The following is a 68,834-nucleotide window of genomic DNA, read 5'->3' on the forward strand; positions in this document are numbered from 1 at the left end:
GCCCTGCAAAAACAAACTCAACCCTTTCTCGACTTATATCTTAATAAAGAAAACTTATAAATAAAAAATTGAAGACTAATTACAGACACAGAAACACAAAGAGATTTACTTGATTTGCAATTAGAAGATTGCTAATCCAAGGAAAATGAAATGCACTTTTATGATGATCTCCTTCGGGCAGAGTAGCCTCTTACAACGATAACAGCTCACAAATGAAAGTAGAACAGAAAGAAATGAATTACAAGTTGTTGTATGAACAACTAAAAACAGAGCTATATTTATAGCACTGTTCCATGCGCCTGGAAGGGTTCCGGGCCCTTGGAGTGGGATAGAATTCTATCCCCGGTGCATCTATCAATGGACACGTTAAATCTGATAAGAGTTGCATTCCGGGCACTCGGAAGGGTTCCGGGTGCCCGAACCTATAAAAGTCAACACGGATGACTTTTTCGGTTCGGGCCCTCTGCTCCGGTTGTGCTCGCCTCAGTCTGGATCTTCCACTCCAGTTCCGCTCGCTTAGGTGATCTCGGCCATCCGGAATAGGGCTCATCCAAATCCAATTTCCGGCCTTCTCCTCGAGCAGCCTTCCTCCCCGTCTTCTCATCCCTCGAACGTCACGTACGTTCTTCTAGTTCACCGATGTACTCTTCCACGACACCTCGTCCCTCGGATGCACCGAGCCCGTCAGCTCTCTCCCATGTCGTCCTTCTCGCTAACCACGTCTTCCGCTCGACTTCCTGTACTTCTAAGCTCCTACACACTTAGACACAGGGGTTAAACCAAATAGAACCTAACTTAACTTGTTTGATCACATCAAAATAACCTTGAGGTTCCAATAATCTCACCCTTTTTGATGTGAGAAACCCAAGTTAAGGTAGGGTAAACAAATAAAGTTAAATCAAAAATAAATTTTACAATAAAGTATAAAAAGTAGGAAATTTAATTTTAAGCTACCTCCCCCAAGACTTAATCTTTTTCTTCTCCCTCTTTGATCACATAAAAAAATGAGGTACAATAAAAATCTAAGAGTAACTTTTATAAAACTCTGAATTTCCAAAAAGATTTTTTCAAGTAAGAAAAAAAAATTCTAAGTAAACTCTGATTTTGGAAATATTGAAAATAATTTTGATAGCCCTAATAATGTAATAATTCCAGAACTATTTTCTAAGTAAAAAAATTCCTAAAAAAATTTCAAGAATTAATTTTTTTGTAGAAATTTTGGTAAAGTAAATATGAAAAAAATTCTAAGTAAAAAAAATTCTAAATTTTTTTTAGGTTTAATAACTTAAAAATCTTAAGCTAAACAAAAATGAATTTTAACAAAAATAATTTAAATGAATTTTTCAATTTAAAGACAAATTTCTAAGTGAAATTTGAAAAAGTTTTTAAGTGAAGTTTGTAAATTTTAAAAAAAATTAACAAATGTTAAACTTTTGACAAATATTGAAAGCATTTAATTTAATTAACTAGTTCATGCTTATCAGTTTGTTAATTAAATATTCAATTTAAAAATTGGCTTCAAGGTTGTGGCGAGGCATTAGGCCTTTTTGGTTATTGGATCATCAACCACTTCTAGACAAAACCTTTTAATGAATTCAAATATTTAATTTTCTACCTAAAAGCCCTAAGTCTAATTTTACTTTTTAATTTAAATAAGTTTTTGGAACATAATATAGGTTCCTTCCTACAAGGTTAATCAGGTATTTTCTAGGGATATAAGATTTTGTTACTTTTCTGATCTGACCTTTGTAAAATCTATAGTACCAGTTTAATCCTCTATAGTTTCTAAAAACAGAAACATTTGAACATGCAGAATTTTTCAAATTTTTTATTTCTTCTTTTAATTTAAAATTTTCAAGTTTTACTTTTTCAAAATCTTCTATCAGACATGATTTTGCTAAAATTCTTTTTATTTCTAAGTTTTCATTTTTTTTTAATTTATCATTTTTATTTTTTAACTTGTACATAGATTTTGTCATAGACTTAATACTAAAATAGAGTTGATCAGGAGGTAAGAGGCATACCTCACTTACTATATCAGACTTGAAGACTGACTCTTCCTCTGCTTCGCTGCATTCATCTGAAGTCGCTCCCCCTTCATCAATGCTAGCTTCTGAGGTGCTTTGCTCTTCATGGCTTGCCATCAATGCTAGTCCGACATATTCTTTTATTTTTGATTCTGATAATGAGGTGTCGTCCCAAGTAGCAGTTAGAGTCTTGTGCTTGTTTTGCTTGGGCATCTTGCCTTTTTCCTTTTTGTGTTCTGGGCAGTCCTCTTTTAAGTGTCCTTCCTTTTGACACTGATAGTATTGAACCCTTCTTCTATTTCTTTGATTTTTCATGTTATGCATTTCTTTAAATTTGTTAGATCTAAAGATTTTTCTGAAATTCCTTACCATGTAAACTTTTTTATCTTCTTCTGAGTCTGACTCGGGTTCATCCTTCTTAGTTGCTTTTAGTGTCATAATCTGGTCTGTTTCTTTTGTTGTACCTGCACATCTGGTTTCATGTAATTCTAGAGTAAAAAAGAGTTCCTCTAGGGTACTTACCTCTAGGTCCTTTGAGATGTAGTAGGCATCGATTATCGAGGACCATTCTGGAGTCTTAGGAAAGGCATTGAGTGCGTAGTGTATCGAGTCGCGGTTGGTTACCGTTTCACCGAGGTTTTTGAGTCTGGTGATTAGTTTTTTGACCTTCGCGTGTAGATTGACTACCTTCTCACCTTTTTCCAAACAGATATTCGTCATCTTGTTCTGAAGTATGTCTCGTCGTATGAGCTTGGTTTCGGATGTGCCTTCATGGAGTTCCAGAAATTTTTCCCAGAGTTCTTTGGCCGACGAGTAGCTCCTGATGCGGCTGACTTCTTGAGGTGGCAGCACGCTCAGTAAGTGATATTCCGCTCAGTTATTTGCTACGGAATTATTTTGTTCTTTCTTCATCCAAAGACTCTCTTCCTTCTCCTCTCCGTTTTTATTCGTAGGAGCTATAAAGTCATATTTGATTATTAAACGAATCTCAAAGTCAGTTTTTAGAAATACCTCCATTCGGCGTTTCAAGTGTGCGAAGTCTCCCTCGAATTTTGGTGGAACGATGCTTGGTCCGGCTATTGGTTTCTTTGCTTCGGTCGGCGGTTAGTGTTTCTGAAGCGTCCTTACTCTGATACCACTTGTTGGCCCCTTAGTGGTCGGCAAGAGGGGAGGGGTGAATTGCCATACAAAAACAAACTCAACCATTTCTCGACTTATAGCTTAATAAAGAAAACTTGTAAATAAAAAACTAGAGACTAATTACAGACACAGAAACACAAGGAGATTTACTTGGTTTGCAATCAGAAGATTGTTAATCCAAGGACATTGAAGCACACTTTTATGATGATCTCCTTCAAGCGGAGTAGCCTCTTACAACGTTAACAACTCACAAATGAAAATAGAACAGAAAGAAATGAATTATAAGTTATTTTCTGAACTATTGAAAATAGAGCTACATTTATAGCACTGTTTCGGGTGCGTGGAAGGATTTCGGGCGCCTGGAGTAGGATAGAATTCTATCCCCAACGCATCGGTCAACTGACACGTCGAATCTAATAAGAGTTGCGTTTCGAATACCCGGAAGGGTTCCGGGCACTCTGAATGGCTCCGGACGCCTGGACCCATAAAAGTCAACATGGTTGACTTTTTTTATCCGGGCCCTCTACTCGCGTCAGTCTGGGTCTTCCACTCTGGTTCCACTCGCTTGGGTGATCTTGGCCGTCCGAAATAGGGCTCACTCGAACCCAATTTCCAGCCTTCTCGAGTAGCCTTCCTCCCCGGCTTCTCATCCCTCGAATGTCGTGTATGTTCTTCTCGTCCACCAGTGTACTCTTCCGCGACACCTCGTCCCTCAGATGTACCGAGCCCATCGGCTCTCTCCGTGCCTTCCTTCTTGTTAGTCGCATCTTTCGCTCGACTTCCTGTGCTCCTAAGCTCCTGCACACTTAGACACAGGGGTTAAACCAAACAGGACATAACTTAACTTGTTTGACAACATCAAAACAACCTTGGGGTTCTAACATAACCAAACCTTAGGAGCTTGGTTAAGGTTGATGAAATAGAGGTGGTTAACCCCTATTAGTAATCTACCTGTGGCCTAGCATCTCAAGTGTTCTTGTGAGTGTTGTGATGAGGTTTTTCCATCCACAAGGAGCTACGTGATCTAGCCAGAGTTTGTTGGGGAGTCATCCACCGACGGATCAAAATCATCTACCTTACGGACAATCATGGAGTATGAGCCTTATCTCTGAACCATGTTAAACAACGTGTAGTGGTTTACTTGTTCTTGTCTTTATTGTCTTTATCTTTGGTATTCATATTAGTATTAGATTCCACTGTGCACTAACGAATACATAGGAAGAACTTTGAATTGGGGGCACCACCTATTCAACCCCCCATTTAGTCGGCCGCAAGATCCCCTACAAGTGGTATCACAGTGGGGCGCTCTCCATTGGAATAACCGCCAAGGAAACCAAAGATGGTTGACTTGATAGTACCTCCGAAGTTTGAAGGAGACTTATGGGGCATCATGTATTGGATGATGAAGATGGAGGTCTTCTTCGATACGGATTGGGGCACCATGATAGTGATCAAGGAGTCGTTCAAAGTTCCAAAAGACAAAAAAGGGAAGAGACTTCGACCACGGTATTGGACGGAGGAACAAACCTCACGGTCAAATGCAAATTCAAAGGTAATATCTATTTTGATTGATATTTTACCTAATGACGTGATGAGCCGTGTAGGTGAATACAAGAATGCCCATGATTTGTGGAGTAAGATAAAGAAGGTTCCTTGGGAAGAACCTATGCCTACAAAAGAAGAAGAGCCCAAGGAGATGAGTTCAATTACTCAAGGAGAGGAGGTGGAGCAACCGAAAGTTGAGCCATGCTCAACATCCGAGGAGGAGAAGGAGGATGAGGAAGTATCATTAACATCCTCAAGGATTGAAGAAGAATCCAAGACAGATAATGAAGAGGTCTTGGAGGTCAATCTAGTGAGCACCTCCACTAAAGCAAAGTCAAAGAACCACATTGTGTGTTTCAGGTGCAATGAGAAGCGACACTACAAAAGTAGGTGTCCATTGGGTAAGAAGCAGGTAACTCCTAAACCTACTCAAATTACTTTTAGATACTAATGTGGGTTGTAGGAATGATGGTGCTAAGAAAAAGAAGGAGAAGAAATGGCACATAGTGTGCTTCACGTGTGGTGAGCGGGGATACTACCACACAAAATACCCAAGGAAGGGAAAGCTCAAGAAGTTGGCACATTTGAAGATGTGGGAAAAGAAGTGGAGGAAGAATGAAGGCTCATGTCAAGGAGGAGCTCCAAAGGTAAAGGGTAAGGTAAACCCTAGTTTAAATTTGAAGTCAAATTTAAATTCCTCCATGCATGCTAGGAAAAATAATGATAATCATTATATGCCCATGCAAAAGTTTGGATTTAAATATCATGATAGGAATAGGGTTAATGTAGATCAAAACTCTAGGAAATTTATGCATGATAGACCTAGACAATTTAAACTCTCGTTACCTAAGGAGAAGAAGGTAATAGAAAACCAAGACATTAATCCCAAGAAAGAGAGGCACATGCCTATGAATGATAGGTCTAGGAATGTCTATGGCGGACATGTTGACTCTAGGTTTAGGAACTTAGAAAGGGAAAATCAAGCTTTGAAGGCAAAGCTTGATAGTTTGGGAAAACCCCTAGCTAGATTCAATGTTGGATCTAGAAGGTTAGATATGGTGTTGGGTAGTCAAAGACCCAACAATGATAGATCGGGTTTGGGATACCGATCTAATGTCTCTAATGTTAAAGGAAAGTCTTATGCTAGGGTTGTATATGACTATAGCAAGGAGAAGTCAATAAATGATAAGGGAAAGTCATTTAAAGGCAAGGAGAAGGTAACCAAGGACAAGGTGTCCAAGGTTAAGAAGGTTAGATTTGTAGGCCAAGTGTCACCGGAGGTGCACCGATGTGGAGTAGCAATTGTGGATGAGTCACTATGGAGGTAACCAAGGTTAAGAACTCTAGGGTGAGCTCAAAGAGTTAGTTTGGGACCCATGGTAAATGGATCTCAAGTGGATTTTACTTGGGAGTCTAGAGGGTCATGGAGTGCATCAAATGGTTTGAAGACGGACTTGAGTCTCAAACCTAGGGAATTGGTACACATGGGATGTGTTTCATATTTAGAAATATGAAATTGGGATCATATTGCATGATAATTAGTTTTGGATGTATAGATGTCATATAAAATAATGCTAGGGATGCATTGTGATTTAGTATGAGCAAATACGTCAAGAGGAAGCTAAAACTAAGGTTTTAGGTCAAGGTTCAATTGAATCATTTAGCTAGTTTTGGATTTTGTGTCAATCTTGGGATTGATATTAAATATATTTTTGAATATATTTTTTCCAAGTAGAAATGGGTAAAACAGACCTCTCCACAAAATTTAAAAATTTTTGAATGTCTGTAGAATTTCTGGTGCATTTCTGAAGTTGGATTCAGAAATTGTTTGGGCTAAAATCAAGGTGCCAGTCGATTGATGCAGTTACCAGTCGACTGGAAACAGTGTTTGTCGAACATAGAATAGTTCTGTGTGTAGAATTCGATAGGAGCAGTCGACTGATGCTTGTGGCGTTGACTGATACCAGCTTGAAACTATTTTTCAACGTTAGATTTGACCAAGTTAGCTCGCATATGTGTATGAGATTCATGGAGGATAAATACACGAGTTTAGGGTCAGGTTGATGATCAAGTTTCAACAACTGGGATATTGTTGGAGCTTTTTAATATTAGGCAAAGGGGAAGAAGTAAGGTTTAGTTGGGAAAACCTCAAAATACCTTTGCGGTGGTGAAAATCGTAGCTCGGGAGCTTAGGTGTAGGGGGGCCTTGTGATAGGTTTTTAAATAGCTCTGTGGTAAAATTCCTAACTCAAGGGGAAGCATAGGTGTAGGGGGAGCCTTGTGATAGGTTCCAATGCAACGCATTGTTTTTGTTTCGACGGTGTAAGTCCAAGTGTGTAGCCTTGGCATCGTAAGTCCATTCAACAGTGTAAGTCCAAGTATGTAGCCTTGGCAACGTAAGTCCATTCGGCGGTGTAAGTCCAAGTGTGTAGCCTTAGCAACATAAGTTCATTCGGCAATGTAAGTTCAAGTGTGTAGCCTTAACAACGTAAGTCCATTCGGCAGTGTAAGTCCAAGTGTGTAGCCTTGGTATCGTAAGTCCATTTGGTGGTGTAAGTCCAAGTGTGTAGCCTTGGCAACGTAAGTTCATTCGGTAGTGTAAGTCCAAGTGTGTACCCTTGGCAACATAAGTCCATTTATTTTTAGCATGTGGTATGGTATTTGTTATCTATTTTCCCTAACTTAAACGTATTGCCAAATATCAAAAAGAGGAAGATTATTAAAGCAATCCCAATGGTTCGTGCAACCATGTGTTTTAGTGTTTGGGTAAAGGATTTAAGTTAGGTTCACCCTTGTTATTTGATATGTGTATATGAGTGTGTAGGTTTGCAGGATACACATATGACTCAGCTTGATGGCTTTGGGTCCGGTGAAAGATGGAGCATCCGAGGGACCGTGGACAAGGCAGCAAGGACAAGGGCCGAGGGAAGCGACTTCGAGACATACGTGAAGGATGACATTAGGGACGAGCCGTGGGCTTGGATGCACCCGAGGGACAAGAGCCAAAGGAAGTAGGCTTGAAGGCAAGAGATCAAGGCTACAACGAAGAAGAGTCAAGTGAATCGTAAGGGTGAGGATCCGAGTGTTGAGAGATTATACTCGGGTACCAGTCGACTAGTGGTTTCATCAGTCGACTGGCGTAGTCAACTGGACAGTCGACTAGGGAGCGAAAAGAATGCCTCTGTTCGCTCAGCCAATGTGGAGCAATCGACTGGTACTTTCACCAGTCGACTGGTATCGAGCCGTTAGGTTGTAATGGTCGAATATCCATGGAGGACAGTTGACTGGTACTTTCACCAGTCGACTAATAGGCGGGGTTTTTCAGCCTATGACCTATATAACCAAGCCTTGGAAGCTTGTTTAAGGTTGACAAAATAGAGGTGGTTAACCCCTATTAGTAGTCTACCTGTGTCCTAGCATCTCAAGTGTTTTTGTGAGTGTTGTGGTGAAGTTTCTCCGCCCACAAGAAGCTACGTGAGCTAGCCAAAGTTTTCCGGAGAGTCATCCATTGATGGATCGAGATTGTCCATCTTACGGATAGTCGTGGAGTAGGAGCCTTATCTCCGAACCACGTTAAACAACGTGTAGTAGTTTGCTCGTTTTTGTTTTTATTGTCTTTAGCTTTTGTATTCATATTAGTATTAGATTCTGCTGTGCACTAACGAATACATAAGAAGAACTTCGAATTGAGGGTACCGCCTATTCAACCCCCCTTCTAGCCGACCGCAAGATCCCCTACACAAAGGTTCTTTATTGCTTTCATAAAAGTCCTTTATTGTCTTTGAAATTGATGGTACATTTAACCCTTTGCCAGCTTGCTCGGTATCTCTACACTGCACCTATCTTTATGCAGTGATCTTCACTAAATGAGTGGTGCGGCAATTTACTTTAGACTGTAGTACTTTAGATTGTGTCGTGCAAAATTTGATTTTAACTACAACAATCTCCTCCTTGACATCAAAGTTGCAAGTTATTCCAAGCCTTTCTCTAAGCTTTTCAAACCTTGTTCTTGGCAACAGTTTAGTAAGAACATCGGCCACTATCTCTTCGGTTGAAATGTGTTCCATATGTATATGCTTTTCCTTCTCCATTTCCTTTAAATAATAGAACTTGATCTTCATGTGTTTTGTTCTATTATAAAAAATGGGATTTTGACTTATTGTAATGGTAGACTTGTTGCCACACAAAATTGTTGTTGCGCTCCTTGATTCTTGTTCAAGTTGTTCGGCATCTTCCTAAGCTATACTGTTTGATTTGCAGTAGTTGTTGCAAAAAAAATACTCAGCCTTGGTAGTAGACTAGGCCACAACTTCTTGCTTCTTGGAGTTCTAGGTGATCATCTCTGAACCAAGACTAAAACAATGCCCTAAGGTGCTCATTGTTGGTGCAGTTAGCACTAACGATCTAACTCAAGTTTTGATGAATGACAAAATAGGTTAAGTTAGTTTCGTTGTTATCTAACACTCTGATCGAGTGTGCATGAAAAGCCCAGACAGGTCGACGGGTTGACCTGATGTCTGGTACGAAGCCCAGCTAGGTCTACGGGCCGACCGGATAGCTGGCATGAAGTCCAAATGGGTTGATGGGCTGACCAGACATTTGGCACGAAGTCCAGCTAGGTCGATGGGCTGACCGGATAGCTGGCACTAAGCCCAGATGGGTCGAAGGGCTGACCGGACGTCTAACAGATAAGTGAAGGTAAGTTACTGGAGGGGAGTGACTGTGAGGGCACGTTCCTAGGAAGGGAACATTAGGCGTCGATCCGATTTAGATCTATTTCGGATATCTAAGTCGAGATCGTGACTAGATTCTGGTCTCGAGGAGACGAAATCTAATTAACATTTTATTTGATGATAAATTGTGCTAACACTCTATTTTGTAGGATATATATTTGTCTCGGACTAACATTTTCTTGCAGGAAGGAAACCGTTGGAAAACAAGGGTCCGGGCGCCTGGAGGCAAATTTCTATCCTCAACGTCGCCTCACCATGTGGAGCATCCTGGTTGGGTCGACTACGTCATATTTAGGGCGCCCGAACCTCCTATATAAGGAGGGTAAAGGCTGAAGCTCAACACAACAACGAAACAACTCACAATCTGCTCTCTTGTGCTCCTGCGACGCTGCGAAGATTCTCCGACTAGCGCTAGTTTGTTTGTTTGTTTTTCTTATTGTCAGTTTTTCCTTGCTAAGTAATTCATATACTTCTTCTGTAACATTCATTTCGAATTGCTAGTGGATTGCCCATCGAAAATACCCTTGTGTGCGGGCCTTGGAGTAGGAGTCGACACAGGCTCTGAACCAAGTAAAAACGACTTTTGTTAGCGTTGCTTTACTTTTTTGTCTTTACCTTTCCACTGTGCGCTCTACGTTTTTTTTAATCGATATTCACCCCACCCCCCCCCCCCTCTATCGAACACTTCGATCCAACAAGTGGTATCAGAGCAGGTACCGCTCTGATTTGGTGCAACCACCAATCAGGCAAAGGGGGGTCCTTTTAAAAAAAATTAAAAAAAATAGATATTGTTTGTTCTTAAAATATATTCTTACGCCTTTTGTTTTTTCCCTCCAAAAATATTTTTGAAAAATTCACTTTCATTTTTTCACAGTTGGTCAATATTAGTGAAATGTCATATTTTCCAAAATTTGAAATAATATTTTATTATTTAAAAAAAATTGGTGAAATATTATATTTATTCTCTGGCACTGCTAATCCAAGACCAAGTCTTGGGATCTTTCTTTTGTTTCCTTGTATGTAAGACCAATGTCCCTTTTAGAAGGATGGAGCATCAACGAACCACCTCCATATGAGATGTACGAGAGACATGAATTCAATTTGTGGAGGATGCAGATGGAAAGCTTCATTTTCATGAACGACTTTGATAGTGGCTTGGCACTGAGAAGATCAACACAAAACTCAGAAGCAAACCAAAAAGTAATAAAGTTAGTTTCAGATTTATTATCTAACAAAGTTAATTGCAGAATAGGAAAAGTCAAGGATGTCCACGAGTTTTAGACCTGTCTGACCAAGCTTCACAAGGAGTCGTTGGAGTTAGACGATCAAGTCAAAATTGAATCCGGACTTGAGTCAGATCCAACGAAAAAACCTACTAAATTAGGGGTTGCGCTCAAGGTTAGTAATATTTTATCAAAATACCCCTACTAATAGTAGTTTAAATAATATGCATGTTAATTTGGATATTTCTGAAAATTTATGTGAAAATAGTATAGTTGACAATACTTACAAAAATACCCCTAGGATATTTTCAAATAAAACAAATCTAATTAATTTAGATAATACAAAAAATCCTATCCAATCCCAAGATAATTTAATTAATAAAAAATTAAATTTTAATGATAAGGTTAATCTAATAAATTCCACTAATCATATCAACTTAAGAGACAAAAAAAATATATAAAGATAAAATCAAAATTAAATTTGACAAACTTAAAATTAAATGTTAAAAATAACATATTAAACAAAGATAATTTAGAAAATTCAAAATTGACAATTAATAAAAGGTTAAAAGATAAACCTTTAAAGAAATATAATTCAAATAATTTAATTAATTCAAATTTAAAAATTAATAAAAACTTAAACTTTAAACATAAGCTATTAAAGAAAAATAATTCAATTAACTTAATAAAATTAAAATTGAATGAAAATTTAAACTTTAAATACACTCTTTTAAGAAGGACAATTTGACTCATCTAATTAATTTAAAATTTAAAACTTAAATGTAAATTACAAATTAAATAAAAATATAAAAAGAAAATCAATAATTTAGGGAGAGACTCCAAACTAATTGACACCTTCAAAAATAATCTATCCGACAGGTAACCAAAGTAACCTACCCGGCAGTATAATTAGGATTAGAATAAAAAAGGACAAAATTTAACTTGACCTATGGTACTGGTGAAGTTTTGGATGATAGTAAGTTAGAAAAAATTAGTCTATGCATGTCTAGGAAAATATGGCTTCGACCTGGTACATTTGGCTAAGTGGAACTAACTGAAGCTACCATTTATGGATCCTAACAAGTTAGACCAAGGTTTTATATTAAGTTAAGTAGATAGGACTATTTGGAAAACCTCGAAGACATGGTTACTATAATGATGTCCAAGTGACTCACCATAGCCCAGAAGTTTATCCGAAAAATGTCTATTTGTTGAGCCCAAAGCTAAACCTGAATCTAACACATAGTTAAACCAAACCCTAAAACTGAACCTAACTCATCCCATAAAATTATAGGATTCCCTAATTGAAAATTTAGATTGGGTGAGATAACTAAAGACCAAACATTAAATTAAATTAAATGAAATGAAATGAAATGAAATTATATTAAATTATATTAAATTAAATTAATTAAAATTAAATTAAATTAATTAAATTAAATTTAAAAAAATCAAAAACCTTTTATTATTTCAAAAATTCTTTTAATTTTTTATAAAAAACACCTTTAAAAATTCTTTTAAAAATTTTAAAAATTATTTTTAAAATTTTGTTAAAAATTATTTTAAAAATTATTTTAAAATTCTTTTAAAAACTGTAAAAAAATATTTTTAAAATTATTTTAAAAACTATAAAAATTATTTTAAAAATTTTTTAAAAACTTTAAAAATTATTTTAAAAATTCTTTTAAAAAATTTCAAAATTATTTTAAAAATTCTTTTAAAACTTTAAAAATTCTTTTAAAAAAACCTTTAAAAATCTTTTAAATCATTTAAAAATTATTTTATTCTTTAAAAAATTTCTTTTAATTCTTCTAAAAAATCTTTTAAAAATTATTTTTAAAATCATTTAAAAATTCCTTTAAAAATATTTTTAAAATATTTTAAAAATTATTTTAAAATAGTTTTAAAATCTTTTAAAAATTATTTTAAAAATTATTTAAAAATATTTTAAAAATTCTATTAAAAATCATTTTGAAAATATTTTAAAAATTATTTTTAAAATCATTTAAAAATTCTTTTAAAAATCATTTTAAAAATCATTTAAAAAATCTTTTAAAAATCATTTTAAAAATCTTTTAAAAATATTTTAAAATTTATTTTAAAAATTATTTGAAATGTCTTTTAAAAATGATTTAAAATCATTTTAAAAATTCTTTTTAAAAATTATTTAAAAATGCTTTTAAAAATCTTTTTAAAAAACTTCTAAAAATTATTTAAAAATTATTTGAAAAATTATTTAAAAAATTCTTTTAAAAATTATTTAAAAATCATTTTAAAAAACATTTTAAAAATTATTTTAAAATAATTTTTAAAATTATTTAAAAATGATTTTAAAAAACTTTTAAAAATTATTTAAAAATTATTTTTAAATTCTTTTAAAAATCATTTTAAAAATTATTTAAAAAATTCTTTTAAAAATATTTTAAAAATTATTTTAATAATTATTTTAAAATCATTTTAAAAATCCTTTTAAAAATTCTTTTAAAAAAATCATTTTGAAAATTCTTTAAAAACTTATTTTAAAAATTCTTTTAAAATTATTTTAGTCATTTTAAAAATTCCTTAAGAGACTATTTTAAAAGACTTTATAAGTCATTTTAAAACTATGACACTTAAGTTAATTTAAACTTTAAAACTTAAATTTAAAACTTAAATTAAAACTTAAATTATAACTTAAAATGAAAACTTTAAATTTATACCTAAGATAAAACTTAAAACTCAAAATTTAAACTTTAAACTTAATCAAGTAATCAATAAGTAAATAACTAATTGCTTAAGTCTAACCTTATTTGAGAACTAAGGTTGATTTGATTAGCACCTGGATTTAACCTAATTAAAAACATTAAAATTATTCTAAATCATTTTTAATCAACCTTGACTTTACTTTAAAATATTAATTATTTTAATTAAAACATAATTGAACCTTACTTAATGTTGTTTAATAACTTTAATAAATTTCACTTCAAATTACTACTAATTTCAAACTAAGTTAATCCTACTTAAAAGGAAGTAATTGAAATGTTAAACTATTACTAATACTTTCATTAATCAACTCAATCAATTAATAAAAAATTTAAATTATTTTAATAAGTATTAAATTATTGAATCAAATAAAATTTAATCAATAAATTATTGATAATGATTAATTGTTATTAAATTAATAACAACTTATCTTATTTAACCTTAAACTAAAGTTTAACTTATTATACCTGAATCTAAAGTTAATTATTTTTAGAATAATTGATTAATCAAACTTAAATGAATAATTATACCAAGGATATAGAAATAATTATATAAATAATATAAGTGTGTTACTAAATCTCCTAAAACACTTAGGTACAAAAATGTGTTAAGACTGCAAATTTTAACATACCCAAACCTTAAGGTTAACTTAAAAGGGAGATATAAATTAAGGGGGAGTAATAAATTTAGAAAAGATAAATTAAGGGAGAGTAATAAATTAAGGGAACATCAAATTCAGAGGGAGGTTCAATTTTTTTTAAGGGGAGATTTAATTATTTTTATACTAATTTCCCCTTTATTTTGAAATTAGTTTTTTTTTAAAAAAAATATTTTCTTAAAAATATTCTCAATATGTTTAAAAATCTGACTTATCTTTACAAATCTAATTTGATAAACCTATCTTTAAAACTAACTCTTATAAATCTAAGTTTTGAAAATTAGATTCTACTTAGTTTTGAAAATTAAAATTTTCAAACTGAGTTTTTTGAAAATTAGATTTTACTTAGTTTTGAAAATTTTATTTGAAAATTGGACTTAACCTTAATATTTTTTTGTAAAAATGCTATATTTGAAAATTATGTTTTCAAATTGTAAAATTCTTTTCGGAAGATTAACTTACAAATTTTAACGATAACTATCTTTAAGTGATCTTTCCAAGGTTAACTATTTTTTTAAAGAGATAAAAGATAAAAAAATTTCAAACAAAAGTTATCTTTCTATGTTAAACTCCCCCAAAGCTAATCTGACTTACATTTCTATACTTTTCTAGACTTCCTTGCATTTTGTTCTATGTTAATTTTTGATGAATGTCAAAGGAGGAGGGTTAGGTGGTTTAAGTTAGTTAAATAAACAACAAAAATAATAAAATTTAAAAGCTAACTTAACAACCTTATGCTTGTTTTTATTTGCATATTTTTCACTAACTAAACTAGGTTGTCATTGCATCAAAAAAGAGGAAATTGTTGGTGCGGTTAGTACTAACGGTCTAACTCAAGTTTTGATGAATGAATGATAACATAGGTTAAGTTAGTTTCGTTGTTATCTAACACTTTAATAGAGTGTGCAGAAGAAGCCCAGACAGGTCTACGGGCTGACCTGATTTCTGGTACGAAGCTCAGCTAGGTCGACGGCCCGACCGGATAGCTGGCACGAAGTCCAAACGGGTCGATGGGCTGATCGGACGTTTGGCACAAAGTCCAACTAGGTCGACGGGCTGACCGGATAGCTGGCACGAAGCCCAGACGGGTCAAACGGCTGACCGGACGTCTGACAGGTAAGTGAAGGTAAGTTACTGGAGGGGAGTGACTGTGAGGACGCGTTCCCAGAAAGGGAACATTAGGCGTCGATCCGATTTAGATCTATTTCAGATATCTAAGTCGAGATCATGACTAGATTCCGGTCTCAAGGAGACAGAATCTAATTAATATTTTATTTGATGATAAACTGTGCTAACACTCTATTTTGCAAGATATATATTTGCATCGGACTAACATTTTCTTGCAGGAAAAAAACCGCTGGAAAACAAGAGTCCGGGCACCCGGAGCCAAATTTCTATCCTCAACGTCGCTTCGCCACGTGGAGCATCATGGTTGGGTTAGCTACGTCATATTTAGGCGCCCGAAGGGATCCGGGAGCCCCGAACCTCCTATATAAAGGCTAAAGCTCAACACAACAACGAAACAACTCACAATCTGCTCTCTTGTGCTCCTATGACGCTACGAAGATTCTCTGATTAGTGCTAGTTTGTTTTTTTTTATTGTCAGTTTTTCCTTACTAAGTAATTCCTGTACTTCTTCTGTGACATTTATTTCGAATTGCTAGTGGATTGCCCATCGAAAGCACCCTTGTGTGCGGGCCTTGGAGTAGGAGTCGACACAAACTCCGAACCAAGTAAAAACGACTTTTGTTAGCGTTGCTTTACTTTTGTGTCTTTACCTTTCCGCTGTGCTCTCTACGTTTTTTTTAATCGATATTCACCCCCCCCCCCCTCTATTGAACACTTCGATCCAACACTCTTCATGTCTTCCTTTGAGCTGTTAGAACCCCAAAGTTGTTTTGATACCCTCCGATAGCTGGCCACCAACAGCCCCTACATGAGCCACCCTAGACTCTGTTTGAATACCTGTACAACACTACCTTCTCATTTTCCATGGCCTTACGGTACAGTATTTCATGGTCGTTGGTACTCTTCAAGTAGCTCGACATTCTCTTTGCTTCTACCATATGCCCACAGAGAAGATTAGTCATATATCTAGATAGGTAGCTTGTTGCAAACAGGATATCCAATGGACTATGTGAAAAGTATAGTAGGCTGCTGATAAGACTTTGAAATTTTGTTGCGTCAGCCGAACTCATTTCTTCACTGTCATCGGTCCAGTCATATATCATAGGAGTGGGCATTGGCTTACATTTCTTCATGCCATGAGCCCTTAGGACCTACTTGAGATATTTTCATTGATGTAAGAAAATACCATTATCTTGTCTTTAGATCTCCAGGCCTAAAAAATAATTCAACTTTCCAAGATTGTTTATTTTAAACTTCTCCTCCATAGCATCTTGAAAATCTTTTATTTGAATTTGGCAACTCCCACTGATCAGAATATCATCAACATATATAGAGACTATGGGTATTTGTTCATCTTTTTTTTTATGTAGAGAGTTGTCTCATTCCAACTCCTCCTGAATCCTTACGAGATCAAATAGTCATCGATCTTTGCATACCAAGTTCTCAACGCTTGTTTTAAGTCATACAATGATTTCTTCAGCTTATACACCTTCTCCTCCTCACCTTCTTTGTAGAACCCTTCTGGTTGCTTTACATATATCTCTTCTGGGAGGTCGTCGTTCAAGAAAGCGAACTTCACATCCATTTGATATATTTTCCAAGAATGGTGAGCGGCCAAAGCTAAGTTAAGTCGAATGGTATCATACCTAGCCACCGATGCAAAGGTTTTGAAATAGTCTATTAGTTCTTTCTGAGCATAGCCTTTGACAACCAGCCTAACCTTATACTTGTTCAAGCTTTCAACTAGATTGAGCTTTAGCTTATATATCCACTTCACTATTATAACCTTCCTACTACTTAGTCTATCCACCAGACTCCAAGTTCTGTTCTTCTCTATCATCTTAAGCTCTTGTTTCATTACTTGTTCCCATTCAGGAATGTCGTATGCCTCTTTAAAGCAACATGACTCTTGAACAACCACATTACTATTGGTGCGGTTAGCACTAACGGTCTAACTCAGGTTTTGATGAATGACAAATCAGGTTAAGTTAGGTTTGTCGTTATCTAACACTCTGACCGAGTGTGCAACCAAAGTCCAGACAGGTCGACGGGCTGACCGGATGTCTAGCACAAAGTCCGAGCGGGTCGACGGGCTAACCGGACGCTTGGCACGAAGTCCAAATGGGTCGACGGGCTGACCAGACATTTGGCACGAAGTCCAAGCGGGTCGACGGGCTGACCGGACGCTTGGCACGAAGTCCAGCTAGGTCGACGGGCTGACCGAATTGCTGGCGAGAAGTCCAGATGGGTCGAAGGGCTGACCGGACATCTGGCGGGTAAGTAGAGGTAAGTCACTAGAGGGGAGTGACTGTGAGGATGCGTTCCCGAGAAGGGAACATTAGGCGTCGATCCGGCTTAGATCCATTTCGGATATCTAAGTCGAGATCGTGACTAGATTCCGGTCTCGGAAAGACGAAATCTAAGTCATACTCTTTATGTTGAACTTATAAACTGTGCTAACACTTTTTTTTGCAGGAAATTCATTTTATTTGCCTCGGACTAACCTTGTCTTGCAGGAGAATGACTCTTTCTGAAGAAAGGTGGTCTGGACGCCCGGAGGCAAAAATTATCCAAGACGCGGCGTTGACACGTGGAGCTCATTGGTTGGGACTACCACGTCACACCAAGGCGCCCGGAAGGGATCCGGGGCACCCCGAGCCTCCTATATAAGGAGGGTCAAAGGCAGAGCTCAATACAATAACTCAGAACTGAAGAACTGCTCTCTTGTGCTCCTGCAACGCCGCGATCTCCGACAAGTTTTCTTTCTCTGCTCTATTTCTTTTTATTGTCGGTATTTATTTTTCTAGCATTCCTGTACTTAACTGTTTGTAATCGAATATTCGAATTGCTAGTGGATTGTCCAACGAAAGCACCCTTGTGTGCGGGCCTTGGAGTAGGAGTTGCCAAAGGCTCCGAACCAAGTAAAATTGGTTCTTGTGTTAGCATTGTTCTGACTGTGTCTTTTTCGCTGCGCTTACTCTTTTCGAAATTTTTATAATCGATATTCACCCACATTCTATCGAACGATCACGATCCAACAATTACATCTTTTATAGATGTCTAAGAGGCTTCGGATTCCTCTTACTGGAATGTCATCTTCGATTTCCTTCAAAATTAATTCTGGTTGGTTTACTTCCTCATCTTCATCATCATCATTATCCTGCGTGGCATTTGACACTGATGTTACAATGTGGATAATTTCTTATCCTCCTAGTTCCATATGAAATTCTCATCCACCTTGACATCTCTCGCCATGATAATCTTCTGGCTTTCAATGTTGTAGAGTTTATAGCCTTTGGAATATAGGCTATAACCAACAAAAATGTAAATTTCTGCTCTACTATCCGACTTGTCTCTTCTAATCTTTGGAACCCAAGCATAAATGGACTTCTGAAGACATTGAGATGTCCCACTTGCGGCTTCTCACCAAACCAAGCTCCATACAACGTCTTCCCTTCCACAGCTTTAGACTTCGTTTGATTCTACAAATAGACAACAGTGTTTACTGCTTCTGCCTATAAAAACTTTGGTAAGAACTTCTCATGCAGCATGCATCTTGCCATGCCTAGGATAGTCCTATTCTTCCATTCACTTACTCCATTTTGCTGAGTGTAAGGAACGGTTAGCTGTGATAAATTCTAACTTCTCTTAGCATGTCTTCGAATTGTCATGTGTTATACTCTCCACCATTGTCACTTCTAAAAGTAATAATTTTGAGTCTCTACCATTTCATTAAAGTTCTTGAAATGGCTAAACACTTCTGACTTGGACTTCATAAAATAAACCCAAGTATACCTGTTAAAATCATCAACAAATAGCACAAAATATCGACTCCCATTTAATGAAGGTATATTCAAAGGACCAAAAACATCACTGTTCACCAATCGGAGCTTCTCCTTAGCTCTCCAAACTTGCCTAGAGCTAAACAGTTGTTTGTGAAATTTGCCGAGTTGATAGATTTAAAAAATTCCATCATTCTCCTTAATCTTAGGCATTCCTTTCACCAGTTCTTTTCTCAACAGATTGGATTGCGACTGATAATTACAATGTTCTAGTCGTCTATGCCATAATTCACTCTCATCTAGTTTGACAACTATAGCATTTGCCAAAACTTCACCCCAATTCATAGGAAAGCTCCTATTCACCATTTTAATAACAACAATCAAGTCCTTAGCCATTCTAATTTCACATTTCTTATCAAAGAAATGAACATCATAATCATCTTCCAATAATTTCCCTATGCTAATAAGACTTTACTTAAGATTAGGAACTAAGAGTGTGTTGATAATAGTTTGTGCACCTGAAAGTGTCGATACTTCAATGTTCCCTTTGTCTTGTACACTGACCAACTTTCCATCACCCAATCTCACTCTTGAGCAACTGCATGGATGAACAATATCAAACAAGGATCCATTTGACACCATGTGATGTGTACAACAACTATCTAGCAGCCAAGTGTCTTATTTCCGTTCGACAATTTCATGCTCTTCCAGATTAGCCATCAAGGCTATTTCCTCATCCTCCTGATCATCTCTTTTGATTTGAAGATTTTGGGGATGAGATTTGTTTCTGAAATTTCCCGCTAAATGGCCTAGCTTATTGCAATTCCAACATTTTCCAAGTGGTTTACTCTTGTAATATTTCTTCGAATATCCCTTTCTATTACACTTTGATCAAAACAGATCCAATCGGAAGTTCCGTTCGGATTCCTCCTTCTTTCCTCTCCAATCTCCTTTCTTTCGTTGAAGTTACCCTTGAACTTTGATACATATGCCTTGCCTTTGAATTGGCCACCAACGCCATCTCGATAGCTTGGCTAATTCTATTCTCCTTCCTCAATTCAATAGCTTGTAGGGAGTTCACCAGCTCGGCAATACTTATCTATGATAGGTCATATGAGTCTTCCAAAGAAGAAATTTTTTATTCAAATTTCTCTAGCAAACTCACCAACACTTTCTCAACAACTCTTCCGTCCAGCATAGACTCTCCAAGTAGTCTAATTTGATTAACTACTTTCATTAGTCCATCGACAAAATCTTTAACCGCTTCTACCTCTATCATTCTTATCAACTCAAATTCCCGTCTCAAGTTCAAGACTTGCATTTGTCTTGTCTTGATACTTCCTTGAAACTCCTTGCTCAGCCTATCCCATGTGCCTTTTGTTGTTTCATAGTCCATAATTCTTGTAAAAATTGTCTCTAATACAACTACGTGAATCATGCTAAGAGCCTTGTATCTCTTAGCATTCTCCTAGGCATAGAACCGCTACTGCTGTACGGTCGGGTTATCTCTCAACTCGGTAGGAGGTACATCAGACTCTACCATGCTCTAGAGGTCAACACCTTTCAAAAAGATTTTCATCTTCATAGCCCACATGGTATAATTTTGACCATTGAATGTTGGTGGTGCTCTGGTTGTCACGCTTGTCTTGTTGGAAGTGTTTAGGTCATACGATACTTCGGGTTTCAAGGTTGTTGGGGCTCTAATACCACTTGTGAGAAGGAACGGATGTTGAGTTTAAGTGTTTAGGAGGTGTAGAGAGAAAGGAGAGAATAAAATATACTCAAGTTGTAATTACAATTTTCTAGTGAAACTCACAAATTAAACTTGTCAATTAGAAGCACTCTTATGGGATATTTATACTAAGTGCAAAGTTTCTCATAATTATCAACATTTAATGATGGTAGATCAAGAGACTACTAAATAAATTCCAAATCACAAAGGTCATTTATTGCTTTCATAAAAGTCCTTTATTGCATTTGAAATTGATAGTGCATTTAACCCTTTGCTAGCTTGCTCGGCATCTCTACACTGCACCTGTCTTTATGCAGTGATCTCCACTGAATGTGTTGTACTGTAATTTGCTTTAGACTGTAGTACTTTAGATGGTGTCGTGCAGAATTTGATGTCAACTGCAACACACCTGATCCTGTCCGAACCAGAAGTCAACAGATGCTGGGCACGTGGCGCTCCAAGGCTCGCTGATGTAGATCTCCAACTAGTGTCGAGATGCTCCGGCTATCCTGCACAGAAGTCGAGCCGGGAAGGGGATTCCCAGCGAAGACCCTCCGACGCTCAAGTCAGGTAAATCACGATGAACAAGGTGGCTCCCGAAGTCTCAGAGTACGTACCAGAATCTCCCTTCGATGAAACCTGAGGTTCTTTATATAGAGCTGTGAAAGGTTTGGGCACGCGTACCAAGGTGCATAAGTGTCCTCTGTCCTATCCTAGGTATGCGGCTGTCAGAAAGCTTACCTGTCCTTTCCTAGGTACGCGGCTGTCAGAAAGTTTACCTGACCCATATCGCTACAGTCAAAGCATGCCCTCGATGGGACAGCAGAATCCCCTGTCACAAGATTTGGAGCATGGCACACACGTGAAACCTACAGGTTGTCAAAGAAAGAAATCCTCTGGCCTTTTCCTTTACTCCAAACTTGTAGTCCGAGCGGACAGATACCTAAACATCTGACCGGACATCCGCAGTGGTTTACTTGTGCTTTGTGGAGACTAACAAACAGGGGTGCTTTATGACTGCGGTCGGTCAAAAGGTCAGCTCGGTCCATGACCTTTTTAACGGCGTCGGAACCCCGATTTGACAGGGTGCCTCCCAACTATAAGTGCGAGCCGGCCGGACCCCTCCGGGTACTCGATTCCATCGGCCGGCCGGCAGTCCAATCGGACCGGCCGTCTACGGCCGTCCGTCCGGTCGGACCACACTCTCCTCTGGGTGGGCGGCTGTTCCGGTGACTTCCACTTGGCGTTGACTTTGCAAGAAAAGGGGGGCCCTTCAAGTCTAGTCGAAGGAGGCGCATAGTCCGACTGACTGGACTGTGAGTCTAGCCGAACGGCTCATTCATGATGGTATTCTCCGCCCGGTCAGCCGTAGAGATGTCCTTGAATGAGTCAGTGATGGCCTTCACCGGATCTCCTCGCGTTCTGCGCCAATCTTCGCCATCAAGGTTGATCATACCTTCATTAAATGCTCCGAACGATTGACTGCCACGTGGAGCGATGCTCTCGGAATACGGAGGCGGCAGCGTGATATTTTGATGTGACCGAAGCAATTCGAAATATACGGCTAGATGTATGCTTTGATTCCCGTGACCTGGATCCGACGGTGGAGGCCGCCCGGCCCTCACCCTATAAATTCTTCATTTCCTCCTCACCTTTACACGCCTCCGTCACCTCTACTGTTGCTTTCTGCGCTCTGGAGCTCCGGCGATCTCGCTTTTGCCCTTTGACGCTATCCGGCGCCTTTCTTCGATCCCTCTTCCCCCAGTAAGGTTTTAGATCTTTCCTTTTTCCTTTCCGATATCTAATTCACACTTCTGCTCTAGTTTTTGAAACTCCATTTCCTTGTCTTTGAAACTTCCTTTTTGATTTCTTCTGTCCCGATCATGGCCAGTTCTTCTCATCCCGAAGAACAATCCCTAGGCCCATGGTATACTACCATGCGATCTCGTTTCGAACAACGGGATTTTGATATTTTGGCTGACAATTTCGAAATCCCCGAGGATATCGAAGTTCGCCTAGCTGGTCCTGCCGCTCGGCCTCACAGACCACCGCGCGGCGGTTTCTGTGTCTTTCGCGACCAATTCATCGCCGGTCTGCGGTTCCCCGTACATCCTTTTATAGTAGACGTCTGTAACTATTTTAGCGTGCCGCTCGGCAGTTTAGTACCAAATACCTTTCGTCTGCTCTGCGGCGTTGTCATTTTGTTTAAGATTCACAACATCCCCCTCCGACCGGAAGTCTTCTTTTATTTCTATTATCCTAAGCAAGCCGAGCCGGGCACCTTTATGTTCCAAGCTCGGCCCGGTTTGGTCTTCTTCAATAAACTACCCACTTCCAATAAACATTGGAAGGACTATTATTTCTATATCCGCATGCCCAGTCAGCCAAACTTTCCGACCCAGTGGCAAGTCAGTCTACCTCCCCCTCCCGAACTGAAGAAATTCAAGACCCGACCGGATTATCTTCACGCCGCAAATGTACTAGCCGGTCTACGGCTTGACATCAACAAGCTTCTTCACGAGGGAGTGATGTACATTTTTGGGCTGAGTCCTATACGGACCCCACTTCCGACCGGCTTCGGTAAGAACTTTGCTTTGGCACTTGCTTTAATTGCTAACTGATTTCCTCTTCCCATCCCGCAGCTGACATCGTCATGGACTCGGTGATGGCCGGCGTTCTAAAGAGAAAGGCAGCGGCGCTGGAGGCCGTGGCAGCCAAGGAAATGAAGGCGCTGGGTATTCAGCCGGTCGGTTCTCACGAAGGAGAAAGCGGCACCCAGGCTGAATCGGCCGCTCAGGCCTCTCAACAGCAGGTGGACAGCGGAGCTACCCCCTCCAGGGAACCAACGGCCCCCGAGGAAGGGTCCGTTCGGGAGGAGGATCAGCCACTGCAAAAGAGACGCCGAGTGGAGACCCCGCTACGCTCGGCTACCTCCGCGGTCCAACCCTCTGACCGGGCCGCCTCGACTGCGAAAGGGAAGGCCCGGATGCCTTCTGACTGGGACGAGCTGACTGCTCCGGTCGAGGCCACTCCGGTCGAGGCCACTCCGGTCGACACTCTCCCCCCTGCTCGCCGTTCAGTCCAACGTTCGACCATCCATTCGCGATCTTCTGCGCCAGCTTCTGATCCCGGTCGGGCGATCCCTGGTCATGGCCGCACAGTACGGGCTACTCTTCATCTCCCTACTGAAGAGTTGCTGCCAGAAGCTGACCGGACAACCGTGCCCGAGCACACTATTACTTTGAAAGGGCCCCTCGCCGAGATGTGGGCCGACGCTCGGGCGCGCGTAGCACTGATCCCTCTCCAGAACTTAGCCAACAGCCACATGCAAGCGGCTACGGGGGTAAGTTCTTCGTTGTTTTTTGTTTTGTTTTGCCTAAAATATTTCCGCTCGGCTTCTAACAACTGCGCCTTCTCGTTTCAGAGGTGGGTGGAAGAGATAGCAGTTTCCAGCCGTCTGGCTATGGCGGACGAGGAGATAAGGCAACTGCGGGCGGCAGGTGGTCCGAGCGGCTCCCAAGGACCTTCCTACTCCGAGCTGCAAAAAGAGCTGAAGAAAGCTCAAACTCTGCTGGCTGCTGAGCAGAAGAAAACAGCTGACCAGGCCCACGCCCTGGCCGAGTCCGAGCGACAGGTCAAGTCGCTTGACACAAAGATAACTCTGGCCACCACTCGGAAGAACACAGCCATCTCCGATCTGGAGAAGAAAAACGTGGAGGCCCGGGGCCTGGAGTCGAAGATAAAAGAGCTGACGGAGCAGCTCGATCGGGAGAAGGCAGGCTGCTCGGCTGATGCGGAGAAGATCAAACGTCTGAATGAGGCCCTCACAAGCTCCCAGGAAACCTTCAAAGAATACCAGGATGCCGAGCCGAGCCGAGTCGCCGCTCTCCGACAAAGCCACATCCGATCGCCCGAGTTCTCGGAGAAAATTTGCGAGCGGATGTACTCGGCTTTCGACTTGGCAATTACGGCTACTATGACCTATCTGAAGTCGAAGGGCCTTCTTCCGGAGTCCACCAATATTCCGGCCGGCGATCAGGTGGAGCTTCTGAGCAATATTCCGAGGGACCTCTACGACTACATCGAGTAATTCTTGTAATTTAGCCGCTCGGCTGATCATGAACCTTTTTGTATTTAGGCCACTCGGCCTAAGGTTTAAATTTTAATGAAATGCTTTCCTTTCGTGTATTTTATCTTCTTGCACTGTCCCCTTGCTAACACTTGTGCTATCCGCTCATCTCCTGTCACATCACACCTTTGGAGAATCGCTGGAGTATTTTCTCCAGCTCTTCCGTTCGGCCGCACATAATTCTGTGTTGCTACCAAGAATCGCTGGTTATGAGACGATCCGAACCTCTCGATGTTCAACCTCGGAGCTCGACGGTTGGCCTGCTCGGATTATTTATAGACGCCGACTCGTCTCTCGATTTTTAACGACGGAGCTCGTCGGCGCGATTATTTATAGCCGGACGGCGCGGCTCTCGATCTTTAACGACAGTGCTCGTCGGTCTTCCGCTCGGAGAGTTTATAGACGCCGGCTCGTCTCTTGATCTTTAACGACGGTGCTCGTCGGTCTTCCGCTCGGGGGGTTTATAGACGCCGGCTCGTCTCTTGATCTTTAACGACGGTGCTCGTCGGTCTTCCGCTCGGGGGGTTTATAGACGCCGGCTCGTCTCTTGATCTTTAACGACGGTGCTCGTCGGTCTTCCGCTCGGAGGGTTTATAGACGCCTGCTCGTCTCTTGATCTTTAACGACGGTGCTCGTCGGTCTTCCGCCCGGGTTTATAGACGCCGGCTCGTCTCTTGATCTTTAACGACGGTGCTCGTCGGTCTTCCGCTCGGGGGGTTTATAGACGCCGGCTCGTCTCTTGATCTTTAACGACGGTGCTCGTCGGTCTTCCGCTCGGAGGGTTTATAGACGCCGGCTCGTCTCTTGATCTTTAACGACGGTGCTCGTCGGTCTTCCGCTCGGGGGGTTTATAGACGCCGGCTCGTCTCTTGATCTTTAACGACGGTGCTCGTCGGTCTTCCGCTCGGGGGGTTTATAGACGCCGGCTCGTCTCTTGATCTTTAACGACGGTGCTCGTCGGTCTTCCGCTCGGGGGGTTTATAGACGCCGGCTCGTCTCTTGATCTTTAACGACGGTGCTCGTCGGTCTTCCGCTCGGGGGGTTTATAGACGCCGGCTCGTCTCTTGATCTTTAACGACGGTGCTCGTCGGCGCGGTTATTTATAGCCGGACGGCGCGGCTCTACGGTTTAACGTCTGGGCTAGACGGCCGTCAAGGCTAATTTTGACACTTCCGTTCGGCGTAGCTCTTTGCCTTTCCCCCAGCTTGGATAATGCCTTCCTGGCCGCACGGCTCAGGATCTACTTCATCGAGTATTTTGGCTCGGATAATATACCTCCGTCCGAATGGCACGGGGCCTTCGATCTTCGAGCGTTTGGCTCGACCCATTTACCTCCGGCCGAACGGCGCGGGGCCTTCGTTCTTCGAGCGCTTGGCTCGACCAATTTACTTCCGGCCGAACGGCACGGGTTATTTGCTTACAAGTCTTAACCACATAAACCTCCCGGCCGATCGGCTCGGGGGCCTTCGCGCTACGATGATAATGCCTTATATTCGCTCCTTTGACTTTTCATCTCTGCATTTCAAGTATTTAGTCGAAAAATGAAATACACAGGGTGATTTACAGTGATACACCTTTCACCCCGCCCGGTAAGGCTGGAGGTGGTTCGCGCTCCACGGCCTATCTAGCTGCCGTCCGTCCTCATCCTCCAGATAATACGCGCCCGAGCGGAGCTTTTCGATGATTTTGAAAGGGCCTGCCCATGGCGCTTCAAGCTTGCCGACGTCGCCGACCGGCTTGACTTTCTTCCAGACAAGATCGCCGACTTGGAACGATCTGGGAATTACGCGCCGGTTGTAGTTTTGCTTCATCCGCTGACGGTACGCCATCAGCCGAACGGACGCCTTTGCCCTCTCCTCTTCTACCAAGTCCAGCTCCATGTTTCTTCGTTCGGTGTTGTCATCATCATAGTTCTGGATCCTGGCTGACTCAACGCCGACTTCGACCGGTATGACAGCCTCACTGCCATATACCAAATGGAACGGTGTGACTCTCGTCCCTTCTTTTGGCGTCGTTCGGATAGCCCACAAGACGCTCGGCACTTCATCCGGCCAACTCCCTCCCAAATGGTCGAGCCGAGCGCGCAGAATACGAAGAATTTCCCGGTTGGCGACTTCAGCTTGACCGTTGCTCTGAGGATAGGCCACGGACGTGAAATGTTGCTCAATGCCGTAGCTTTGGCACCAATCCTCCAACATCTTCCCTGTGAACTGCCGCCCGTTGTCGGACACCAGTCGGCGAGGGATGCCGAACCGACAAATGATGTGCTGCCAGATGAATTTTTTAACCATTTGCTCAGTGATCTTTGCTAGCGGCTCGGCCTCCACCCACTTGGAGAAATAGTCTACCGCCACTAGTAAAAATTTCCTCTGCCCGGTCGCCATCGGAAATGGACCCACAATATCCATTCCCCACTGATCGAACGGACATGAGATGGTTGATGCCTTCATCTCCTCTGCCGGTCGGTGGGAGAAGTTGTGATACTTCTGGCATGAAAGGCATGTAGATACTGTCCGAGCGGCATCTGCTTGCAAAGTTGGCCAAAAGTATCCGGCCAAGAGGATCTTCTTGGCTAACGAGCGTCCGCCCGGATGACCTCCACATGATCCTTGATGTACTTCCTGGAGGATGTAAGCTGAGTCCTCCGAGCTTACACATTTTAGCAGAGGACGCGAGAAAGCTTTCTTGTAAAGCTGATCTCCGATGAGTGTAAACCGACCGGCTCTTCTTCTGAGGAGCCGGGCTGCATATTCATTGGATGGTGTGGTGCCCGAACGGAGGAATTCTATAATAGGTGTCCTCCAGTCACTTGGAAACGCGAGGCCTTGCATCCGGTCGACATGCGCCACCATCAGCGTTTTTTCAATTGGCTGCTGAATGGCGATCGGCGTTATTGAGCTCGCGAGTTTGGCCAACTCATCGGCCGCCTGGTTCTCCGTTCGGGGAATCTTCTGAATAAGCACTTCTCGGAAAGTAGCTTTGAGTTTTTCAAAGGCCTCAGCGTAGAGTTTAAGCCGAACACAGTTGATTTCAAAGGTGCCGGAAAGTTGCTGAGCGGCCAACTGTGAATCCGAATAGAGAGTCACCCGACCAGCTCCCACATGCCGTGCTGCCTGTAATCCGGCTATAAGGGCCTCATACTCTGCCTCATTGTTGGTGGCCTTGTAGTCCAGCCGGACGGATAGGTGCATCTTTTCTTCTTGCGGTGAGATAAGCAATATCCCAATCCCGCTTCCGAGTCGAGTGGAAGACCCATCCACATATATCCTCCACAGAGCTTCCGGCTCGGGCCTCTGCACTTCGGTCACAAAATCAGCCAAGGATTGGGCTTTAATCGCCGAGCGGGGCTGGTACTGGATGTCAAACTCGCTTAATTCTGTCGTCCACTTGATAAGCCGTCCGGACGCTTCTGGATTCAACAGGACTCTTCCGAGTGGACTGTTCGTCCGGACAATGATTGTGTGGGCCAAGAAATACGGTCGAAGGCGCCGAGCGGCTAGAACCAAAGCAAAGGCCAACTTCTCGAGCCCGGTGTAGCGAGATTCAGCATCTTTCAAAATATGGCTCAGAAAATACACCGGCTGCTCTTCACCGTTCGCCCTCACAAGTGCTGAGCCTACAGCATGCTCAGTTGACGATAGATACATATAAAGTGACTCACCCCCGATCGGCTTGACAAGTATAGGCAGAGAATTCAGATATGTTTTCAACTCTTCAAATGCTCGGTCACACTCTTCGTTCCATTGGAACTTAGTAGCCTTGCGCAGGATCTTGAAGAATGGCAGGCTCCGGTCGGCAGTTTTGGAGATGAATCTGGACAAAGCAGTTATCCGACCGGTCAACCGTTGCACTTCCCTTGTGTTTCTGGGAGGAAGCATGTCTTGCAGAGCTTTCACCTTGCCGGGGTTGGCTTCGATTCCCCGCTCGGTCACTACGTATCCCAAGAAACGTCCTCCCTTTGCTCCGAACAGGCACTTCTGTGGATTTAGCTTGACTCCATATTTGCGCAGTGTTCGGAAGGTTTCTTCCATATCCTTGAAAAGATCGGCCGCTCGGACGGATTTGATAAGAATGTCGTCAACATAAACTTCCAGATTCCGCCCTATCTGCTCCCTGAACACTTTGTTCATCAAGCGTTGATAGGTGGCCCCGGCATTCTTCAATCCGAACGGCATCACGTTGTAACAGTAAGTGCCGTCGGCAGTCACGAAGCTAACCTTTTCCTGATCTTCGCGGGCGAGCGGTAATACAGATTAATTCACAGCCGGCCGTAGAGTCCACCAGCTGATCTATCCGGGGCAGAGGATAAAAATCTTTGGGACATGCTTTGTTTAAGTCCCGAAAGTCAATGCAAACTCTCCACTTGCCGCCCGGCTTGGAGACCAATACCACGTTGGCTAGCCAGCTCGGGAACTGCACCTCGCGTATGTGGCCGGCCTCCAGAAGTTTCTCTACTTCCGCCCGGATTATGGCATTCTGCTCGGCGCTAAAATCTCTTTTTTTCTGCTTTACTGGCCGAGCGTCAGGTCGGACATGCAACTCATGCTGCGCTAGGCTCGGCGAAATTCCGGGCAACTCGTGTGTCGACCAAACAAAGACATCATGATTTTGCTGGAGGCATTGGATCAGCTTCTTCTTCTGTTTTTCCTCTAGATCCGAGGCGATGAAAGTGGTGGCCTCCGATCGGGTCGGATGGATCTGAACTTCCTCCTTTTCATCATAAATTAAAGCAGGAGGTTTCTCGGTTATGGCGTGTACCTCGATTCGGGGGGCCTTCCGAGCGGAAGAAGCTTCTGCTCGGACCATCTCTATATAGCATCGCCGAGCTGCTAGTTGATCTCCACGCACTTCTCCTACTTTGTCTTCCACGGGGAACTTTATCTTCTGGTGGAAGGTTGAAACAACCGCTCGGAATTCGCCGAGCGCCGGTCGTCCCAGAATGACATTGTAGGATGATGGAGAGTCGACCACCACGAAGTTTATTGTCCTGGTCCTCCTGAGCGGCTCTTCCCCCAGTGAGGTGGCCAGCCGGATCTGTCCGACCGGCTGAACTTCGTTGCCCGTAAACCCGTAGAGCGGGGTAGTCATGGGCAGCAGCTCGGCTCGATCAATTTGCAGCTGATCGAACGCCTTCTTGAATATGATGTTGACCGAGCTCCCTGTGTCAACGAATATGCGATGAATAGTGTAATTTGCTATTACCGCTTTAATGAGCAACGCGTCGTCATGGGGCACTTCTACTCCTTCCAAGTCTCCAGGCCCGAAAGTGATTTCCGGTCCACTTGCCCGCTCTTGGCTACAGCCGACCGTGTGGATCTGCAGCTGCCGGACGGCCGCCTTTCGGGCTCGGTTGGAATCTCCTCCGGTCGGTCCGCCAGCAATAACGTTGATCTCGCCCCGGGAAGTATTGCTCCTATTTTCCTCCTCCCGAGCGGATGGTCGGGACCGTTCTCTGGACGTCCGGCGACTCTCCTGTCTTGGGGATCTATGCCGATCGGACGTCTGGTGATGTCGCCTCTCTATGCGGGTCCGGTCGGCTTCCTGGGTCCTTTGCCTCCTGTCGAGGGGAGGAGACCGTCGTTCGGCTCTCCGGGGAACAGGATTGGACACAAAGGGAAGGCTTCGGCAATCCCTCGTGTTGTGCGTATCCGTTTGGTGGAATTTGCAGAACATAGGGGTCCACCTCTTCTTTGGCTTGGGCCGAGCGGCAGCCACTTCTTGTACGTGCGATCTGACGTGAGGGGATCGAATTGCTTCGGCCCTCGGTCCTCTGGGTGGCTGCTGAGCGGTGTGCTGTTTCCGCTCGGCATGAACAGGTGCGCGCTCGGCTGGAGTTTCCTTTTTCCGAGCGGCTTGCGCTTCTTCCACATTTATATATTCGTTGGCCCGATGTAGCATGTGATCATAATCTCGGGGCGGCTTTCGGATGAGCGACCGGAAGAAATCCCCATCCACAAGGCCTTGCGTGAAGGCATTCATCATCGTCTCCGATGTGGCCGTTGGGATGTCCATCGCCACTTGGTTGAATCGCTGGATGTAAGCTCGAAGCGATTCTTTTGGTTCTTGCTTGATGGCAAACAAGCTGACACTTGTCTTCTGGTAACGCCGACTGCTAGCGAAGTGGTGGAGGAAGGCCGTTCGGAAGTCCTTGAAGCTTGTGATGGATCCGTCCGGCAGCCTACGGAACCACCGTTGAGCCGATCCCGAGAGAGTGGTAAGAAAGACGCGGCACTTCACTCCATCGGTGTATTGATGGAGCGTGGCTGTATTATCAAACTTACCCAGATGATCATCCGGGTCCGTTGTTCCATTGTATTCGCCGATCGTCGGAGGCACGTAGTGCTTGGGCAGAGGGTCTCGTAAAATATCTTCCGAGAATTGGCGATTGGTCCGCTCGGGAGGTGAGTCTGCCCGGGGGCTTTCCCTTTTCCATTTCATCTGAGGAAGATCCTCTATCTCTTCGGGCTGGTATGGCTTCAGGGGTGCGAAACAAGGCCCGATGGAATGCGACGGTGGTTGGAGGTGCTTCCGCTCGGCCATGAGACGCAGATGTTGCTTGCTGCTCCGCCCGCTCGGCGGATGCTTTTTGTTTTTGCTCCATGAGTTTGGCGGCCCTTATCTCGACCAGGGCGTCGAGTTCCTCTGTTGAAAGCGTCACCGTGTGTTGTCGTCCAGCCTCGTCCATTGTCTCCGATCGGATGCAGGAGCGTTCCCACAGACGGCGCCAATTTGATCCTGTCCGAACCAGAAGTCAACAGACGCTGGGCACGTGGCGCTCCAAGGCTCGCTGATGTAGATCTCCAACTAGTGTCGAGATGCTCCGGCTATCCTGCACAGAAGTCGAGCCGGGAAGGGGATTCCCAGCGAAGACCCTCCGACGCTCAAGTCAGGTAAATCACGATGAACAAGGTGGCTCTCGAAGTCTCAGAGTACGTACCAGAATCTCCCTTCGATGAAACCTGAGGTTCTTTATATAGAGCTGTGAAAGGTTTGGGCACGTGTACCAAGGTGCATAAGTGTCCTCTGTCCTATCCTAGGTATGCGGCTGTCAGAAAGCTTACCTGTCCTTTCCTAGGTACGCGGCTGTCAGAAAGTTTACCTGACCCATATCGCTACAGTCAAAGCATGCCCTCGATGGGACAGCAGAATCCCCTGTCACAAGATTTGGAGCATGGCACACACGTGAAACCTACAGGTTGTCAAAGAAAGAAATCCTCTGGCCTTTTCCTTTGCTCCAAACTTGTAGTCCGAGCGGACAGATACCTAAACATCTGACCGGACATCCGCAGTGGTTTACTTGTGCTTTGTGGAGACTAACAAACAGGGGTGCTTTATGACTGCGGTCGGTCAAAAGGTCAGCTCGGTCCATGACCTTTTTAACTGAGCGTCGGAACCCCGATTTGACAGGGTGCCTCCCAACTATAAGTGCGAGCCGGCCGGACCCCTCCGGGTACTCGATTCCATCGACCGGCCGGCAGTCCAATCGGACCGGCCGTCTACGGCCGTCCGTCCGGTCGGACCACACTCTCCTCTGGGTGGGCGGCTGTTCCGGTGACTTCCCCTTGGCGTTGACTTTGCAAGAAAAAGGGGGGGGGCCACTCTTACTACCGGATCAACACCTTAGGTGATTCAATCAGTTCCTTAAGTAATATTGTGTCAAAAGTTTTTGGTCCTTTAGATATAGGTGGACGGATAGCTAAATGAATCTATGCATTTTTCGGGATGTGAATCATGTGATCACTTGGCAAATATATGAGTCTATATATCTTTGCAAGTCATTAGCTAATTAATCTATATCTGCAAATGTTGAAATCTATAATGTTTAAATTTAGGCATAAATTGAACAATAATAATAATGCTCAGTTTCTCATGTCTTGGATCCATTGAATTTTATCTAGAAACCATAGTGTTTTATTAAAAAATGGCATTTTAGCCTAAATGAATCACACTAGCTGATGTGTGACAAAGAGTCCAAGATTACTGGATCGAGCATGCTACTTTAGACTGTCAAAGATTTGGAGTCTCATTTTCAACATGTCTACTGCTTCCTTGCCCCTCCCTCCCTTCCTTAATGCCTCCACCAACAGATGTTATGTCTCGATTGAAAAGGATTCCTTTTTGAGCTGTTTTAGCTATTTTCTATGTTAGTGTAATAATACCCTCTGCGTGCACCCATCCTAATTTTATGACTGCTCTATCTGCTACCAAAACCTTGATCCCTGTAATGACTTTAGTGTAGCAAACAAATGGCTACATATATGCATTAATATGAAGCATTTTCACATCTCACCTTAGTCTGCCACCAACTCCTATACATCAGGAAAATGTCATTTCAGTGTAATGGCATCAGTTTCTGTTGCACCTGCTGCTGAAGACTCCAGCAATGACACTTGCTGATACTCTGATCAGAATTCATGTGACAAGTATCTAGGACTGATGGGCCCAACGCCATTGTTGGGGCTTATCCCTTCTTTTTACTAATTGTAGCATGTTAATATTCTAATTAAGAACAATGAAAGGCTATATATATTCTTAGAGATATTGGGGAGTACTAATATTATAGTCATGAAGGCAACTGTAGAGTTTGAATGGAGCCTTTGGCCTTTGCATTTTTGATTCCAAAAATAATCAAAATTTTTGGTAAGGAAGCATTAACACATGATTCCTAGAAAAAGATTGACTTATCCTAAATTGGGAAATCAGTTCATTTGATTAACTAGTACTTTCAGTTCTGTTGATAAACTGAATCCCCAATTGAATTATCAACTGTGCTTGATTTTTTAGGGATTGTTGATCAACTGAAATATGTCAAAGCTGAAATTATACATAATTTCAAGATTCCTACTCAAGCAATCACTTAGACTAATTTGTTGTAGAGATGGCGACTTGTGCTAACCCACTTGTGGGAGCTGATGGACTTGGACTATGAACTACGTACGGTACGTCAGCTGAGAGCTTCATTTTTGATGACTACTGTAACAAAGTCTACGCGTGGTGGATGGTAATACAGGAAGATATGAAAAAGTTGGCTTTGCCATGCCTAGAATTTAGTTGATAATGAATGATGGCGTAATAGTTATGCATGTTTAGAAGAAGATTTGATGGTACGAGGCTTTTAATTTTGGGCCATAAATCTTTCAGACAAGCACTACATTGTTTGTGGACAGTTGCTAGCTCTTGACTTGAACAAGTAAAGTGACATATGTTTTGAAGGATCAATACCATTATACATAGTCTTCTTCCAAGTAAGTGGATCGTGGCCTACTGCCTGGCCTCTCTTTTAACCAACTAAGATACGCTGATCACACTATTTTTAGCTTTTTGAAGATTTGACTACATTGGATTCCATGCACACTAACTCCCATATGGTTTCCAGCTAGCATATACGACAGACATCCATGACCCTGTCTGTCTGTATAAACTGTCACGCTTCTCTCTTCTTTATAGGCTTCCTTGCAGCATCTTTCTGAAACTGCATATATATAGAGATTTTGATCGATAGCTTATTCTGTTTAGATGTTCTTCATCGTCTCAACAATCAAATTCATAGATTTGAGATTCCAAGGCCTTGACTCATGCATTTCGTGTGGAATATATTTCATATTATGTTTGATAAAAAAATGAATATATATACATTATTGATTTGGGAGCAAGAAGGGTTCATAAAGCAATCTGTCATCAATTATAAGGCTCCAACAGCATATTACAAGGCACGAACTCATTATTCCTGTCACGACCACATGCATTAAATTCAGAACTGAGCTTGAATTAATGCTGAATACTTGCTCCAAAGCTTTGAGTAAAGAGCATCCAGTACAACCACCTGCCCACAGTTCATCCTCTTCTCTCGATCGTTATCTCTCACACGCAAGTTGATGCCAGCAACGCGTGATGTGTGCCACGATCGCTGGGCGTGTGTGGATGCCGATCGGATGAATAAGAAGCTAAAGTGCAAAACTCGAAGAGTAAACATGACGCAGCAGAAGCCAGACACACCACGCAGAGAGGGGGGTGAGAGTTGACCTGAGGGTTAATTCATGCATGTAATGGTGTGGGCCCCGAGTCCTTTTCCGGTGCTGGAATTCTGACACACCAACAAGGTGTGTGACCGAAGGCCCCACTCGCCTTTCCGCCCATCCCCTTCCTTCTCTCTCACCCCGTCGCAAAACCCTAGGGATTAGAAAGCTATAACGCTAATGATAAGGACAGAGAAAGCTCATGAGTGGAATTAATTAGCCAGAATGTCTTAGATTTTATGTTTTTATTAAAGAGCGCTTCATCTCACTATTAAACTATGAATACTTATTTAACTGTCAAATTTTGAATCGGTAGCACTTATATGTATGATAGTAGCTACTTATTAGTTGTTACAATGCTAATGTTAGATGAGAAAATCGAATCTGTATTATAATAATTATGTTTTCATAAACACTACAACGTAAAGTACTTCTCTGTCCATTCCCTAAATGTAGCAATGTAAATTCAATTATGTTTCAAATACTTAATATTTTACTCTAATTCATTTTTAAAATTTTATATTTATAAATAATATTTCTCTAAATTTAAAAAATATATTCAATTTCTTAAATAGGAAAGAGAGAAAAAAAAATTGATATATGATATACTAAAAAATGTATCCATATTAATTACTTTATTCAAAGATTTTACTTCAAATTATAGATAGGATAATTGGTGTAAAGATTTTTTAGTTACCTTATTCATTTTCTAAATTTTGTATTTATGAATAATATTTTTCTAAATTTAGAAGTTGAATTTTATTCCTTAAATATTATAGGTGAAAGAGGAAAAAATAGGGAAAATGATGTATAATATGATGAAAAATAAATATCTAAATTTAATGAAATAATTTCTTATCCTAAATTATATATTTTAATTAAAAAAAGTTGATGTGAATGTTGTAAATGTAATAAAATACTTATAGTTTAGTGAAGAAAAAGAAAGCGGCCGAGTGATTTTCTCAAACAACAAAGAGTTTGAAATAATTAATGACATTGGGGTGATAGGTCAAGAGTCATCTTACCTTTGAATTTAGTTGGTAGTCGAAATACGAATAGAACTGACTATTCAGAATTAATCTATGTAAATGAGATAACTGATAAATAATAAAATAACGGGGGATTGGGCTTTATTTGCCTGCACTAATAGCCCTGCACAGACTCCTGCAGCCATCACCAGCATCTAGCCAGAAGATAAGCTTCAACCCTTCACCTTCACAATTCACCTTCACCTTACAGCTAATGTAGATCACTGTCACCCCCTGGATTGGTGCACTCACACCGCAACCCTACAAAAGACATGCCTGCCTCTCTCAGAGAGGAATTATTAGGGATAGGGCACGATGTGCAGGAGTGGCTCTCAGCTACAGTGACATAGCTAGCTTTTTGTTGTATAGTCCATGCTCTTGGGGTTTCTCCCTTATCACCCCTCTGATGGCTGTTAGGGAACCGGCAAAACCCTCGCTTCCTCTTTAATTAGGGCTTCAGCGACTTCTCAACCAATGTTTTGATTATTTACCTCTGTGTCTTCCTCTTCCTTCTCAAGACTGCTGCAGCAGCAGCAGTAGTAGTAGTGCATGCAGCAGAGAGCAGGCTGGGCGTCTCTATAAATTGCTTCTTGTGAGGGGGAATCGATGGAGTTCAGAAATCAAGATGGTGACGTGCAGTTGCCTTCCTCCTCTTCTCCTCCTCCTTTTACTTTGATCTATAGCCCTCCTCCCATCAGAGGATCTGCTTTCTCGAAGCCTGTACTTCATGCTTCTTCCTCTCTCTCGTCCCCAAAAGGTGACGGTGGTGGTGGTGCAAGAAATGGCGCTGCTAATTTTGGGAGCTCTGCAAGAGTGGGTAACCAGGATCCGGCCCCCATTTCCACTCTGTTTCCCAGCTCCAAGTCCTACTCCGGCGAAGGCGGCAAGGCCGCAGACGAGGCGGCCGTGAGGTACAAGGAGTGCCTGCGTAACCACGCGGCGGCGGCCGGAGGCCATATCCTCGACGGGTGCGGCGAGTTCATGCCCAATGGCATCGACGCGCTCAAGTGCGCCGCCTGCGGCTGCCACCGGAGCTTCCACAGGAGGGACTCCGACGCGGACGCGGACGACGTCGGCAGTCATCATCGCGGCGGCGCGCACCTGCCCCCGTCTCTCTTGCTACCCCCGCCGCTGCCACCGCATTATCACCACCACAGGACGGCGGCGTACGGCGGAGGGGGGTTCGCGAGCCCGCCTCTGCTGCCGTCGCGGGTGGTGCCGGTCTCGTCCTCGGGGGTGATGGCGAGCGGAGGCACGACGACGGAGTCGTCGAGCGAGGAGAGGGTGGTGGGGGGAGCACCGACGAGGAAGCGGTTCCGGACCAAGTTCACGGCGGAGCAGAAGGAGAAGATGGTGGCGTTCGCGGAGCGCATCGGGTGGCGGCTCCAGCGCCACGAGGAGGCGCTGGTGGAGCAATTCTGCGCCGAGACCGGCATCAAGCGTCACGTGTTAAAAGTCTGGATGCACAACAACAAGCACTCCATCAAAAAGCAGCAGCAGCAACAAGAGCAGCAGCTTCCACCACAAGAACTGCTCCAACTCACGGCACAAGAGCAGTAGCCCAACAACCTCAATCTTGATTTAAGAAGAAGAAGAAATGGTGTTCAAATATTACAATATTTTCTGCAGCTTATGCTACTAGTAGAAATTAGATCGATTGAAACGCTACTAGAGATGGTTAGTTTAGTATTCCAATTTCTTTAAATATTTGCTGGATTCTGTGGTGAGAGGAGTTCAGATTACCACCTCCATGGATGTTATATATTAATCTTTACTACTGTTCTTCGCCCCCTGAAGCAATTTCCAGTCCGATAATGCATGTTCCTAGCTATTTAGCTTGAGCAAGAGAAAATATTGGGAACTCTCTCTCTCTCTCTCTCTCTTTATGAGTTGTACTGACGAGCGATAAATAATGGAAGTTTCACTTTAGGAAGACATGGCATTTCTGCTCGTCTAGTTTTCAGATTCCGATGGCATTGGGATTATGGACTTAGAAAAAGCAAAGCATGTTTTGTCAATTCAAGGGCTTCTTTTTCTCTTTTACGGATGTAGGGGGAATATTTCTTGGGGTTGATGCTATATTTGGAGGTGGTGGTGGATCAGCAGGGTCGCCGGCGACCATCTGGCCGGACTCAGCTCGGTTTGTGTCCTACCTGCTGTGGACTGGATGAAAGGAGCCAACGGATTGAGGTTGAAAATGAAGAGCAATTATCTTAACTCTTTAATTAATTTAGGATATTTTAGTAAACTTAAATCTATAATTATGAAATTGATTTTTTTTAAAAAAAAAAATTCTCGCAACTGTTGTAATTTTCATTTTCTCAACTTACACTCTAATTTTCTTATTAATTTTTTTATTGTCTAGTTATTTATGTTATACTATACTCACTACTTAATGCACATAATTCAGGATATTGTTATTTCTTCACATTAAGATAATATTGTTAACGTATGAAAAATATTTTTATGGAATACATGATTATTAATATTTTTTATATTTATGTTATAACATTGATCCAGAGAACCATATTTCCTCTTGATCTGAACTTAGTTGCTTGAATTTAATGTGACAACAGTGAGAATGTGCTATTCAAACATTAGTGAAACCATAGGACCAAAGAACATTTAAACACAACAAACAACAGAACATAAAGCTGTATTGGGTCGACAAAGCCTTTGCTTAAGGATATCGTAGCGACGTCGATAACATGTTTATGCGGCGGGTGCAAAGCCAACCTTCAAATTGCCGTAGTCGAAGACAGTATGATATACTCCCATGAAGACGTCTCCCAAAATCCTGCATCAGTTTCACAGTTCAGTTAGTGGGACATGGTGCAAACAAGTGAGGTTCAAAGGCAGATAAGAGGTGGGTGGGCACCAGAGAGGGCCTCTTGGTGGTGGAACATCCAAGGCTGTGAACCCACTGATGCACTGTGCTTGACCACCCTCGCCAACCTTGAGAATGTACTGCATGTGCATCACAAAATGATGAGGTCTAAGAACACAGTAGAAGATATAACACAAAAATGCAACCATAGGGAGATTTACTACGGTGAAGTATTGTCACTTCAACTTCTCTTTTAAATGAATCAGTAGAGGGATTTAGGATCTGCTTATTTGTAGCAAAAGTTGATTAGGGCAGTAAACGAGCCGAGCTCGAGCCAGCCGGCATCCCGTGGGGGCATTAGACTCTACTTATTTAATTTGTTAAAAGAAAAGGTTGTTTCATGGGATAAATTTGAGCGTCTGAAATGATATATAGTTTGAATGCACTATGAATCTTATAGAGACAGTTAAGTAAATCAGAATTATAAGGCCATTCATCTAACACATAATTAGAATTGAAGCAGCAAAAGAGAATCAAGAATTTGGCTGAGATTCATATATGAAGTTTGTGTGGAATTAAGTGAGAATGAACATACCTGCTCCGGTTTGAGATTAAATTTCTTAGCACCGATAGTGAAAGAGATGATAGGCATGGAATCTAAAGCAGCGCAATCCACTGATGATTCTCCCATGGGGCTAGGCAAGCGCTCACAGAGCTGAATGTAGTTTAAATTAACCTTAAATAATGCAAACAACTGCAAAAGTGAAACTCACATGGATGAAAGAGAACCTAACCTCATCGACATAATTCAACACTCTTTCTTCTGTCTGGTTACGAAGTAGCTGATTCTGCATCCATACGACTGCCATCTCGCAAGAATTGCACATAGCTTCACTGTGGAGATGGGCTGAAGCTTCTGTATTCTCGTCGGCTACAACATTCTCAATACCAGTGCTGCATAAGGAATATACATAAGATACAAGATTTTATGTGAATAACAACAATGGTGAAGTGAAGGATATTATGCAGTAGAATACAAAATTGCCAAGAAATATCCACTGACCTAACTCCATGAGCTCCATTAAATGCACACAGACCAACCTGAGAGCAAACTTTGATAGGTTTTGCCTGCCAAATAGATAACTATTAGTGCGCTTTCTGCGACGCAACATACCAGAGGCAATACCTCTGACTAATAATCCAATCAGACCTGTAACATCAAGAGTCTGATAATCTGTTTCCCGTATTGCGCAACTACTGCTTTGCACTCTTGAGAAGCAATACCAGAAGCTCCAATTTGTTGATTAATCTCTGCAACAGCGGTCTGCAGAAAAATGGCATTATGATATATAACTGTTTTCTTGCCGGATGGGCCAGTAATCAAGCAATATGAACGCAATAAACATAAATTAATGGTTGATAGTCAATGAAAAGAATTGTCTCCGTTATCAAAACTTAAGCATTTGAATTTAGGGTAATCATACTGTGGGACCAGCAATCAAAGAAGTTCCAGAATCTGCAATTGCGGCACAACCACCAGCACAATAGCCTGACGAACACAAAGGCACTTCATGATAAATAAGCAGTAAATATATGACGATACTGAGTGGCAATAAAAAAAAGCTCAGTTAATTGGTTGTACCAGTAGATTTGCCATCAATAAGTAAGTCACCCATGTTAAACTGCAAGAATTATGTGATAGATCATATATAGAAAATTGCAATGTCAGATAGCATATGCATGATCCATACAAGTTAACTGAACAGAAAAGAGTCCGAAATATGCACCTGCCAATAACCTTTCTGAGTAACAGGGACATATACATGTTCACCCTTATAATGATTTGGATCAATTCCTCCAAAAACAATTTCACCTCCTTCACCATCATCAGCATTTCGGTTAAACCAGAATGAGAAGACAGGTTCTCTGATAAGTTTCTGCTCAACCATATTATACCTGCCAATAGAATGAATAATTAAACAAATTAGACATAGCCTTGCATTAATAGCAAACAGTGATCAAATACAGCATTTGCATAATAAAATTAGCACAAACTTACAGATAACAATCCAGGTACCCACAAACTTAGAACAAGAAAGCAGTTCTAATATCAACAGCACAAAAGAATCACCCAATTGAGACACCATTTTCATAGTTACACTACCGCAAAAGAGGACAATGTTCCATGCTACATCTAAGCAACAGAGAATAAACAATAAGCTTGCTTTATGTTTCGAGGTCATCATCAGGAACCTAGAGCACTAAGAGTATATCTTCCTTGGAGAATAATAGAAGATAGTTGTGACCTTGAAGATTGAAATAGGGAGAATGAATTGTGCTTCAAAAAAAAAAATATTAACTACAAAATCTTAACCAGAAGATGATTTTCTAATTGAGCTACAAATTTTAATACAGTTTTATTCACAAAGGAGATTGATCAATATCGGTAGTACAGTGATAGAATTATTAGCATAAGCAAAACAACGTCAGTTCTTAAATCTTAAGTTCCTAGAACCTCATAAACATTAATGATATTTTTGATGGTTTCAGCCTAGTACCAGCCTGAGATTTTCACTGGATTCTCTTGAGTATTAGATTTTCTTGGTTGACTACCTTAAAATATCCAACTTTACAACTTTGAGGGACCTCTGTTTGTCAGTTTATGATCATCATCTATTTTTGTCATCATTAAAAATCACCTACTTTTAGACTGAGAAAATAGAGGTCCCAAGAGCAAAACAAAGCCCATACAGTAAAAAAAAAAAAAAAAATTGTGTCCTCTTCAATTTTATTCTACTTAAGTCTATTTCGAGTCTAAATGGTATTCAATGTGAAATTTCCTACAGTCTTATTTATGAAACATCCAAAGGCCTGATTAGAGAGATCGTGATAAAATATCACAAGGTTGGCTTTTCTTTTCAATTATAAGTGAGAATACAGATCCAAGAGTCATGATTGACTTCTACTACAAGTACTATGTTATCTTCCTCTTCTTTCTAATCCATCCTAGGAACTTCTCTTTTCAAAAGAAAAAAAAGAAGAAATTTCTGAAAAAAAATATTTTCTAGAGTTGCAAGTAACAAAAGTAGTGTTAATTTTGCTGTTCAAAGATTCTAGAAACACATGCAAGAATTATTTAAAAAAAATATTAATTCAAAATAATTCAATTTTTCAACGACCTTGCATCTTTCAGACTTTCACCACATTTACTATTTAGCTTTTCTGAAATTATTAGAACAAGTCCGGACATTACTGATGCTTTCAATGACAAAAATCTTTTTGAATCTCTTAACTAGTTTGTTTATAAAGGAACAATATCAACTTGATGTCAAGCAATGATCATTAAATATCATGCAACTGGGAGCAGGAATTGAGTTATAATCAGAATACCACACAGGCACAGCTTCCCCAACAGATATTTCCTTAAATCCAAGTCCTAATATGCCATCAAATTTTGCAACCAAGAATGTGAGACCTGGCTCCCTTGTGGCTTCAATAAATTCCTGGATGAATTATATCAGACCCCACAATCTAAGAAAAATAACCACAAAACAAACATTTAAAAAAGTACGAAGTTTGTGAACCTGATCTTTAACAATTAGGTCACCGATGGTAACATGATCTTCACTAAAGAAACCTGATATTGCTCCTGTTCCATACTGGATGTCAGCAGGTTTACCTATTCAAAAGAAGCAATATAAATTATGATATCGTCAGGATGTGCTGAGTATCCAATTGCAGCAATCAGCCAATTCATGCAGGTACTTTTACAAGAGTGTCTGTTTGCAAATAATAAAAAAAAATAAAAAAAACTTTAAGAAGAAGAGGAAGCAGATAGGATCTATGAGGTAAGCCATACAGAGCAAATTAATTTATTTTCTTAAACAAAACACGACGAAGAGCATTATTATTTTATTATTGAACAATGTAAGTGAGACGACTGAGTTCCTAAACCATGACAAAAGAAATAACACTTATCAATTAAAACAAGGATACGGGACCAAGAGGTACTTGATCTGTTGCATTGTGTTCCCAGACACCAGGATCAAGAGTTACTAAAAGAATCCTCATTTAGTATGAATAATCAGATTCCAACTCGTGTTTAATCTATGAAAAAGTCAAATTACACTTGTTTCCTCCCACGTATGAACTACATATATGTCATCTTCATTTTCATAGCATCGCAATTGTACATCCACAGACTAAAATAAAGAAGAAAACATGCAGTGAAAGTGATAAAAAAACATGCCATAACCAACTAAGAGAGAACAATGGTTCAAGAAACAGAAATGTTTATGCTTACAACATACCATTCCTCTGATAAGTGTTCGATAGTTCTGATTTGTACTTTGGATGAAAATAGCAAGCGAGCTGGATTATGATGACACAATGGTTATTTCAAGAGCCGCAAGAAAAACGAAAACAAAAAAAAAACGAGTTTGTTAACCAAAGTTGGACAACTCTCACCGAAAAGTAGCACTTGGAAGATGGAACCCACAGATTCGAGCTTCCAGTATCGAAGATCACAGTGAACTTCTGCGGAGGAGTACCAATGCCAATCTCCCCGAAGTATTGCGCATTCATATAATTCTTGAGAGAAATGATATCCTCATCCCCGTTACTCTCAACATCGCCCCTCAATCCAAACCTCCTCGACATCAAATCCTTTATTTCCTTCTCCGAGAAACGCGTCGCAAGCCTGCTGTTTTCATCTAACGGTTTCTTCCGCAAACCAATCCGAACCAAGCCATCGGAGGCGGACGAGGCCGGAAAAGCCACATGCAGCACAAGAATCGAGAGCAGCAGAGGAATCGCAATGCCACCACTCACCGTCACCATTATGGCTGACGGATCGAAACAACAATCCAAATGGTTCTCCCCTAGAATGTACCGACGAACCTTAGATTTGCAAGCGGAATCAAAACCAGAACACTGTCCCTAGAAAAATTTCCTCAACAAACATAATGAAGCCATTTAAAAAAAAAATGCAAATTGAGAATCGAACCAATAACAAAACCCACCGAAGAAAGAAGGATCGAAGTGGATGATAGAAGATCGCCGAGAGAAAAGCTTAGTGATCTCTCAACGGCCCAACCAAGCTCTTCGAAGACCAATGGTTCTTCACGTCCAGATATATATAGCGAGAGCCGTCCATTGAGGCGATGACAGACCATCCGTTCCGTAAGGTGCTTCCCATAACGGGTTCACGATCGTATACAATTATCTCGTAGCTGCATTCCAAGCTGACCGTCCGTCTTTTAATTCAGCCACCGAACACCATCGATGAAAGCATTGAAATATAAACAATTAAAATCACAATTGGATAGGATCCGCTCCCTTTTCGCGCGGCCATCGAGGAGGTCGTGGTTGCTTTAAGCATCAACTTTTTTTCCCCGCATAAAACTGCGATCGCAAGCAAGCAACAGGTTGCCACGTAATAATCGTTTCAAATCTAACGGGTAAGACTCGCTTGTGTTTCATTAACGGATCTATGGTGGGGGCCCACTGTCTGTCAGAGGTGGTGCCCCACCAGGGTAGGTTAACTACGGGTCTGTCGAATCTGGTTGCGTGCAAGCTAGAGAAGAGTCGCGAGGTAACAGAAAAATGTTGCTCAAAAAAAAAAAACAAAAACAAAAACGTTAACGAAATGAAATGAAAATTTATAAAATAGGCAGCGCTTGCTTTCACGCGAGAAGGGCAAGGGCAAGGCAGTGCCGCGCTGAACCGGAAACCGTGCAAGCATGAAAGCGTGTCCGTAGAAAGGCGTTACGAACAAGTTTTATATACTTGTTTATCTGAAGCGTGAGGATTGTGAATACAGTGTTATGTTAATTGCGTGTAGATACGTTAATTGTATAATGTCGATGATAAAACTATTGGATCTTTATGAACTCCAATCAAGTTCTCAGAGCATATAATAGGAGGATGGAAACTAAAACAATAAGGGTCCAAAGGTCGTCTGGTTCAAAGCAACTCATTACATCCACAACATTTATTAAGCAATGTATCCAGAGCTGCAAACGCTAAGTTCAACATCATATAACAGAATCAGCGATGCGGATTACCAGTAGCTGCTTCCCATGCTTGCAGTATATGGTCCACAATTTCTTTGACGCCAATTCCATGCTTCACCTGTGTCGTAATAACGATAAAATTTCATCAACTTTCTAAATATCAATGCAGTATTGCAACAGAAGAGGCATCAATCAAACTAATAACTTGTAAAATGACATATTAGGTTTTCCCTAAACCCTATTAAATTCCAATCTCATTGATACTATCAATCTAATATGACGGATATTTAGATATTTTGACCATCCAAATATTGATGGTGTTGATAAGCATGGTCCTAGCAATGCCAAAGGGAACAATCACAGGTAAAAGATTAATCTAATTAATAGGTCTGCTTTATCAGTTCAACAGACCTGAGCAAAAACCAATGGCCCTCCATCTCGCATACGTAATGCATCCCTTTCCATAATTCCCAAGTCAGCTCCAACTGCTTGTGCTATGTCTGTCTTGTTAATTACCTAATATAAGTATTGTAGAGAGTCAGACAGTTAAGGTTGAGAATTAGGCAATAAAGCAAAGAAAGGAGAGTGCAACATTAAACAACAAAGAGCATTATTTGAGCATACCAAAAGATCTGCTTGAGTGATTCCTGGACCACCTTTTCTAGGTATTTTATCACCGCCAGAAACATCGATGATGTAAATTATATAGTCCGCTAATTCTCTGCTAAAATTAGCAGCCAAGTTATCTGCATCAATTAACAAGATCACTTTCCAGCTCATTTAAACCAAGCATCAAATACAGCATACACCTTTATGTCAAATAAGTTTAATCACATCGAATGGATTTCTTCTGAACAAAATATTCAAAAAAAAAAACAAGCCAGAGTAAGAAAGCATTTAGAAATTTGTAGGCAAGATGTCGTTTTTTGGGAATGAAGTGAGATCATTGGCTGTTACTATTACCAACAGTTCAACCCCTTAGAGGAAAGAAGAATTTCTAAATCTATTTATCAAATGTCAAGTTCATCTCATTGTTACGTACATAAAAAATACAAAAACTAAAAAAAAAAAAAAGGAAATGGAGGGAGTATCAGAAGTTCTATGGCCGAGTGCCAGATGACTGAACAACACAAAAAGCAGCATAAAAGGTAAATAAAATTGTCACGTTCATTATGAGGGATGAAAACTAAATCCTGATTTCTCTTTAAACATTTACATGTATGCAAATAACATAGTTCCTTTTCATCTCTACAGATCGCAGTTCTTCACCGATCACAGCTTGTATGCAGTATTGTTATATACTCAACCAACTATTTTATTTGTTGTAACTTGTACATTCTTCTCATACAGACCACAATAGAGCATTTGTGGCTACATCTTGTTCAAAACTTCAACTACCCAACTAAAATATACTAAATTGATTTGAGCAAACATGTCATCTTAAGAGACCAACAACACGAGCAAGCTCAATAATTTGAGATAAGGGATAAGATTGCTTGCTATAGAAGATGAGCTAAAAAAAGAAATGACTATTTGATGGTGGTAGAGAAAAGATCAAACTTGGATTGAATGTCAATTGAAATTTGAGAGGCAACGTTCTCTCTTAAGAGAGGAGGTCCAAATTCTCATGCATGTCCGTAGAAGCAAAATCGATGAACATGATTTAAATGGATAGTATGTAGAATAGCAATGGCTATACCTATGAGAAATTGAATACTTATAATAATCAGAAAGCAATTAGTTACATAAGTGTTTTTATGTAAAATACCAATAACTGCCACATTCCACAAATCCTACAAGCTTTTTGCAAACTAAATATATTATTTTTTGGTTGATAGAAAATTATATCTTATCCACAATTTTTATCAGTAAGGTATTAGGCAGAAGCTATGGAAATTAAATTATTAACAACCACACAGTGTTTCTACTAAAAAGATTAGTTTTAGCTTTTAAATATCATCTTAAGAGCATGTATATTAATGTTGTAATATTTGATCATGTTTAGTGGGTGGTTCTAGCATACCATTCAATTTAGCTGACAGTGAAGTCTTTCTAGTTGCTATAAAAATGTTGCATAAAATACAACCTTACTTTTTAATAGAGTTTCAAGATAAAGAGTTGAGTTGAGGAAAATACCTCCTCCAGATTCACACAGAAGTATGTCTGCCTTGTACAAATTAGATAGCTCTTCCAAAGGGCCTAGATTAATACTTATATCTTCACGTATAGCAGCATGTGGACACCCTCCAGTTTCAACAGCCCGAATCCTTTCCTCAGGAAGTGCTCCATTCTTCACTAAAAATTCTCCATCCTCCTTGGTGAATATATCATTTGTTACCTAACCGTGCCATCAATAGAGCAAATAAATAAAGGCAAACTGGATAGGCTAATGAAAGTCTATGCCATCATACCAGGTCAAGAATTATGAAGTGCAGGCAAAATAAGCAAAACAAACAGCCTTTAAAATTAACTAGTTTTCTGTTGTATGTGCAATATGCCAGCTACCAATAAGCAGGTAATTGCAAAGAAAAAAAAAACACTCAGCCTACTAACTAGTGACATTGTGACATCAACCCTTTGAAACAACCCACTGAATTTTCAAACTAAAGAGAGGTTGGTGCTACAGTTAAGGAAAAGAATAGAACAAAAACTAATAGAAGGAATAAAATGAAAGGAGAAAATAAAATGAGAAGAGGAAGAAAAGAGAAGAGGGAAGAAGTTAGGGAATTTAGATTTTGGATGAGGAATTAAGAGTAGCAAAAGTATAAATTATCCTTTTGATTCTAAAGAGAAGGGGAAAGGGAGTCTTAGCATAATGGTAAAGTTGTTGCCGTGTGACCTGGAAGTCACGAGTTCGAGTCACGAAAACAACCTCCTACAAAGCAGAATAAGGCTACATACAATAGACCCTTCTTCGGAACACTGCATTGATGGGAGCTTTGTGCATCGGGCTACCATTTATTCTAGAGAAAAAGGTGAATTCATCTTTCCTCAATAGAGTGAATTTTTTCCTATCCTTGGAATAACAAGGTTACTAAGGTTTTACTTATTATATTGCATTTTAATTAAACCTTAATTTTGTTATAGAGTTTTAGAGAGGAGCATTAGGAGACTTCCATCAGCAAACTTTCTTCTATAACATAAGAGTTGATATAACACAACATCATGTTATACATGAATCTCTGTCTCCTACAGTCCCATGTCAATAAGAAATGATATATTCAGTCTCTTACCAAATTGAAAGCTAAAACTAAAAATGATCAAATAATTAAGTAAAAAAAAAAGTTCCCAAAGAAACTTTTTCTTCATAACAAATATATCAATAACAAGTATATCAAGGCCTAGTTATATCAGTTTTAATAGGCTCCTGCGAACCCTAACTAACTTGTCGTGTTATCACAGATTAGAAGTATCTCAACAAAGGATGGTCTCATTTATCCAACTAAACTTTCCTGATTCAAGGATAGAAATAAAGACCAGCTCAAGAAATTCAAGATAATCAAAGAAACAGAACAAATTAGCTGTCCTATGTAGTTCCATGTTATCTCCAAGGATAGTAACAAAAAGCAAATTTAAAATTTTTAACATTCATTCATAAAATGAAATCAAGACAGAAATAGCATGTTCTAAAAGCATTTATTTCTAGGATAATACATACAGCAGCAAGACTGTATTTATCCCGCAAGAACTGGCAAAGTGCAAGCATCAATGCTGTTTTTCTGCATAAGGCAAAAGGAATTTGGTCAATGGATAAAAAATTTAATAAGCATTTGCTATAAACTAGAGATTTTCTGTTCAAGGTTAGAAGTTGTAGCCATGCAGGGATGAAAAAGCTATAAGCAATATCAACATAAAACACTCTAAATTGAACTTGAGATGCAGTTAGCTTTTTAGTTAATGCCTCTTACAGAATGGGAAAACTGTAATAATCATCGAGGCATTGACACAGTTGTTAGTGAAGCTTCTATTCTCCTTATTTGCAAACATTCAACTCTTTCTCATGTTGGCCTTCTTCAAATACATCAAATTTGTCAAGAAAAAAGGTACAAACAAATTGTTGTTTGTAAACTTAAATCACTTTAGGAACTGCCTTATATGCTCATTACACACCAATGCCATTTCTGGTGCGGTGGTGCCTATAAATTGAGTTATTAATTAGTATCCATATAGTATACTGGATTTGAAATTCTTTGTATGATCATCTTATGGTGGAGCTATATTGGCTTTCATAACTTGGCCAAAGAGACTATGCATGCATCATCAAGAATTTCAGTGTATACAGGGCAACTTCAAGAGTCACATTACATATAAAATGGGAAAGGTTCGCCGGACCTCATCGTATCAAGGCCTTCTCGGGGATTGTTCCTAAATACCGAACCATAATTTGTAAAAAAATTAAAATAAGCAGAGAATAATTTAGAAATAGATTAACTTTTCTTTCGTTGCTTGCTCTACAAGACACATGAAACAAGAGCATTCCTCTTCAGATAAACGGAGAGACAGCAGCTACCAACCTTGCAACAGTTTTCCTAAAATTATTTACTTAGTGTGACAAAACCATATATTTGCCTTGTTTGAGCAAGAAGGGAGGGGGGAATAGTACCCAGTGCCAACGGGACCTCCGATTCCGATAGTGAAAGCTCGCTCCTTAAAGTCCCTATCTACAATGGGTGGCGCGCGCTTGCTGAAGAACCCTGGGGAGTAGATGGGTTCGTGCGAGTGGGGCGCCAGGCCGTCGTGGGAATGGTACACCCTTCCGTCCTGACCGACGAACGACGACGAGGCGGCGACGGTCCCAGCCCTTCAGTAAACCACATCGATGAATGAGGGGAAGAAACACCACAAAAAGAGAATCGAGAGCTAAAGATGAGACCGCTTACTCATGGTAATGATGGTGATGATGGTCCTCGCCTTCGTCGTGGTGGTGGTGGTGGTGGTCGTGGTCGTGGTCGTGAGAAGCCATGGCGGCGGCAGAGGAAGTTTACGGCTAGGTAATGTGAGTTGAAGACGATAAGTGAGGAGATGAGGCGCTGACCCTGCATTCTCTTTATGGGAAAACTACACCGTTTTTTTTTACTGCAAATGAGCCAACTATTAACAAAAATATATAATTTATAATATTTTATTTTTTTATGTATTTAAATAATAATAATAATTTTAGAAAAAAATAATCGGCAATTTACAAAGGCACCAGGGTTTGCCTAAAAGGCGCCTGAGATTTGAGAATGTCTAGACGATGCATCTCTTTTCCGTTTTATCTTGATTTTTTCTTCTCCAATCAGCTGTGGGGTTAGTTTTTAAAATTCAGCACCATGGTGGTAGATCTGATCCCGAGCAAGTTGTCCATTGACGCAGGTTATTTGGCCAAATTGTTACTCTTAGTAGGATGTCGATTACAGTTCTAGGCCTCTAAAAATAATAGATGAACCATTAATTTGGCCTGTCGATTCTAAGGATTTTTTATGTTTATGTTGGAATCGACCGGCGGTTAATCAATAGTTCCTAGCTGTTAAGGGTTGGGGATGATTATTTTAGATTTTTTTTTCAACGGTTAAAACAATTTGATCATTTTTTTTTTAATAATGACTATAATTTAATATTTGTTACTATTCAAACTCTATAAATAAAGAGTTCATTTCATCATTTTCACACACATCTTATTTACTCTCATTCTCAATTCCGCATTCTCTACACATTTTCAACTCCAAGTAACCATTTCTCCACACTTTCGTCTCCAACTTTTAACTATAATGGAAGAAGATCGTGAAGGTTTATCATCTTGATCTCATAAGGAAAAGGAAATAGTGAATCTGCCTAACATTCAATCCACTGATAATAAAATCGAGCACCTTCCGACACCTAAAACATAAGGAAATTCTAATCAATTACTTCTAAGGTTCATGAAATTGCTCCTCTATAATCTTATATTTTCACTAAATATTTTAAAAATGTCACTCTTCTGTCGGGAGAATTACGTACAAAATGTAAGCATTGCAATGTGTAGAACCGTAGCGCACGTGAGAGAGCAGGGGTGAATCATATGGTTTTGAAATTGTTCTTTTCTTTTTGAAATCAAATACGCAGCGGAAATAGTATAGAAAATAGAAGCGAGAGAGAAAGAGACAAACACTGACACAAGTTTAGTTTACTTGGTTCGGAGTCTTCGACAAGTCCTACTCTAAGGCTCGCGCTCGTTGAGTGCTTTCCTTGGGTAATCACTATGATATCGAAAATATTACAAGAGGTTAAGTACAACGTAATACAAAAGATGTTACCAATAACAAGATGAGTAAAAACCTGAGAATTAGTTATCGGAGCCTTCTCAGAGTAGCGCGCAAGAACGAAAGTCGGAGTGATTGTTGTCTTTAAGCATCTGGTCGAAGCCTCCTTTTATAGCCCCGTCCGGGCGCCTGGACTATGCTGATGTGGCGAGCTCTCGTCGAAACTTTCATGGGCCAGCCAATCGCTATGCTCCACCACACCGCGAAGATCAACTTTCACTAGTCCAGGCGCCTGGAGCAACTCCTAGCGCCGGACTGCCCAAATGCCTGGTCAGGCAGCCGCTTGGGGTTGCTCCTCGTCGAGCCTTTCCCGGGCGCCTAAAGTAACTCCGGACATCCGGACTCTAGGCACTCGAAGCACTTCCAAGCTCCCTGACTATTTTTTTACCTATATCTTTCCTATAACAAAATGTTAGTCCAAACATAAAAATTAACCTGCAAAACATAGTTAGCACATTAAAAATATGATCAAATTATGACTTAGATCCTGTCCTCCAAATCAAGATCTAGTCATGGTCTTAATTTATGTTTTCGAAATGGATCTAAATTAGACCGACACATATTGTCCCCTCAACCGGGACAAGTCCTCACTGTGTTATTCTCCTATAGTGACTTACCTCCACTTATTTGCTAAACATCTTATCCTTCATACATGTTTGGACTTTCTTTAACCTTGCTTAGTATCTAATCGAGCTGATCTACTAAGACTTGCCTGCAACACTAAGTTAGCATAGTAGATATAAAATGGTAAAGAAAAATAGTGTTAGTATTATTAATAATTCACTGGTCTGATCGACCGTGCGCGATCGACTGGAAACCAGTCGGTCACATATTTCCTAGGGTTGCCCAGCTTCACTCACTAGGACTTCCATTGTCTGGCTTCACTCACCAGGACTTTCACTACCTAACTTCACTCACTAGGGTCCGACTTCACTCACCGGGATTTCCACTACCTAGTTTCACTCATTAGGGCTCGACTTCACTCACCAGGACTTCCACTACCTAGCTTCACTCACTAGGGTCTAACTTCGCTCACCAAGACTTCCACTACCTAGCTTCACTCACTAGGACCTGACTTCACTCACCAAGACTTTCCCTTGCCTAACCTCCGATTAGAACTAGTCACTCAGTAGACTTCTCACTTGCCTATCCTTCGATTAGGGTTTACCCTTGCTAACCATCTAGTCTTGACTAGACTTCTCTCTTCCAAACATCAAGTCATGTTTGGATCAACCCTTGGTCAAACTGACCAGATTTAGGTATATTGGCAAATATCAAAATCCTAGGGGTTGATTGCACCAACACGATGCATCCTATACATTCCACGCCGGCGACAACTTTGAGTCGTTGAAATGACACGTAGAAACAAAGCACTCGATAGAATATGAATTCGACCATATTCAATCACAATTATCTAGTTTTTCTTTAACTTACGATAGTACTGATTTTGGTTTATTTTTATATTCTGATAATAAATTAAGAGACTTATTAACCAAATTTATTTTCATGAAACACCTTTTTTTAGTTTTGGATATAAATGCACATTTGAATATTTTTATAAAGAATTTCTTAATCTATGTGTTAAACGTGTTCCTAGGATTACACTTATATAATTAAAAAATTAGTAAAACAATGAAATTTTTTTTTGATTAATTTAGTAAATGAAATGATAAAGTTTCTTCATATTATGATATTTGGAGTCATCATTGGTAAACACATTCGTAAATGGGTGTGACTTGTTATTGGATCGAAAACTCTTATAACCTCCAAAAAAGATTGTTAGTTTATAAAGATTTTAATGAATCATATACTGCTCGTAACATCGGACAATTATTATGTTTAATTTTAGCAGAATATAAATTAACTCATAAAATATTTTCAATATCATTAGATAATGCTAGTTCTAATACGACTTGTATAAAAGATCTAAAATTTATTTATTAATTTTTTATTGGTAGTTTATTTTTTTCATATTCATTGTGTATACCATATTTTAAATTTATGTGTTCAAGATGGATTAAAAATTTTAGAAAATTATATTAAACCAATTACAAGTGTAATTTCTTACTTATGGTTGCATCCATCTATAATGAAATGATAGGATAAATTTTATCAAACTAATGAAATAAGACCTAAAAAATTTTCACTTGATATACCAACGCGTTAGAATTTAACATATCAATTATTACAATATTCATTTTAATAAAAATAATTATTATGTTTATTTTTTATAAAAAACTAATATTAATATATATTTATTTTGACAATAATGGAATATTTATAGTAGTATTTATAAAATTTTAAAAGTATTTAACTATGCAATCGAATAACTTTTCGGTGTTTGTTATCTCACTGCTCATTTAGTTTAGAGAATTTTTCTAATATAATATTAGTTTTACATGAATATATTAATAATGAAATTTTATCTTCTTGCAGATTAGGTATGAAAACTGATCCTGTCCGAATGGCCGAACCAAAGGACGCTGGGCACGTGGCGCACTTCTAGTAGATGGTGTAGGCCTCCGTCTGGTCGCATGAATCTCCGGCGGACCTGCACAAAAGTCGGGCCGGGAAGGGGTTCCCGGCGGTGACCCTCCGACGCTCAAGTCAGGTAAACGGACAACAAAAGGGTGGCTCCCAAGCTTGTAGAATGCGTCCCTCTGGCAAAGAAAGAGGCTCTTTATATAGAGCGATGAAAGAACTAATGCACGTCCCCCGGGGCGCATACGTGTCCGCAGCCCATACCTCGGTGTGTACCTGTCAGAGAGCTTACCTGACACCATACTGCTACAGTTCAATCATGTCTTCGATGGGACAACAGAACACCTTGTTGTCAGACTTAGAGTATGGCTGGGCCATAGGACTTGACGGCTGTCAGAAGATGTTCCTACCCTTCACCCACCGCCCGGCCGGGACGTCCGTCCGGCCGACCGGCGTGAATAGCGTCGTCCGGATGGCCCTAATTTCCCGCGCCAGCTGGGCGGCGCGCCCATTATGACCAGCCCTCTCTTAGCCCTTCTGCTCGGCCATTTACTACTTCATTGAGCGTCGGAACCCCGACCCCTGTCAAGGCGTCTTTCACTATCAGACGTGTATGGGCAGGCCGACCGGCCTGCCCTTTTGTCATACGTCCGGTCGGTTCACCCTTCTCCGACGGACCACTTGGCCCTCTGACCTCCACGTGGCACTGACCCCTCGTTAGGGGGTCCCGGGCTCTTACCACCGGATCACTTGCCTCCCCCTCGAGTCTAGTCGAAGGAGGCAAATTCCGACTGACTGGACTGCCGATCTGACTGAGCAATGATTGCTGCATTGGGCCGATCGGCCAGGCGTAAGGATGCTCATCCGTTCGGCTGTATCTTGTCCATGCCTTTTGTTTTCTTGGCATCCTTGTCCGATGCTCTCCCCCATTACCCATCACGTGCGCTGCGCACAGTAAGGGGGGTTCATTAAATGCGGCCAATATCCTGCTGACACGTGGCGATCGTGCGTTTGTCAGCGTATGGCGGTGGCGTCACTTTCGATGGGACAGCCGCCGTTTGAAATGAACGGCTGGATGATGGCCTCGTTATCAACAACCTGGATCGGACGGTGGAGGTTGCTCCCGGGCGGCGATATAAAGCTCACGACTTCTTTTCCGCCGCAATGTTGGTTCCTCCTCCTCCGGCGCTCCTCTGCCCGTTTTTTTCTCCGGCGACCTCGCCCCTCAACTTTTCGGCAATCCCAAGCCCCCGTCGATCATCTTTCTTGCTCGTAAGACCCTCTTTCTCGTTCCCAACGTTTTCTTCTTGCTGTGAATCGTTTCCTTCATTCGGTTTTCCTCCATTCCTTGCTTGAACCTTCCCCCTTTGTCCCGCATTCCTGTCTTTCGATCATGACTAGTACTTCGCAGTCAACCGGCGGTGCTCCGGGTCTATGGTACTCGACCATGGAAAGTCGTTTTGACGAGGAGGACGCGTTGCGTCTCGCTCGGACTTACGACATTCCTTCCGACCACCAAATAGTATTAGCCACACCGGCCGATCGGCCTCATGAACCGCCAATCGGCACAGTTCTTTTTTTCTGAGACCAATTTCTGGTCGGACTACGCTTCCCACCCCATGAATTTTTCCTGCAAGTCTGCAATTACTTCCGCATTCCGCTCGGCCAGGTAGTTCCCAACTCTATTAGGCCGCTGAGCGGAGTAATAGTTTTGTTCAAACTGAACGGCATCCCCTTAGACCCAAAAATCTTCCACTACTTTTACTATCCCAAGCAGGCCGAGTGGGGAACTTTTGTTTTTCAATCTAGGATAGGTTTCGTCCTCTTCGATGGCATGCCGAGCTCCAACAAACATTGGAAGGAGCACTTTTTCTATATACGTTTTCCCGAGCGGCCAACTTTTCGTACCAAGTGGCAGACGGCGATGCCGGCGCAACCGGAGCTCGGCAAATTTAGAGGCGACGCGGCCTACCTTCATGCAGCCGAACGGCTAGTTGGCCAGCGCTATCATATTGACAAGCTACTCCTCCCGGGAGTAATGCACATATTCGGCTTGTCCTCTACCACAGCCGACCTGCCCTGCAGCATGAGTAAATTCCCTTATCTTCCCGTTTGTTTTGTTCTAACTGATTTATTTTTTGCTTCTGCAGCTGAAATCATGTGGCGCGCCAAAGCTACCGAGAAGCTCAAATTGAAGACCGCTCAGATCGAGGCAGTGACGAACAAGGAGGCCGCCGAACGGGGCCTTTCTCCAGCTGATCCGGCCGGTGAAGAAGGTGAGGGGACACCGACTGTCCCCGAAGCCTCAGACGCCCCTGCCTCTCACGATGAGGCCGCGGGCGACATAGAACCTCCTACCGAAGCCGAGGTGGAGGGTCGTTCGGTCGATGACGTGCCGCTACGCACTCGGAAGCGCCGACGATCGAAATCCGCATCTGCCTCCACTACACTTGATGAGTCACAGCCCGAGCGGGGCGCGGATACACCGGTGCTGTCCGGGACGGTTTCCCTTGAGAGTACTCCGACCCCTCATGGTTCTCCGAGGGCCAGCTCTGAGGTGCCGCCGTCCAGCCCTTCAAGAACTTTGCGCCGTATCAGGCGCCTGGGCGAGCTTCCCTCCTCGTCCACCGGTGGGCCGTCCGGTAAGGCCGACGCTTCCAAGAGCGAGCCGAGTGGCCAGAATTTAATTAAAACCGTTCTGCGCCTTCCTTCGGAGGCGTACATGGCTGCTGCTGATCGGCCTGTGGTCCCCGAGCAGCAGATTACCTTGACAGGCCCTCTGGCCCAAGCTTGGGTGGACGCTCGGCGTCGAATAGCCAGGCTGACTCCCGGGCAGCTCGGCGGCAACAATCTACAACAGGCCACCGGAGTATGCTCTGTTTCTTTGTTTGCGTATTTAAATTATGTTTCTAACCTGTCCACATTTGCTAGCAGAACTGGGTGGAGCAGATCGCCATTAGCGATCGATTGGCCGAACTGGAGAACGAGTTGAAGAAACAAAAAGCTGCGGGGGGTACAGAGCAGTCGACGGCCGCTCTGGAGAAGGCCAAAAAACTACTGGACGCCGAACGAAAAAGGGCTTCCGATTTGGCGAGCAAGGTCGTTCGGCTTGAAACGATGATCAAGCAACGAGATAAGGAGATCAAAACTGCGACCACTCGGAAGCAACAGGCTATCAATGATATGGACCGCATGAAGGTGGAGATCAGGGGGCTGGAACAACGCATCAAAGATTTGGACACCCTGCTAGCCACCGAGAAAGAGAGCCGCTCGGCCGACCTCCAAAGATTTGATGGAGATTTGAAGGATCTTCAGGCCGCCAGCGACGCTGCCCACGCCGCGCTCAAAGAATATCAAGAGGGGAAGTCGGCTCGCTCCGAAGAAGGGAGGAAGGCGTTCCTCCGCTCGAAAGACTTTGGAGAGAAGTTTACCGACAAGATATCCCTCACTTTCGAGGAGGCGATCAAGGCGGCGGTGGGCTCTCTGAAGACCAAAGGCCACCTGCCTGCCGAGCTGACCATCCCCCCCGAGGACCTCGCGAGCGTGATGGACTCCATCCCCGACGCTCTTTTTGATTTTGATGCGTGAGGAGCGTTTTCATGAACTTTTTTTGTATTCCCGCCGTTCGGCCCAACTTATGACTTGTTTGATTTACCCAATGAGTAATAGATGACCTTCTGCTCCTTTCACTTCTGTTTTAGCAAGGCATTTTTCCCTCGTCACGCCAAAGTGTTCTTTATATCCTTTCCGCTCGGCTCAAGTCGATCGTCTTAATTACATCTATCATGCGACCGCGCAGCCGCTAAACTTTCGAACGTAACCGCTCGGCATTTACATGCTAATATCCCTAGCTTTCACCCCAAAGGGATTTTCCGTACATTTTTAATGAGCGAGCCGCTCAGCCGTATAACCAGGCTATCGTTGATTGTATCATGTGACTGGCTATCCGCTCGGACGTTTATAGACGCCGGCTCGTCTCTCGATATTTAACGTCGGAGCTCGACGGCCTTCCGCTCGGACGTTTATAGACGCCGGCTCGTCTCTCGATATTTAACGTTGGAGCTCGACGGCCTTCCGCTCGGACGTTTATAGACGCCGGCTCGTCTCTCGATATTTAACGTCGGAGCTCGACGACCTTCCGCTCGGACGTTTATAGTTGCTGGCTCGTCTCTCGATATTTAATGTCGGAGCTCGACGGCCTTCCGCTCGGACGTTTATACACGCCGGCTCGTCTCTCGATATTTAACGTTGGAGCTCGACGACCTTCCGCTCGGACGTTTATAGATGCCGGCTCGTCTCTCGATATTTAACATCGGAGCTCGACGGTCTTCCGCTCGGACGTTTATAGACGTCGACTCGTCTCTCGATATTTAACGTCGGAGCTCGACGGCCTTCCGCTCGGACGTTTATAGACGCCGGTTCGTCTCTCGATATTTAACGTCGGAGCTCGACGGCCTTCCGCTCGGACGTTTATAGACGCCGGCTCGTCTCTCGATATTTAACGTCGGAGCTCGACGACCTTCCAGGCTAATTTTAATACTGCCAATCGGCGGACCCATGGGTCATCCTTTGAATTAGTTTTGATTCCTGCATTACAAGGACACGGGCAACTAACATATACAAAAATGATTTACATTCGTGCACCTTTCACCCCGCTCGATAAGGCTGGAGATGATTCGCACTCCACGGTCGATCCAGCTGCCGCCCGTCTTCATCCTCCAAATAATATGCTCCCGATCGGAGCTTCTCAATAACCTTGAAGGGGCCCGCCCAGGGGGCTTCTAACTTGCCAACGTCGCCGACCGGCTTAACTTTCTTCCAGACAAGATCGCCGACCTGGAATGATCTGTGGATTACACGGCGGTTGTAATTTTGCTTCATCCGTTGCCGGTACGCCATCAGCCGAACGGACGCCTTGGCTCGCTCCTCGTCGACCAAATCCAGCTCCATGTTCCTCCGTTCGGCGTTGCCATTATCATAACTCTGAATCCAGACGGACTCGACGCCGACTTCAACCGGGATAATTGCCTCGCCACCATACACCAAATGGAATGGTGTGACACCCATCCCTTCCTTCGGAGTCGTCTGGATGGCCCACAAGACGCCCGGCACTTCATCAGGCCAACTTCCTCCCAAATGGTCGAGCCGAGCGTGCAGGATATGAAGAATTTCCCGATTGGCTACTTCGGCTTGACCGTTGCTCTGGGGATAAGCCACGGATGTGAAGTGTTGCTCGATGCCGTAGCTTTTGCACCACTCCTCTAGCACCTTCCCTGTGAACTGCCGCCCATTATCGGAAACCAATCGGCGAGGGATGCCGAACCGACAGATGATGTGTTGCCAGATGAATTTTTTGACCATCTGCTCGGTGATCTTTGCCAGCGGCTCGGCCTCCACCCACTTGGAAAAATAATCTACCGTCACTAGTAGAAATTTTCGCTGTCCGGTCGCCATAGGAAATGGACCCACGATATCCATTCCCCACTGGTCGAACGGACACGAGACCGTAGATGCCTTCATTTCTTCTGCCGGTCGGTGGTAGAAGTTATGGTACTTCTGGCACGAAAGGCACGTCGACACGATCCGAGCGGCGTCTGTTTGTAAGGTTGGCCAGAAGTACCCGGCCAACAGGATCTTCTTAGCCAGCGATCGTCCGCCCGGATGTCCTCCGCACGATCCTTGATGTACTTCTTGGAGGATGTAAGCCGAGTCCTCCGAGCTAACGCATTTCAACAATGGGCGTGAGAAAGCCTTTTTGTAAAGCTGTTCGCCGATGAGTGTGAACCGACCGGCTCTTCTCCTTATCAGCTGAGCTTCATACTCATTGGATGGTGTGGCGCCCGAGCGGAGGAACTCTATGATGGGTGTTCTCCAGTCGCTCGGAATCGTGAGGCCTGCCATCCAGTCGACATGCGCCACCAACAATACTTTTTCAATTGGCTGCTGAATGGCGATCGACGTTATTGAGCTTGCCAGCTTGGCTAACTCATCGGCCACTTGATTTTCTGCTCTGGGTATCTTCTGAACAATAACTTCTCTAAAATCGGCTTTGAGCTTTTCGAAGGGTTCAGCATAGAGCTAGAGGCGAGCATTATTAATCTCGAAGGTACTAGAGAGCTGTTGAGCGGCCAACTGCGAATCCGAATGAAGCGTTACCCGACCGGCTCCCACATGCCGAGCAGCCTGCAAGCCAGCTATGAGGGCCTCATATTCTGCTTCATTGTTGGTAGCTTTATAATCCAACAGGACGGATAAGTGCATCTTTTCTTCTTGAGGGGAGAGCAACAATATTCCAATTCCGCTTCCGAGCCGAGTGGACGACCCATCCACATATATTCTCCACCTAGCTTCCGGCTACGGCCTTTGCACCTCAGTCACGAAATCGGCCAAGGATTGTGCTTTGATCGCCGAGCGGGGCTGGTATTGGATATCGAACTCACTTAATTCCGTCGTCCATTTGATGAGCCGTCCGGATGCTTCTGGATTTAGTAGGACACGTCCGAGCGGGCTATTGGTTTTAACAATGATCGTATGCGCCAGGAAGTATGGACGAAGGCGCCGAGCGGCCAGGACCAGAGCGAAAGCCGGCTTCTCGAGCCCAGTATAGCGAGATTCGGCATCTTTTAAAATATGACTAAGGAAATATACAGGCTCTTCTCATGCTCAGTTGAAGACAGATACATATGAAGTGGCTCACCCGCAGTCGGCTTGGCTAATATCGGGAGAGAGTTCAGAAATGCTTTCAAATCTTCGAACGCCCGGTCGCATTCTTCGTCCCAGTAAAATTTTGTAGCCTTGCGTAAGATCTTGAAAAAAGGAAGGCTCCGGTCGGCGGTTTTGGAGATGAACCTGGACAGAGCGGTGATCCGACCGGTCAAACGCTGCACTTCCCTTGTATTTCTTGGAGGCGGCATGTCTTGTAGAGCTTTCACCTTGCTGGGATTTGCTTCGATTCCCCGCTCGGTCACTATGTACCCCAGAAAGTGCCCTCCTTTTGCTCCGAACAGGCACTTCTGGGGATTTAGCTTGACTCCATATTTGCGCAGCGTTCGGAAGGTTTCCTCCATGTCTTTGAAGAGATTGTCCGCTCGGCGGGACTTAATGAGAATATCGTCCACATAAACTTCTAGATTCCGCCCGATCTGCTCTCTGAATACTTTATTCATCAAACGCTGATGTGGCCCCCGCATTCTTCAATCCGAACGGCATTACATTATAGCAATAAGTGTCGTCGGCCGTCACGAAGCTAACCTTTTCTTGATCTTCACGGGCGAGCGGCACTTGGTGATAGCCTTGGTAGGCGTCGAGCATACAGATTAATTCGCAGCCGACCGTAGAGTCCACCAGTTGATCTATCCGGGGCAGAGGATAAAAATCTTTCGGGCAAGCTTTGTTGAGATCCTGAAAATCAATGCACACTCTCCACTTGTTGCCTGGCTTGGAGACTAATACTACGTTAGCCAGCCAGCTCGGGAACTGCACCTCGCGTATATGACCTGCCTCCGGAAGCTTCTCGACTGTCCCTTTTTCTTTGCTTCACTGGCCGAGCGTCCGGTCGGACATGCAACTCGTGCTGCGCTATGCTCGGCGAAATTCCGGGCAGCTCATGTGCCGACCAGATGAAGACATCATGATTTCTTCAGAGGCATTGGATCAGCTCATCTTTCTGTTTCTCCTCCAGATCGGACGCAATAAAAGTCGTGGCACCCGATCGGGTCGAGTGAATCTGCACTTCCTCTTTTTTTTCATAAATTAAAGAGGGTGGCTTTTCGGTGATGGCGTTTACCTCAATCCGAGGCGCCTTCCGAGCGGAATTGGCTTCTGCTCGGACCATCTCGATGTAGCATCGCCGAGCTGCTAGCTGATCTCCCCGCACTTCTCCTACTTTGTCCTCCACTGGGAACTTGATCTTCTGATGGAAGGTTGAGACGACCGCTCGGAATTCGCTGAGCGCCGGTCGTCCCAAAATGACATTGTAAGAAGAGGGAGAGTCGACTACCACGAAGTTTGTTGTCCTTGTCCTCCTGAGCGGCTCTTCTCCCAGCGAGGTGGCCAGCCGGATCTGTCCGACCGGCTGAACTTCGTTACCAGTGAACCCATAGAGTGGAGTTGTCATGGGTAACAGTTCGGCTCGATCAATTTGCAACTGATCGAACGCCTTCTTGAATATGATGTTGACTGAGCTCCCTGTGTCAACAAATACTCGGTGAATTGTATAATTGGCTATTACCGCTTTGATGAGCAGAGCATCGTCATGGGGTACTTCAACTCCTTCTAAGTCCCCGGGCCCGAAACTAATTTCGGGTCCTTCCGCTCTTTCTTGGCTACAGCCGACCGCGTGAATCTGGAGCTACCGGACGCTCGCCTTCCTAGCTCGGTTGGAGTCTCCTCCGGTCGGCCCGCCAGCAATAACGTTGATCTCACCTCGGGAAGTATTGTTTCTATTTTCCTCTTCCCGGGCAGATGGCCGAGATCGTTCTCTGGACGCTCGACGATTCTCCTTCCTTGGGGAACGATGCCGATCAGGAGTCTGTTGCTGGGGCTTATCAGCTCGCGTCCGATCGGCTTCATGAGTTCTCTGTCGCCTATCGACTGAAGGCGACCGTCGCCCGGCATTCCGGGGCACGGGATGAGCCACGAAGGGTAGACTTCGGCAATCCCTTGTGTTGTGCGTATCCGTTCGGTGGAAGGAGCAGAACATCGGGGTCCATTTCTTCTTTGGCTTGGGTCGGGCGACCGCTACCTCTTGCACATGAGACCTGGCGTGGGGGGATCGGATTGCTTCGGCCCTTGGTCCTCTAGGCGGCTGATGAGCGGCTTGCTGTTTCCGCTCGGCTGGAGGAGCCCGCTCGGCTGGAGTTTCCTTTTTCCTTGCCGCTTGTGCTTCTTCCACGTTAATGTATTCGTTCGCCCGGTGTAACATGTGATCATAGTCTCGGGGCGGCTTTCGGATGAGCGATCGGAAGAAATCCCCATCCACTAGGCCTTGTGTGAAGGCATTCATCATGGTTTCCGAGGTGGCCGTTGGAATGTCCATCGCCACTTGGTTGAACCGCTGGATGTAAGCTCGAAGCGATTCACGGGCTTCTTGCTTGATGGCGAACAGGCTCACGCTCGTTTTTTGATAGCGCTGACTGCTTGCAAAATGATGGAGGAAGGCCGTTCGGATGTCCTTGAAGCTTGTGATGGATCCGTCTGGCAGCCTCCGGAACCACCGTTGAGCCGATCCCGAGAGAGTGGTGAGAAAAACTCGGCACTTTACTCCATCTGTGTATTGATGGAGAGTGACTGTGTTATCGAATTTACCCAGATGATCATCCGGGTCGGTCGTCCCATTATACTCGCCGATCGTTGGAGGCACGTAGTGCTTGGGCAGAGGGTCTTGTAGAATGGCCTCCGAAAATTGGCGATTGATCCGCTCGGGAGATGCGTCCGCTCGGGGGGCTTTCCCTTTTCTGTTGTCCCGTCTTGGTATTTCATCCGAAGATGATCCCCGCTCTCGATTAGTTGCTACAGCTTCAGGAGTGCGGAAGAGAGCCCGATGGAATGGCACTGTCGCTGGTGGTGCTTCCGCTCGGCCACCCGACGCTGATGTTGCTTGTTGCTCCGGCCGCTCAGCTGTGGCTTTTTGTTTTTGCTCCACTAGCTTGGCGGCCCTCATCTCGATCAGAGCGTCGAGTTCCTCGTTCGAAAGCGTCACCATGTGTTGTCGTCCAGCCTCATCCATTGTTCCCGTTCGGATGCAGGAGCGTTCCCACAGACGGCGCCAAATTGATCCTGTCCGAATGGCCGAACCAAAGGACGCTGGGCACGTGGCGCACTTCTAGTAGATGGTGTAGGCCTCCGTCTGGTCGCACGAATCTCCGGCGGACCTGCACAAAAGTCGGGCCGGGAAGGGGTTCCCGGCGGCGACCCTCCGACGCTCAAGTCAGGTAAACGGACAACAAAAGGGTGGCTCCCAAGCTTGTAGAATGCGCCCCTCTGGCAAAGAAAGAGGCTCTTTATATAGAGCGATGAAAGAACTAATGCACGTCCCCCGGGGCGCATACGTGTCCGCAGCCCATACCTCGGTGTGTACCTGTCAGAGAGCTTACCTGACACCATACTGCTACAGTTCAATCATGTCTTCGATGGGACAACAGAACACCTTGTTGTCAGACTTAGAGTGTGGTTGGGCCATAGGACTTGACGGCTGTCAGAAGATGTTCCTACCCTTCACCCACCGCGCGGCCGGGACGTCCGTCCGGCCGACCGGCGTGAATAGCGTCGTCCGGATGGCCCTAATTTCCCGCGCCAGCTGGGCGGCGCGCCCATTATGACCTGCCCTCTCTTAGCCCTTCTGCTCGGCCATTTACTACTTCATTGAGCGTCGGAACCCCGAGCCCTGTCAGGGCGTCTTTCACTATCAAACGTGTATGGGCAGGCCGACCGGCCTGCTCTTTTGTCATACGTCCGGTCGGTTCACCCCTCTCCGACGGACCACTTGGCCCTCTGACCTCCACGTGGCACTGACCCCTCGTTAGGGGGTCCCGGGCTCTTACCACCGGATCAAAAACTAAATGGGGAAAAATATTTTTTATGTTATTCTTGAAATTTATTTATTTGCATTTGCTTTAGATCTTAGATTTAAATTAGAAATTTTACAAGAAATATTAACTTTATACTATAACGCTTTAATTCAATTTAAAAATTCTTCTTCTCCAGATCCAGTTAATATTATATATAATATTAGAATTTCTTTATATGATATTTATAATCAATATTATGTAAAATATGGAATACAAACTTGTATTTCTGAAACACAACAAACTACTAATAGTAATTTAAAACTTGTAAAAATATAATTTTTATTAAAAGAACTAACAAAACGTACATGAAAATCCTCAAGTTCCACACAAGAACTTGATAATTATTTTATGACATTTTTATTTTAATGAAGCAGATATCCTAAAGTGGTGGTCACATAAGACTCAAAACTTTCCTGTCCTCTCCATGATTGCCAAAGAAATTTTAGCTTGTTAGTGTCGACTGTTGCTGTGGAGCACACGTTCAGTATCGACAACAACATATTAGATGGACGATGATCAACTTTGTCTCCCAACTCATTGGAAGTCTAAGCATTACTCGACGATTAGACTAGAGTCGAGAAAAGAATCCAAGGAATGCAACTTTTAAATGATGAAGGCAAAGATTTTGATACCAAAGGAACGAATACAATAGGAACGGGAAATGGAAGCGAGTAATAATGCCACTTCATAATGTAAAAGAGTAAAAATATAAAAGAACTGCGCAGACTTTGATTCCCCTATACCCTAAGCAAATACATAAGCAACTTAAATAAGTGTAAACTGTTGAACCCCATGGTTGTTTTGATACTATCAACCAAGTTAGGTTGGGTCCTGTTTGATTTTGATTCCTGTGTCTAAATGGGCAGGAGCTTAGAAGCGCAGGAAGTCGAGTGGAAGACGCAGCTAGCGAGAATGATAGCACGGGAAGGGAGCTGACGGGCTCGGTGCATCTGAGGGATGAAAGGGCTATGGAAGAGTACACCGGTGGATGAGAAGAATGTACGCGACGTTCAAGGGACGAGAAGCTGAAGCGGAAGCCTGCTCGAGGAGAAGGCCAGAAATTGGGTTTGGGTGAACCCTATTTTGGTTGGCCACAATCACCCAAGTGAATGGAGCAGCGAAAGATCCAAAAGAAAGCTGGAGCTATTTATACGTTGCAGGTCCTCCATGAGATATAGGAGGCACCCTCCATGATGTATAGGAGGTGCCCTCCATAAGGTATAGGAGGCGCCCTCCATAAGGTATGGGAGGCACCCTCCATGCTTATTGAGGGCACCATCGACCTAGTCTTTGTAGTCGTTTGGCAGCGGATAAAGCTTTATTCGCTGCCTCGCTGGAGGCACCCTCCAAGCCCCTTGGAGGCGCCTTCAAGCAGTAGATAAGATTTTTCAGGGGCTATAAAAGGACCTCTGGATTTAGGAAAGATATAACAACTTAGAACAACTACTGTAATCATTTCCTAGAGATTTTCTGAGCTTTTCAAAGAGTATAAGAGGCTTATCCACCTACAAAGAAGGAGATTTTTCTAGTAGAGCTTTACAACCGCTTTGGATTAACAACCACCTAGTTTGTAACCAAGTCAAATCTGTTTGCCTCATTTCTTTTTAATTAGTTGTTCATTTTAGTTTATTTTAATTGTAATATTGCTACTAATCTTGGTTGGAAAGAACGGAAAGGTTTTATTTTTATTTTCAGATGTTGCGCCCTCTCACTCACTACGCCAACAAGTGGTATTAGAGCCCAACCGTCTTAGAAGGACTGACTGTCGACTGAAGCATCAAGATCAAGATAATGGCCGATACAAGCATTCATCCATCGAAGTTCGAGGGAGACTTCGCACAATGGAAACGTCGGATGGAGGCATTCTTCAAAACAGATTTCGAAATTCTTTTAATAATGAAATATGATTTTACAGTTCTAAAAGACAGAAGAATATCATTGGACGAAGAAGGAGCAAGCCAACTTCATGGCGAATGGTAAAGTAGAATTTCATCTGCTCAACGTTCTTCCGCCCCAGGAGGTCAATCGAATCGGCATCTATGACTCAGTAAAGGAACTTTGGGAGAAGTTCTTGGAACTGCATGAAGGAACTTCCAAAACGAAGCTTGCGAGACGGGATGTGCTCCGAAATCAATTGACGAACCTCCGGATGGAAGAAGGAGAGTCAGTAGCACAACTACACGGAAGAATCAAGGAGCTGATCATCGGACTAACAAACCTAGGAGAAACGGTAACGAATCAGGACACACAAAGGTATGCGTTAAATGTGTTCCCAAGAACACCCGAATGGACAACTATAGTAGACTCCTACTATATATCCAAGGATCTCGAGGTAAGTACTTTAGAAAGTCTTTTCTCTACTTTCGAATTACACGAATCTCGATGCATAAGACAAAGAAAATGACCGAGTCAGAATGTTGCCCTGAAGGCAAGAACCAATGATTCAAACTCCGAAGAATCAATTGATGAAATCGAAGTAGCGGTAATGGTAAGGAAGTTCAATAACTTTATTAAATCTAATAAATTTAAGTCACAGATGAGAAAGCAGTATCGAAATAAAAGGAACGTTTGATGCTATAATTGCAACGAAGAAGGATACATCAAAGATGACTGCCCGAAACTGAAGAACAAAGGCAAAGAAAAGAATAAGAAGCCAGCTCGATCCAAACATAACCTCAAATCAACGTGGGACGAGTCGTCATCCTCCGAATATGAAATTGAAGTATACGCCGGACTAGCCCTAATGGCAATTGATAACCATGATTTAGCTATATTATTTTAATTCATAATGCATGTTGATCCTGTCCGAATGGCCGAACCAAAGGACGCTGGGCACGTGGCGCACTCCTAGTCGATGGTGTAGGCCTCCGTCTGGTCGCACGAATCTCCGGCGAACCTGCACAAAAGTCAGGTCGGGAAGGGGTTCCCGGCGGCGACCCTCCGACGCTCAAGTCAGGTAAGCGGACAGCAAAAGGGTGGCTCCAAAAATTCAAGAGCGCGTACCTCCGGCGAAGGAAGAGGCTCTTTATATAGAGCGGTGAAAGAACTAGTGCACGTCCACCGAGGCGCATACGTGTCCGCAGCCCACACCTTGGTATGTACCTGTCAGAGAGCTTACCTGACATCATACTGCTACAGTTCAGTCATGTCTTCGATGGGACAACAGAACACCTTGTTGTCAGACTTAGAGTATGGCCTAGCCATAGGACTTGACGGTTGTCAGGAGATGTTCCTATCCTTCACCCACCGCCCGGCCGGGACGTCCGTCCGGCCGACCGGCGTGAATAGTGTCGTCCGGATGGCCCTAATTTCCCGCGCCAGCCGGGCGGCGCGCCCATTATGTCCTGCCCTCTCTTAGCCCTTCCGCTCGGCCATTTACTACTTCATTGAGCGTCGGAACCCCGACCCCTGTCAGGGCGTCTTTCACGATCAGACGTGTATGGGCAGGCCGATCGGCCTGCCCTTTTGTCATACGTCCGGTCGGCTCACCCTTCTCCAACGGACCACTTGGCCCTCTGACCTCCACGTGGCACTGACCCCTCGTTAGGGGGTCCCGGGCTCTTACCACCGGATCAGTTGCCTCCCCCTCGAGTCTAGTCGAAGGAGGCGAAGTCCGACTGACTGGACTGCCGATCAGACTGAGCGATGATTGCTGCATTGGGCCGATCGGCCAAGCGTAAGGATGCTCATCCGTCCAGCGGTATCTTGTCCATGCCTTTTGTTTTCTTGGCATCCTTGTCCGATGCTCTCCCCCATTACCCATCACGTGCGCTGCGCACAGTAAGGGGAGTTCATTAAATGCGGCCAATATCCTGCTGACACGTGGCGATCGTGCGTTTGTCAGCGTATGGCGGTGGCGTCACTTCCGATGGGACAGCCGCCGTTTGAAATGAACGGCTGGATGATGGCCTCGTTATCAACGACCTGGATCGGATGGTGGAGGTTGCTCCCGGGCGGCGATATAAAGCTCACGACTTCTTTTCCGCTGCATTGTTGGTTCCTCCTTCTCCGGCGCTCCTCTGCCCGTTTTTTCTCCGGCGACCTCGCCCCTCAACTTTTCGGCAATCCCAGGCCCCCGTCGATCATCTTTCTTGCTCGTAAGACCCTCTTTCTCGTTCCCAACATTTTCTTCTTGCTGTGAATTGTTTCCTTCATTCGGTTTTCCTCCATTCCTTGCTTGAACCTTCCCCCTTTGTCCCGCATTCCTGTCTTTCGATCATGACTAGTACTTCGCAGTCAACCGGCGGTGCTCCGGGTCTATGGTACTCGACCATGGAAAGTCGTTTTGACGAGGAGGACGCGTTGCGTCTCGCTCGGACTTACGACATTCCTTCCGACCACCAAATAGTATTAGCCACACCGGCCGATCGGCCTAATGAACCGCCGATCGGCACAGTTCTTTTTTTCCGAGACCAATTTCTGGTCGGACTACGCTTCCCACCCCATGAATTTTTCCTGCAAGTCTGCAATTACTTCCGCATTCCGCTCGGCCAGGTAGTTCCCAACTCTATTAGGCCGCTGAGCGGAGTAATAGTTTTGTTCAAACTGAAAGGCATCCCCTTAGACCCAAAAATCTTCCACTACTTTTACTATCCCAAGCAAGCCGAGTGGGGAACTTTTGTTTTTCAATTTAGGATAGGTTTCGTCCTCTTCGATGGCATGCCGAGCTCCAACAAACATTGGAAGGAGCACTTTTTCTATATACGTTTTCCCGAGCGGCCAACTTTTCGTACCAAGTGGCAGACGGCGATGCCGGCGCAACCGGAGCTCGGCAAATTTAGAG

At 42.9% G+C, this 68,834-nt stretch overlaps 3 protein-coding genes across 5 annotated transcripts; 1 reads left to right on the top strand and 2 right to left on the bottom strand.

The window, feature by feature from the left end:
• The first annotated feature begins 36,193 nt into the window (after nucleotides 1-36,193).
• LOC122035965 (zinc-finger homeodomain protein 6-like) lies at nucleotides 36,194-37,732 on the top strand. The gene has a single exon (XM_042595126.1). The coding sequence runs from the start codon at nucleotides 36,487-36,489 to the stop codon at nucleotides 37,438-37,440; it is 954 nt and encodes a 317-aa protein (XP_042451060.1). The 5' UTR covers nucleotides 36,194-36,486; the 3' UTR covers nucleotides 37,441-37,732.
• Nucleotides 37,733-38,359: 627 nt separating this feature from the next.
• LOC122035974 (aspartic proteinase oryzasin-1-like) lies at nucleotides 38,360-43,896 on the bottom strand. Of its 3 annotated transcripts, none has more exons than XM_042595144.1 (14): nucleotides 43,729-43,896; nucleotides 43,175-43,639; nucleotides 43,018-43,078; nucleotides 42,292-42,386; nucleotides 42,098-42,210; nucleotides 40,495-40,663; nucleotides 40,350-40,389; nucleotides 40,192-40,256; nucleotides 39,918-40,031; nucleotides 39,771-39,835; nucleotides 39,502-39,661; nucleotides 39,303-39,422; nucleotides 38,759-38,847; nucleotides 38,360-38,677 (listed from the first exon to the last, which is right to left on the bottom strand). In XM_042595144.1, exons 1-14 carry the CDS (start codon nucleotides 43,879-43,881, stop codon nucleotides 38,593-38,595), a joined length of 1,794 nt encoding a protein of 597 aa, XP_042451078.1. In that variant the 5' UTR covers nucleotides 43,882-43,896; the 3' UTR covers nucleotides 38,360-38,592. The 3 variants fall into 3 exon arrangements, with proteins under 3 accessions (XP_042451078.1, XP_042451069.1, XP_042451084.1); XM_042595135.1 differs by having other exon boundaries at nucleotides 43,175-43,645; XM_042595150.1 differs by having other exon boundaries at nucleotides 43,175-43,587; nucleotides 43,729-43,819.
• A 676-nt stretch (nucleotides 43,897-44,572) lies between these two features.
• LOC122035989 (urease accessory protein G-like) lies at nucleotides 44,573-49,767 on the bottom strand. The gene is made up of 7 exons (XM_042595158.1): nucleotides 49,602-49,767; nucleotides 49,325-49,522; nucleotides 48,380-48,440; nucleotides 46,858-47,059; nucleotides 45,346-45,467; nucleotides 45,133-45,237; nucleotides 44,573-44,839 (listed from the first exon to the last, which is right to left on the bottom strand). The coding sequence occupies exons 1-7, from the start codon at nucleotides 49,682-49,684 to the stop codon at nucleotides 44,756-44,758; spliced, it is 855 nt and encodes a 284-aa protein (XP_042451092.1). The 5' UTR covers nucleotides 49,685-49,767; the 3' UTR covers nucleotides 44,573-44,755.
• Between the last annotated feature and the right edge of the window lie 19,067 nt (nucleotides 49,768-68,834).

This window comes from Zingiber officinale, chromosome 1A (genome assembly GCF_018446385.1).
Source record: "Zingiber officinale cultivar Zhangliang chromosome 1A, Zo_v1.1, whole genome shotgun sequence".
Taxonomy (NCBI): domain Eukaryota; kingdom Viridiplantae; phylum Streptophyta; class Magnoliopsida; order Zingiberales; family Zingiberaceae; genus Zingiber; species Zingiber officinale.

Excerpts from the sequence above, each read along its gene's own strand:
- LOC122035965 (XM_042595126.1), top strand. The coding sequence starts at position 36,487 with ATGGAGTTCAGAAATCAAGATGGTGACGTGCAGTTGCCTTCCTCCTCT.
- LOC122035989 (XM_042595158.1), bottom strand. The coding sequence starts at position 49,684 with ATGGCTTCTCACGACCACGACCACGACCACCACCACCACCACCACGAC. Across the intron at positions 49,523-49,601 it reads CATCACCATCATTACCATGA|GGCTGGGACCGTCGCCGCCT; the intron begins GTAAGCGGTCTC and ends GGTTTACTGAAG. Across the intron at positions 45,468-46,857 it reads TCTGTGTGAATCTGGAGGAG|ATAACTTGGCTGCTAATTTT; the intron begins GTATTTTCCTCA and ends TAATTGATGCAG.
- LOC122035974 (XM_042595135.1), bottom strand. The coding sequence starts at position 43,881 with ATGGTCTGTCATCGCCTCAATGGACGGCTCTCGCTATATATATCTGGA. Across the intron at positions 40,664-42,097 it reads GGGGAAGCTGTGCCTGTGTG|GTATAATATGGTTGAGCAGA; the intron begins GTATTCTGATTA and ends TTCTATTGGCAG. Across the intron at positions 40,257-40,349 it reads TATTGATGGCAAATCTACTG|GCTATTGTGCTGGTGGTTGT; the intron begins GTACAACCAATT and ends TGTGTTCGTCAG.